Source organism: Capra hircus, chromosome 4, assembly GCF_001704415.2.
Source record: "Capra hircus breed San Clemente chromosome 4, ASM170441v1, whole genome shotgun sequence".
Lineage (NCBI taxonomy): Eukaryota > Metazoa > Chordata > Mammalia > Artiodactyla > Bovidae > Capra > Capra hircus.
Genome location: NC_030811.1, coordinates 14751321 through 14808138, shown reverse-complemented (window position 1 = coordinate 14808138; position 56818 = coordinate 14751321). Strand labels below are relative to the sequence as shown.

Sequence of the window (56818 nt, the reverse complement as noted above, 5' to 3'; positions counted from 1 at the left end):
TATGTAGTGGTACCAACAAGACCTGGGACCCGGGCTGAGGATGATCCATTACTCAGCTGGGCCTCCCACCACGGAGAAAGGAGATGTGCCCAATGGGTACAGAGTCTCCAGATCAAGCAAAGAGAACTTCCCTCTCATGCTGGAGTCCTCCAAGTGCTCCCAGACATCTGTGTACTTCTGCGCCAGCGGTTACTCCACGGCCCTGCATGGCCACCTCCTCTCTGGGCAATAAGACAGATGAGGGCCCCGCGCAGGCTCCCAGCTTTGGAAGCCTCAGAGTTTGCAGACCACGTGCCTGCAGTGTGACCCTGGGTGTGTGGACTCAGTTGGCCTGAGCCTCACTCCCGGGCCTTGGGGCCATGTGTCCTCCATTGATCTCTGTCTTTCCTCTGCATCCTCCCTGTGAACCAGGAAGATGCTTCTCCAGCTCTGACTCCTAGTCATCACCTGAGCCTGAGACCTAGGAGGAAGGTGGTTTGTAAATTAGATACATCTAGACACTCTTGTCTCACCTCAGGCAGCTCATTTCTATCTTTCTGGAAGGTTCTCCCCCAGCCTGGCTCTCACCTGGTCTCTGCTCTTGTCCAGCTTTCCCAGGCGAGCAGGCCATTCCTCTCTCCACCTCCCTGCATCAGCTCCCTGGCCCTCTCTACCACAGCCACAAGCTCCTCCCTCATCTGGCTCAGGTCCCTTCCCAAGTCACATGGAGACTTTTAAAGTGGCCACTCCATGTGGTCTGTTTTAAGCAAGATATATGGAGTCATCAAAGAGGAGCAAACTTGAGTTAATTATAAATCATCCAAAAACTCACGTGAACCCATCTGAAGGAGGAAAGACTGTCTTTGTGTGTTCTCGACACACAACCCCCTGCCCCCCAACATCCTTAGCATCTCACCTAACCTATGCCAGGTTGGCACCACCTAGCACCTTTATCAAAATCTTTGAAAGTCAAAATATATCCTACATCGCCCCCATTATATTGTGATTTTAGAAGCGCAGAAATAATTGAGTCCAGATTTATAAAACTTCTTTTTAAAAAGTATTATCTAGAATTTGATAATGCTTAATTTAAACAGGAACTCTGAAAATATATGCTGCTGATTAGTCGGAAGTAGTTTTAAATACATGTTTGCAGGCTAATTCACTTGAGATCTCTGAGTATTTATTTTATGATCATATATTTCCATCTATAGCTAACTGCCATCATTGTAGCAGTGAAGGAACTATTTCCTTTTTAGTAAAACGGAAACATCTTACAGTCTTCTACCTCCAGAGGCTAAGAGTGGATTGAAGATAAACCCTAATCAGCCAGGCTAGGAAGGCAGTAGAACATGTGTGTGTGTTTGGGTGTATGTGTGTGTGTGTGTGTGTGTGTGTGTGTGTGTGTTATTGTGTGTGGGTGTGTATGTATCCCGGGTTTGGGGTTTGTGTACCCTTGTTTAAACAGAGGCTACCAATCCATGAGACCGTGGACCTTCAACCACGAGGAGGCACTGTGTTTCCACGGTAAGCAGGGTCCCAGGCCGGGTTGAGAGTCACCCTGGATAAGGAAGCTTAAGGGAACCTTGGCTACATGCTTGCATCTGGGAGCGGGTTTGAGTTCCCTGAGTGGTCTTGAGTGGGTTTCCCTGAGTCCCTGAGTGCACACAGAGCCAGCACAGACTCCTCACAGCCTAGGGGAGTGAGTACCTACATGGAGCTTCAGGATGTGCCCAGGGGGCCATCTTCTGGAGCAGCATGAGAAGGGAACGTGAGACGTTGAGGTATCTGGTGAGGGCTGGGTGATGAGTGTCTGGCAGGGTCAGACAGAGCAAAACAAGGCAATTTGTGGGCATATGGACCAGGGGATGAAACTCACCTCACACCTACTCTTTGCTGAGGGCTGTCAGAACAGGGAAGGGCATAGAGGAGCCAGCCCTGGGTTCTGCCAAGCAGTCCAGGGGACAAGGGCAACCTGCAAAGACACAGAGCAGTGATGTCATAGGCAAATGCTCCAATCAGAGAAAAGGAGAGTCAACACTTTACACCACTCACCCCAGGCATCCTGCCCCCAGCCAGCAGCAGTCCTGGGTTCCTGATGCTGCCATGGCCTCTAGGTTCCTCTGCTGTGTGAGTCTCTTCCTCCTGGGAGCAGGTGAGTCCTGGACACAGTGTGGGAGCTTCTGAGATGTCTTTTCCTCTCTGAGATACAAGCCTGCTAATGAGGGCTGCAGCAGGAGGCTTCCCTGTGCTCTGCCCTCAGCTTCCTTCTGTCTGCTCCCCAACAGGCCTGGTGGAGTCTGAAGTCACCCAGACCCCCAAATACCTGATCAAATCAAGAAAGGAGCAAGTGACTCTGAGATGTTCCCCTAAATCTGGACACCGCTCTGTGTACTGGTATCAGCAGGCCCTGGGCCAGGGCCCCCAGTTCCTTGTTCAGTATTATGATGGGGAAATTTATCAAAAAGAAAACATATCAGATCGATTCTCAGGAAAACAATTCAGTGACGCTCGCTCTGAGCTGAGCTTGACCCCCTTGGAGCTGACAGACTCAGCCGTATATCTCTGTGCCAGCAGGCAAGACACAGCCGTGCATGATCAGGTGCCTCTGGGACAAAAACACTCCTGCTGCAGCTCAGGAAGTGGCACCCATGTGTCAGCTGCCAGCCTGCCAAGCCCAGTCTCTGGTAGAGCAATAGACTTTCCCAGATGTTCACTTCTTGGTACGTTTTAATGCTCACAAAGGTCATCAAAATAAATATTATATTAACTGGTTGTACATCTAAGGGGTTGTGAGTTGCCCAGATCTCATAGTTCATAACTGTTAAAGCTAGGATTTCAGCTCAAGTCTGCCCTCAACACCATGGTACCTTCGCTAAGGAACTGTCTCTGTACAGAGCAAATTACATACGCGTGTTGTGTTGTGTGTAACAAGATACAATTTGGGGCTCTATGATATGAATTGCTACTCATTGAATGGCAGCCACACTTCACAAGGAGGTATTCCCATGGGAGGGTGTCTCAAATAAAAACAGCAATTTTCATTACCTTGGAGTCTGCACCTCCTTCCATGTCCCTCTTAAGTCGGTATTCCTTTGTGCCAATACATCATCCTGTGCTGGGCACCCAGCTTATCTCCACCCAGAAACGTGGGTCACTGGCCTGAGGGGCCTCTGCTTGCTCCCTTTCCCCCAACACCAGAATCATGGGCTGCTGTGAACATGAAGGAGCTGTACCTGCGTTTGACTGGTGGACTGTCTGTCAGTTAATTGATTAGACACTGACCAAAGAATTCCTCAAATGTTGATGAGCCTCTGATGAGGTTGGGAGCAGACACCTGGAGAAACACGGTAGGTGGAGGGACAGTCTCAGGACTGCGGGCAGTGTTGCAGAAATGGAGCCTTGAAGTGCTCTTGGGACACATATCATAAAGGTCAGGATGACGTGAGAAGGATTCTCCAGGATTGAAAACTGGGGAAATGTGTAGATAAATAAAAATAATATACATGTTACTCAAGAATTATCTCTGGACTAAAACATACAAAACATTTAATCAGTTTAACATTTATGAAAGGTTACAACATGTGAGGCTTATGTCCCTTGTCCTGGAGAGGTCTCTGGGGTGTGAACAGTTCACTCAGGTTCATTTCTGATTTGAGTCTCTGGGGGAAGGGGCGTGGCCCCTGAGTGATAGGCTTTCCCTAGGGCCTGGCTGGGACTCTGACAACTCAGAAGGACTCCCTGGAGAGCCCCTCTTCCTCTCATCCACACTCATCCAGAGGGCCCTCTGCCCGCCCCGGCCCCGCCATGAGCCCCGGCCTCCTGGGCTGTGTGGTCTTCTGTCTTTTGTCTGCAAGCAGGTGAGTCCTGGGGGGCAGGGTCCCTGTCGGGGTGCCAGCACCAAGCATGTCTGCTGTGACTGCAGCATCGGTCCTCCTTCTCCCCAGGGGCGGTCCATGCTGGTGTCTCTCAGGACCCCAGACTCCAGGTGGTGAGGACAGGACAGAGGGAGACAGTGACATGTACTCAGGATCTGGGTCATAACTCTGTGTACTGGTACCGACTAGACCCGGGACACGGGCTGAGGCTGATCCACTACTCAACTGCCTATCCCAGCACGGAGAAAGGAGACGTGCCCGGAGGGCTACAGCATCTCCAGACCAAGCACAGAGGACTTCCCTCTCACGCTGAAGTCTGCCAACCGCTCCCAGACATCTGTGTACTTCTGTGCCAGCAGTTACTCCAGGGTGCTGCACGGCCACCTCCTTTCTGTGCGAAAAAGCAGATGAGGGCCCTGCAGCCTGGAACTTGGGGAGCCCCTTGCAGGCTCCTAGCACCTGCACATTTGGAGCCCACAGACACATCCTGGCAGCATAGCGATGTTTGATCTTCCTGGCACGGACCTGACAGCAGGGCCTCTTGGACATGTGCCCACCCTCACTCTCTGCCTTGTCACTGCAGCTGCCACGTGAGCCTAAAGATGCTACTCAGCTCTGACTCCTAGTCATCAGTCTGAATATGAGGCCCCCAGGAGGGACGGTTCTGGGAAATCAGATACATCGAGACCCTCTTGTCTCTCCCCGGGCACCACATGCCTGTCACTATGGAAGGTTCCCTTTCAGGCTGGCCCATGTATCGTCTCTGCTCTTGTCCAACTTCCCCAGATGTGGGGCCCTACCCTCCCACCTTCCTGGCTCTCGTTCCCACCCTTCTCTACTTCAGCCTTGCTGCTCCTCCCTCAACTGGGTCATGTCCTTGCCCATCACCCAGGGAACCTTGTAATGATCCCTAAGTAGGCATGTTTGAGTGTGCTCTCTGGGGTCCTCAAAGAGAATGCAACCTCAGTTAATTATTAATCATTAAAATGTCTTGGTTGTCCCTGAGGAGGAGAGACAAGCTGTGTTTCTATGTATTCTCAACCATTGCCTGTCTTTAGCAACTAAATAGCCGAGAACCTGATGCTGCGAAAGACTGAAAGCAAGAGGAGAACTGGCTGGCAGAGCAAGAGGTGGTTAGATAGTGTCACTGACTCAACAGACATGAATTTGAGCAAACTGTGGGAGATAGTGAAGAACAGGGGAGCCTGGTACGCTGCAATGCATGGGGTTTCAATGAGTTGGACTCGAGTTAGCAACTGAACAACACCACCACCAACAAAAGCTAACCCAAGTTTGTAGCATCTCCCTCATGACAATCTTCTAAAAGTCAAAGTATTAAATATTTTCTGCATGAACTCATTTCTTTTCTCTTGAAATTCAAAAGCATAAGTCTGCTATGGCTGGCTGGTGTGTGTTTCTAATCGTGTGTGTGTTCTTTAGAAAAACAAAGCAAGCAAAAACAGTGCAATCGGCCAACAGTGAAATATTTTCTAATATGAACACATCCATGACTAGTAAATCTGGGCAGACAATCTTGGTTTCCACGCATAGACCACATGGGGACGCTATGGAACTGCCATACTCCGGAAGTTTCTGGGGCAGAGCAAGGGGACAGTGCTAGTGCCTGGGACCAGGAGGCTTAAGAGAAGGCTTTATTTGCTGTTTTTATCTCTAGAAGCCTTAACGGCACAGACACTAATTTGTAGGCTTGCTGTCCCCGCTGGGAGCCATGAACTTGAACAATGCAGAGCTGAGGGAGCCCTGAGGTTGCAGCAAAAGTGAAGGGCATGGAGCTGGGAGGGGGCAGGAAAGAGCAACAGAGAAGAGCAACACCTGCCCGAAGAGGAAAGCGAAGGAGCCCTGGGGAAGGGCGTCGGGCATAAAGCCAGCCTCGCCTAGACCAGCAGTCCAGCTCACAGGTCATCTAAGAGACTCTGCAGGACAGAGCAGGGTTCCTGGATCAGTGACCTGGAATGAGAGGTCAGATTCCTGGGAACCAGCAGAGGCAATGACATCAGAGCAGTGACGTCACTGCCTCACCTCCAGTCAGAGGAAGGAGGCCCAGAACCCCAGCTCTCAGAGAGCAGAGCTCTGAGCAAGGAGACGCCTGCCCGCTCTGCCCCTCATGCCATGGGCTGCGGCCCCATCTGCTGTGTGGCTCTGTGTCTCCTGGCAGCAGGTGGGGCCTTGGAACAGGGGGAACCCGTGTTCCTAGCCTGACTCTGCCTGAATCCAAGGCATCATCGGGTTCTCTCCCACGTTCTTTCTCAGCCCCAGTCTTCTTCCCCCACAGGCCTTGTGGATTCTGGAGTCACCCAAACCCCAAGATACCTGATTAAAGCAAGAGGACAGCAAGGGACCCTGAGATGCTCCCCTGTCTCTGGACACCTCTCTGTGTACTGGTACCAACAGGCCCTTGGCCAGGGCCCCCAGTTCCTCGTTGAATATTACAACCAGGACGTGAGGGGAGAAACGAACCTTCCGGATCGATTCTCAGGAGAGCAGTTCAGTGACTCTAGCTCTGAGCTGAACTTGACTTCCTTGGAACTGAGGGACTCAGCTGTGTATCTCTGCGCCAGCAGCCAAGACACAGCCCTGCATGATCAGGGGCCTCTGGGACAAAAACACTCCTGCCGCAGCTCAGGAAGTGGCTGTGAGGGTGACTGCCTTCCTGTCAGGCCTCCATAGATCCGGTAGACTCTCCCAGACGTTCTTCCTCTGCTGTGTTTTAATCCTTCCAAACATCATGCTAGGTAGTATTATTTTACATGTTTATACATCTGAGCGAAACTGACTGGCCCAGATCTTATGTTTCATTACTTACAGAGCAAAGAATTTGGTTCAAGTCTGTCCTCATCACTTGTGGTCTTTGCCCCCATAAAACTGTCCCCCACAAAGAATAAATAATACAGACACACATACATACATATACTCATACAGTTTAGAAGCAATTGGTTCACATAGTTAAGGCTGGTAAGTCCAAAAGCTGCAAGCTGGTCTGGTGCTAAAAGAGACTGAGGGAGAGCTGATGTCCAAGTTCAAAAGCAGAACTAATGGTCCAGTGTGAAGCCCATCGGCTGACAATTCTCTCTTACTTGGGCGAGGATCAGCGTTTTTGTCTATTCCTCTCTTCTCCTGTTTCATGAAGCCCACCTACGTTATGGAGGGTCATCTGTTTTTGAAATAAAACGTTAATCTAATCTATTATTAACATATACCTATTCACATGTTAACTTTTCCAAAAACACTTCCTTAGGAGTGTCCAGAAAAATAAAGCTAAATACCCATGGCCGAGTCAAGTTGATAGGCAGGTCTGACTATGCGACCCCTTGGACTGCAGCACTCCAGCCTCCCTGTCCATCACTAACTCCCAGAGTTTACCCAAATGCATATCCATTGAGATGGTGATGCCATCCAAACATCTCATCCTCAGTGGTCCTCTTCTCCTCCTGCCTTCAATCCTGCCCAGCATCAGGGTCTTTTCAAATAAGTCAGTTCTTCGCATCAGGTGGCCAAAGTATTGGAGTTTCAGCCTCAGCATCAGCCCTTCGAATGAATATTCAGGACTGATTTCCTTTAGGATGGACTGCTTGGATCTCCTTACAGTCCAAGTGACACTCAAGAGTCTTCTAGAAAACCACAATTCAAAAGCATCAATTCTTATATAGTCCAACTCTCACATCAATACATGACTACTGGAGAAACCATAATTTGACTAGACAGACCTTTGTTAGTAATGTGATGTCTCTGCTTTTCAATATGCTGCCTAGGTCGGTCATATGTAAACTGTTCACCCAGGTTCATTTCTGAATTGAGCCTCCGGGGGAAGGGGCGTGGCCCCTGAGTGACAGGTTGGCTCTGGAGCCTGGCAAGGACAGTGACATCTCAGAAGGACTCCCTGGAGAGCCCCTCTCCCTCTCATCCACACTCACCCAGAGGGCCCCCACCCGCCCCGCCCCCTCCATGAGCCCCTGCCTCCTGGGCTGTGTGGTCTTCTGTCTCCTGCAGGCAGGTGAGTCCTGGGCGGCAGGGTCCCCTTCGGGGTCCCAGCACTAAGCCTCTGCGCTGTGACAGCAGCATCGGTCCTCCATCGCCACAGGGGCGGTCCGTGCTGGTGTCACTCAGGACCCCAGATTCCAGGTCGTGAGGACAGGGCAGAACGTGACACTGAAATGTACTCAGGATCTGGGTCATAACTCTATGTACTGGTACCGACAAGACCCGGGGCATGGGTTGAGGCTGATCCATTACTCACGTGGCCCTCCCAGCACGGAGAGAGGAGACGTGCCCGACGGGTACAGCGTCTCCAGATCAAGCAAAGAGAACTTTCCTCTCACGCTGGAGTCTGCCAACCCCTCCCAGACATCCGTGTACTTCTGTGCCAGCAGTTACTCCACGGCGCTGCACAGACACCTGCTCTCTGTGCAAAAAGACAGGGTCCCACGTGCAGGCTCCTAGCACCGGGAGCCTCAGAGCCCTGAGGACCACGTGCCAGCTCTGTGACCATGCTGTGTGACCTGGACAGGCCTGCATCTGACCCCAGGGACTCAGGGACACGTGTCCACCATCAGGCTCTGTCTTTCTTTTGCATCCTCCCTGGATGCAGTTCGGAATGCATCCAGTTCTGACTAGTTCTGACTCTTCCTCATCAGCCTAAGACCTCCGGAAGGGAAGAATATTAGTAAATTAGATATATCTAGACCCTCTTGTCTCTCCGCAGCACCACATTGCTGTCTGTCTGGAAGTTTCTCCCGCAGCCTAGCTCTCAAGTGCTCCCTGCTCTTGCCGTCCAGAGGGGCGGGTCTTTCCTCCTTTACTGCCTTGGCCTCGGCTCCCCTGCCCTCTCTGCTCCAGACACACTGCTCTGCCCTCATCTGGCCCATGTCCCTTTCTATGACACAAGGAACATTGTACCATGCCTAAGTGGTCGTGTTTGACCAAGCTCTTGGGGTCATCAAAGAGAAAAAAACTTCAGTTAATTGGAAACCAGCCAAAGTCCCTTGGGAGTACATTCCCAGGAGGAGAGACAGGCTGGGTGTGTGTTCTCCCTTCCCTCCCCTCTTTCTTAGCATCTCAATTAACCTGGACCAAGTTTCTACCATTTCCCTCAGAGAGATCTTCTCAAAGTCAAAATATTTCCTCCATGGTATCTTATTATATCAAGATTTTACAAGTTCATAGAAAATAAAATAAAACCTTTTCATAAAATACACCTGCTAGAATTTGGTAATGCTTAATTTAAATATGAAATCTGGAAATATAAAGACATGATTAATCAGAAGGAGGGCTGGAATACAGGTGTCCAGCCTGGTTTCATTTGAGATCATGGAGCGCTTATTTTTATTGCCCGTATTATTCCATTTTGTCTTTGGAGTGGTGCAGGATTTATTCCTTCTTAGTAGAAATGTCTGATCATACAGTGTTTTACCTCCACAGGCTAAGACTAGACTGGAAGATCAACCCTAATTCGGCCATGTTGGGAAGGCAGCATGTGAAGGGTGTGTGTGTGTGTGTGTGTGTGTGTGTGTGTCGTGTGTGTGTGTGTGTGTGTGTGTGAGTAGGGGTTGAAAGTGTGGAGTGTGGGGAATTTGTATTCTTGTTTTGCTGGAAGGCACAGATCCATGAGACCATGGTCCGCTAGGAGGCACTGTGGGCGCATGGTAAGCAGGGTGTGCTGGGAGGGGCTGAGAGTCACCCTGGAGAGGGCAGCTTAGGGGAAGCTTGGCTACATGCTTGCATCAGAAAGCAGGTTTGAGTTCCCTGAGTGATCCAGGGACACATGGACCCAGCACTGACTCCTCACTGCCCAGGGGAGTGGAGACTTGCCTGGAGCCTCAGAATGTGCCCAGGGGATTCTCTCCTGGAGCACCATGGGAAGCGGAGGGTGAGGGGATTAGTGTGGCTGGTGAGGGCTGGGTGATGAGTGTCTGGCAGGGACAGGAAGGGAAGAAAAAGCCATGTGATGGGCATATGGGGACCTGGGGACAGTGCTCACCTCACACCCACCCTTAGCTGAAGGGCTGTGCAGGACAGGGAAGGGCATAGAGGAGCCAGCCCTGGGTCCTGCCAAGGGGTCCAGTGGACAGGGGCAGAGACACAGAGCAGTCACATCATAGGCAAATGCTCCAACCAGGAAAGCAGGAGCATCAGTACTCTACATCACTCACCCCAGGAGGCCCGCCCCCAGCCAGCAGTAGTCTTGGGTTCCTGATGCTGCCATGGGCTCCAAGCTCCTCTGCTGTTTGACTCTCTGCCTCCTGGGAGCAGGTGAGGCCTGGACACAGTGTGGGAGCTTCTGAGATATTCTCATGGCAAGAATGTCTCAAAAACAGCATTTTTCATTTACCCTGGAGTCTGCACCTCCCTCCACGTCCCTCCTACAACTGAATTCCTTTGTGCCAATACAATATTCCTGTGCTGGGCACCCAGCTTCTCTCTACCAAGAGAGCTGGGGCACAGTCTTGAGGGGGCTCTGCTTGCTTCCTTCCTGGCACCTGGCATGTGGGGCACCGACATGCGAAGCAGGGCCTCCGGTGAACATGAAGAAGCTGTATCTATGTTTGGCCGGCAGACCATCTGTCAGTGACTTGATTAGAAATTTACCAAACAGATTCCTCAAATGTTGATGAGCCTGCGATGAGTTTGGGAGCAGAGACCTGGAGAAACATGGTATGAGGAGGGACAATCTCAGGACTGCGTTTAATGTTGTGGAAACGGAAGCTTGAAGTGCTGCTGCTGCTGCTGCTAAGTCGCTTCTGTCAAGTCTGACTCTGTGTGTCCCCAATAGACGGCAGCCCACCAGGCTCCCCCATCCCTGGGATTTTCCAGGCAAGAACACTGGCGTGGGGTGCCATTGCCTTCTCTGCTTGAAGTGCTCTTGGGACACAAATCATAAAGGGCAGTAGGATGCAAGAAGGATTTCCCCAGGATGCAAAACTTCAGATATATGTAGATAAATACAAGTAATATACATGTTAATGAAGACTTATGTCTGGACTAGATCATACAAAATATTTAATCAGTTAACATCTACAGAAAAACTTTAGCATTTACAGAAAGTTTACAGCAACATGTGCACTTGAGTCCGGTGATCTGAATGGTTGTCTGTGCTGTGGACTGTTCACTTAGGTTCATTTCAGATTTGAGCCTCCGGGGGAACGGGCGTGGCCCCTGAGTGACAGGTTGGCTGTGGGGCCTGGCAGGGACAGTGACATCTCAGAAGGACTCCCTGGAGAGCCCCTCTCCCTCTCATCCACACTGAGACCAGAGGGCCCTCCGCCCGCCCCGCCCCCGCCATGAGCCCCTGCCTCCTGGGCTGTGTGCTCTTCTGTCTCCTGCAGGCAGGTGAGTCCTGGGGGGCAGGTTCCCCTTCGGGGGTCCCAGCATTAAGCATGTCCACTGTGACGGCAGCATCGGTCCTCCTTCTCCACAAGGGTGGTCCATGCTGGTGTCACTCAGGCCCCCAGATTCCAGGTGGTGAGGACAGGACAGAACGCAACACTGACATGTACTCAGGACCTGGGTCATGACCCCATGTACTGGTACCGACAAGACCTGGGACATGGGCTGAGGCTGATCCATTACTCAGCTGGGCCTCCCAGCACAGAGAAAGGAGATGTGCCCGACGGGTACAGAGTCTCCAGATCAAGCAAAGAGAACTTCCCTCTCACGCTGGAGTCCGCCAGCCGCTCCCAGACATCTGTGTACTTCTGTGCCAGCAGTTACTCCATGGCGCTGCACAGCCATCTCCTGTCTGTGCAAAAAGACAGATGACGCCCTGCAGCCTGGAAGTCAGAGGTCCTCTTAAAGGCTCCTAGCCCTTGGAGTCTCAGGGTTTCACAGGTCATGTGCCTGCAGGGTGACCCTGGGTGTGTGGAATAGGTTGACCCAAATCTCAGTCCAGGGACCCCGAGACATATGTTCACCATCCATCTATGTCTTTTCCCTGCATCCTCCCTGTGAACCAAGAAGATGCTTCTCCAGCTCTGTTAGTCCTCACCTGAGCCTGAAACCTCCAGGAGGGAAGGTGGCTGGTAAATTAGATGAAAACACATCCCCTTGTCTCACGTCAATGCTGTCTCTCTGGAAGACTCTCCCAGACTGGCTCTCACGTGGTCTCCGCTCTTGCCCACCTTTCTTGGGTGGGCAGGATGTCCCTCGCCTCACCTCCCTGGCCCCCTCTAGCACACCCATGCTGCTACTCCCTCATCCGGGTCATGTCCCTTCCCAAGCCACACGGAAGCTTTTAAAGTACCCTCTGCACATGGTCTGCTTTGAGCAAGCTGTCTGGAGTCATCAAAGAGAAATCAGCTTCAGTTAGTTATCAATTATCCGAATCTCATGTGAGTCCATCTGAAGGAGTGACTGGCTTTTTATGTACATCCTCCCACCCCCGACTTCCTCAGCATCTCACCTAACCTCGGCCAACTTGGCACCACCTCCCTCATCAAAATCTTCTCAAAGTCAAAATATATCTTCCATCGTCCCATTATATCAAGATCTTATAAGTGCAGAAATATCTGAGTTCATATATATAGAAGCTCTTTATAAAATGTATTAACTAGAATTTGGTAATGCTTAATTTATAGGAAATGTGGAAATACATGCATCTGATTAATCAGAGGTAGGTATGGAATACAGGTTTCCAGGCAGATCACGTGAGATCCTCAGAGTGTTTATTTTATGGCCATATATTTCCCTCTTAGCTAACTACCATCATTGCGGTGGTGCAGCAGTTCTTTCCTTCTGAGCAAGAATGTCAGATCATTGAGTCTTCAAATTTGAGATGCTAAGAGTAGATTTGAAGGTCAACCCTAATTCAGCCAGGATGGGAAGGCAGTAGAACAATAGAATGTGTGTGTGTGTGTATGTGTATGTGTGTGTGTGTGTGTGTGTGTGTGTGTGTGTGTGTGTGTATGTGTTCAGGTTGTGGGGTTATTGTACCCTTGCTTTAGAGAAAGGCAGCTAGGAGGTACTGTGGGCCCATATAACTAGGGTGTGCTGGGAGGGGTTGAGGGTCACTCAGGAGAGGGCAGCTTTCAGTTCAGTTCAGTTTAGTCGCTCTGTCGTGTCCAACTCTTTGCGACCTCATGAATTGCAGCACGCCAGGCCTCCCTGTCTGTCACCAACTCCCGGAGTTCACTCAGAGTCACCGTCCATAGAGTCAGTGATGCCATCCAGCCATTTCATCCTCTGTCGTTCCCTTCTCCTCCTGCCCCCAATCCCCCCCACCCTCAGAGTCTTTTCCAGTGAGTCAACTGTTTGCACGAGGTGGCCAAAGTACTGGAGTTTCAACTTCAGCATCATTCCCTCCAAAGAAATCCCAGGGCTGATCTCCTTCAGAATGGACTGGTTGGATCTCCTTGCAGTCCAAGGGACTCTCAAGAGTCTTCTCCAGCACCACAGTTCAAAAGCATCAATTCTTTGGCACTCAGCTTTCTTCACAGTCCAACTCTCACATCCATACATGACCACTGGAAAAACCATAGCCTTGACTAGATGGACCTTTGTTGGCAAAGTAATGTCTGCTTTTCAATATGCTATCTAGGTTGGTCATAACTTTTCTTCCAAGGAGTAAGCGTCTTTTAATTTCATGGCTGCAATCACCATCTGCAGTGATTTTGGAGCCCCCCAAAATAAAGTCTGCCACTGTTTCCACTGTTTCCCCATCTATTTCCCGTGAAGTGATGGGACCAGATGCCATGATGTTCGTTTTCTGAATGTTGAGTTTTAAGCCAACTTTTTCACTCTCCCCTTTCTTTTCATCAAGAGGCTTTTTAGTTCCTCTTCACTTTCTGCCGTAAGGGTGGTGCCATCTGCATATCTGAGGTTATTGATATTTCTCCCAGCAGCTTTAGGGAACCTTAACTACACGCCTGTGTCAGGGAACAGGCTTGAGTTCCCTGAGTGGTCCTGGGACACATGGAGCCAGCACAGACTCCTCAGTGCCAGGGAAGCGGGGATGTGCCTGGAGCTTCGGGATGTACTCAGGGGGGCCCTGCATGGGAAGTGGAGGGTGAGGGGTTCGGGCGGCTGCTGAAGGCTTGGTGACGAGTGTCAGGAAGGAGCAGAGGGGAGAACAAGCCATATTGTGGACATATGGAGACATGGGAAGGGTGCACTCTTCATACTCACCCTTTGCTGAGGGGCTGTTCAGGACAGGGAAGGGCATAGAGGAGTCAACCCCAGTCACACAAGGGGCCCAGTGGATAAAAGCAGCCAGCAGAGACACAAGCAGTGACGTCATAGGCAAATGCTCCAATCAGGGAAGCAGGAGGGTCAGCACTTTACACCACTCACTCCAGGAGCCTGCACCCAGCCAGCAGCAATCCTGGGTTCCTGATGCTGCCATGGGCTCCAGGCTCCTCTGCTGTGTGACTGTCTGCCTCCTGGGAGCAGGTGAGTCCTGGACACAGTGTGGGAGTTTCTGAGATGTCTTTGCCTCCCTGAGATAGAAGCCTGGTGAAGAGGGCTGCAGCAGGAGGCTTCCCTGTGCTCTGCTCTCAGCTTTCTCTGATCTTCCCCAACAGGCCTGGTGGATTCTGGAGTCACCCAGACCCCCAAGTACCTGATCAAATCAAAGAAGCAGCAACTGACGCTGAGATGTTCCCCTGAGTTTGGACACCGCTATGTATCCTGGTATCAACAGGCCCTGGGGCAGGGCCCCCAATTCCTCATTCAGTATTACAACAGGGAAGTAAATGAGAAAGGAAACATACCAGATCGATTCTCAGAAAACCAGTTCAGTGACTCTCGCTCTGAGCTGAACTTGACTTCCTTGGAGCTGACGGACTCAGCTGTGTATCTCTGTGCCAGCAGCAAAGACACAGCCCTCCATGATCAGGTGCCTCTGGGACAGAAACACTCCTGCCCCAGCTCAGGAAGTGGTGCCCGTGTGTCAGCTGCCAGCCTGCCAGGCCCAGTGTCTGGTAGAGCGAGAGACTTTCCCAGACATTTACTTCTTGATATGTTTTAGTGCTCACTAACGTCATCAAGCGGAGAAGGCAATGGCACCTCACTCCAATACTCTTCCCTGGGAAATCTCATGGACGGAGGAGCCTGGCAGGCTACAGTCCATGGGGTCAGGAAGAATTGGACAGGACTGAGCAACTTCACTTTCACTTTTCACTTCCATGCACTGGAGAAGGAAATGGAAACCCACTCCAGTATGCTTGCCTGGAGAATCCCAGGGAAGGGAGCCTGGTGGGCCCCTGTCTATGGGATCCCACAGAGTTGAACACAACTGACGTGACTTAGCAGCAAGGTCATCAAGATAAGTATCACTTTAACTGTTTGTACATCTGAGGGGGCTTGAGTTGCCCAGATCTCATACTTCATAAGTGTTACAGCTAGCATTCCGGCTCATGTGTGTTTTCAACACCCGTGGTCCCTTCGCTCATGGAACTGTGTACAGAGCAAATTACATGTACGAATTGTGTTATGTGTATGTGTAACAAGATACAGTTTGGGGCTCTGTGATATGAAGTATAACTCAATGAATGGCAGCCACACTTCACAAGGAGGTATTCCAATGGGAGGAATATCTGAAATAAAAACTGAGCATTTTTCATTACCCTGGCGTCTGCACCTCCTTCCGTGTCCCTCCTACATCAGGGTTCCTTTGAGCCAAAACGTCATCCTGTGCTGGGCACCTAGCTTCTTTCCACCCAGAAAGGTGGATCACTGGGTGGAGGGGCCTGTGCCTGCTCCCTCCCCACAGCATGGGATTCACGGGCTGCTGTGAACATGAAGGAGCTATACCTGCGTTTCAGTGGTGGACCATTTGTCAGTGAATTGATTAGAAACAGACCAAACAAATTCCTCAAATGTTGATGAGCCTGCGATGAGGTTGGGAGCAGACACCTGGAGACACATGGTAGGTGGAGGGACAGTCTCAGGACTGCGGGCAGTGTTGCGGAAACGGAGGCTTGAAGTGCTGCTGCTGCTGCTGCTAAGTCGCTTCTGTCGAGTCTGACTCTGAGAGACCCCATAGACGACAGCCCACCAGGCTCCCCCCTCCCTGGGATTTTCCAGGCAAGAGTACTGGAGTGGGGTGCCATTGCTTCTCTGCTTGAAGTGCTCCTGGGACACATATCATAAAGGGCAGCAGGACGCCGGAAGGATTCCCCAGGATTCAAAACTCCAGAAATATATAGATAAACACAAGTAATATACATGTTAATGAAGACTTCTCTCTGGACTAGAACATAGAAATCATTTAATCACTTTAACGTTTACGGAAAAAATCGTTAACATTTACAGAAAGGTTACAGCAATGTGTGTGAGGCTTGTGTCTGGTGATCTGGATGGGTCTCCGTGTTGTGACCTGTTCAGTCAGTCAGGTTCATTTCTGATTTGAGCCTCCGGGAGAAGGGGAGTGGCCTCCTGAGTGACAGGTCGGCTCTGGGGCCTGGCAGGGACAGTGACATCTCAGAAGGACTCCCTGGAGAGCCCCTCTCCCTCTCATCCACACTCAGCCCAGAGGGCCCTCTGCCCGCCCCGCCCCCGCCATGAGCCCCTGCCTCCTGGGCTGTGTGGTCTTCTGTCTCCTGCAGGCAGGTGAGTCCTAGGGGGCAGGGTCCCCTTCCAGGTGCCAGCACTAAGCCTGTCTGCTGTGACTGCAGCAACGGTCCTCCTTATACAGGGGCGGTCCATTCTGGTGTCACTCAGGTCCCCAGATTCCAGGTTGTGAGGACAGGACAGAGGGTGACACTGAAATGTACTCAGAATCTGGATCATAATTCTATGTACTGGTACCGACAAGACCCGGGAAATGGGTTGAGGCTGATCCATTACTCACGTGGGCCTCCGACCACAGAGAAAGGAGACATGCCCGACGGGTACAGCGTCTTCAGATCAAGCAAAGAGAACTTTCCTCTCATGCTGGAGTCCGCCAACCCCTCCCAGACATCCGTGTACTTCTGTGCCAGCAGTTACTCCACGGAGCTGCACGGCCACCTGCTCTCTGTGCAAAAAGACAAGGGGCCCACGTGCAGGCTCCTAGCACCGGGAGCCTCAGAGCCCTGGGGACCACGTGCCAGCTCTGTGACCCTGCTGTGTGACCTGGACAGGCCTGCGTCTGACCCCAGGGACTCGGGACACGTGTCCACCATCAGGTTCTGTCTTTCCTCTGCATCCTCCCTGGATGCAGTTTGGAATGCATCCAGTTCTGACTAGTTCTGACTCTTCCTCATCAGCCTCAGACCTCCGGAAGGGAAGAACATTAGTAAATCAGATATATCTAGACCCTCAGGTGTCTCCGCAGCACCTCATTGCTGTCTGTCTGGAAGTTTCTCCCACAGCCTAGCTCTCAAGTGCTCCCTGCTCTTGCCGTCCAGAGGGGCGGGTCTTTTCTCCTTTACTGCCTTGGCCTCAGCTCCCCTGCCCTCTCTGCTCCAGACACACTGCTCTGCCCTCATCTGGGCCATGTGCATTCCCATGACACAAGGAACTTTGTAACCACACGTAAGTGGTCGTGTTTGAGCAATCTCTTGGGGTCATCAAAGAGAAAACAACGTCAGTTAATCGGAAACCAGCCAAAGTCCCTTGGGAGTCCATTCCTAGGAGGAGAGACAGGCTGGATGTGTGTGTTCTCCTTCACTCCCCTCCTTCTTAGCATCTCAGTTAACCTGGACCAGGTTTCTGCCATTTCCCTCAGAGAAGTCTTCTCAAAGTCAAAATATTTCCTCCATGGTATCTTATTATATGAACATTTTACAAGTTCATAGAAAATAAATAGGTTAATATACATAAAACCTCTTCATAAAATACACCTGCTAGAATTTGGTAATGCTTAATTTAAATATGAAATCTGGAAATATATGGATCTGCTTAATCACAAGGAGGTCTGGAATACAGGAGTCCAGGCTGGCTTCACTTGAGATCATGGAGCGCTTATTTTTATTGCCCATATTGCTCCATTTTAGCTAATTATTGTCATTGGAGTGGTGCAGGAATTATTTCCTTCTTAGTAGAAATGTCTGATCATACAGTGTTTTACCTCCACAGGCTAAGACTAGACTGGATGATCAATCTTAATTCAGCCATGCTGGGAAGGCAGCATGTGAAGGGTGTGTGTGTGTGTGTGTGTGTGTGTGTGTGTGTGTGTGTGTGTAGGGGTTGAAAGTGTGGAGTGTAGGGAATTTGTATTCTTGTTTTGATGGAGGGCACAGATCTATGAGACCATGGGCCACTAGGAGGCACTGTGGGCGCATGGTAAGCAGGGTGTGCTGGGAGGGGGTGAGAGTCACCCTGGGGAGGGCAGCTTAGGGGAACCTTGGCTACATGCCTGCATCAGGGAGCAGGTTTGAGTTCCCTGAGTGGTCCAGGGACACACATGGACCCAGCACAGACTCCTCACTGCCCAGGGGAGTGGAGACTTGCCTTGAGCCTCGGGATGTGCCCAGGGGATCTTCTCCTGGAGCAGCATGGGGAGTGGAGGGTGAGGGATGAGTGTGTCTGGTGAGGGAGGGGTGATGAGCCTCAGGCAGAGACAGGAAGAGAAGAAAAAGCCATGTGATGGGCATATGGGGATATGGGGATATGGGGACAGTGCTCACCTCACACCCACCCTTTGCTGAGGGGCTGTGCAGGACAGGGAAGGGCATAGAGGAGCCAGCCAGCCCTGGGTCCTGCCAAGGGGTCCAGTGGATAAGGGCAGCCTGCAGAGACACAGAGCAGTGATGTCATAGGCAAATGCTCCAATCAGGGAAGCAGGAGGATCAGTACTCTACATCACTCACCCCAGGAGGCCCGCCCCCAGCTAGCAGTAGTCTTAGGTTCCTGATGCTGCCATTGGCTCCAGGCTCCTCTGCTGTGTGACTCTGCCTTTTGGGAGCAGGTGAGTCCTGGACACAGTGTGGGAGCTTCTGAGATATTCCCATGGGAGGAATGTCTCAAATAAAAACAGAACATTTTTTATTTACCCGGGCGTCTACACCTCCCTCCACGTCCCTCCTACTTCTGAATTCCTTTGTGCCAATACATCATCCTGTGCTGGGCACCCAGCTTCTCTCCACCTAGAGAGGTGGGTCACAGTCTTGAGGAGGGTCTGCTTGCTCCCTCCCCTGCACCGACATGGGAAGCAGGGCTTCCTGGGAACATGAAGAAGCTGTACCCACATTTGGCTGGCAGACCGTCTGTCAGTGACTCAGTTAGAAATAGACCAAACAGATTTCTCAAATGTTGATGAGCCTGCAATGAGTTTGGGAATAGAGTCCTGGAGAAACATGGTAGGTGGAGGGACAATCTCAGGACTGAGGTCTGTTATACAGAAATGGAACCATGAAGTCCTACTGGGACACACGAATTAAACAGGGCAACAAGAAGACAGAATGATTTCCACAAAATTTAAACTACAGATATATGCAGATAAATAGAAGTAATATATGTATCAATGTGAATTATCTCTGGACTAGAACACACACAAAATTTAATCAGTTTTACAGAAGAGTTACATCAACTTGTAGGGCTTATGTCCATTGATATAGATGGGGCTCTGGGCTGCGAATTTATCTCTCAGGTTCATTTCTGATTTGAGCCCTGGGGGAAGGGGCGTGGCCCCCTGAGTGACAGGTTGGCTCTGGGGCCTGGCAAGGACAGTGACATCTCAGAAGGACTCCCTGGAGAACCCTTCTCCTCTCTCATCCACACTCAGACCAGGGGGCCCTCCGCCCGCCCCACCCCCGCCATGAGCCCCTGCCTCCTGGGCTGTGTGGTCTTCTGTCTCCTGCAGGCAGGTGAGTCCTGGGGGGCAGGGTCCCCTTCGGGGTCCCAGCACTAAGCCTCTGTGCTGTGACTGCAGCATCGGCTCTCCTTCTCCACAGGGGCGGTCCATGCTGGTGTCACTCAGGACCCCGGATTCCAGGTGGTGAGGACAGGAGAGAGCGCGACACTGAGATGCACTCAGGATCTGAGCTTTAGCTATATGTACTGGTACCGACAAGACCCGGGACACGGGCTGAGGCTGATCCATTACTCAGTTATCCCTCCCGCCACGGAGAAAGGAGCCGTGCCCGAGGGCTACAGCGTCTCCAGACCAAGCACAGAGAACTTCCCTCTCACGCTGGAGTCCGCCAACGCCTCCCAGACATCTGTGTACTTCTGCTCCTGCGGTTATCCACAGCGCTGCACGGCCACCTCCTCTCTGTGCAAAAAGATGAGGGAAGCCCTGCAGCCTGGAAGGAGGAGAGCCCCTTGCAGGCTTCTCACACCCGGAGCCTTGGATTCCAGGGCCACATGCCTGCAGTGTGACGCTGAGTGTGTGTCTCATATCACGCCCAGCTACATCGACGTTAAATAGAGTGGGCGGGTGGTTTTTTTTATTTCAAAGTTTTATAACATTAAAAATAATTGGGTTAATATATATAATATTTGTATACAAATCCATTACTTAGTATTAGTAATAATTTATAGAAAATCTAGAAATATCTGGATCTGATTAATCCGAAGGAACGAGGAATGCAGTGTCCCAGGCTGTATTCGCCTGAGCTCAGCAGAGTGTCTGTAGGAAGGCCTCTGTGATTGCACCTTAGCATACTACTGTCAGCGCAATTATGTTCTTCTTATGGAAATGTTGGTTTCTGCAGTCTTTTACCTCCAGAGGCTAAGAGGGAATTTGAAGACCAATCTTAAGGCAGCCAGTTTGGGAAGACAGTAGAACAAGTGTGTGTGTGTGTGTGTGTGTGTGTGTGTGTGTGTGTGTGTTCAGGGTATTGACATTCCTGCTTTAGACAGAAGGCACAGATCCAAGAGACTGTGGACCATTGGCCACTAGGAGGCACTGTGGGCCCACAGTAAGCAGGGCGTCCTGGGAGGGGTGGAGAGTCACCCTGGGGAGGGCAGCTTTAAGGAACCTTGGCTACATGCCTGCATCAGGAAGCAGGTTTGAGTTCCCTGAGTTCCTGAGGTTCCAGGACCCATGGAACCAGTACAGACTCCTCACTGCCCAGGAAAGTGGGGATGTGCCTGGATCCTCAGGATGTGCCCAGGAGACACTCTCCAGGAGCTGCAAGGGAAGTGGAGGTGAAAGGGTTGGGGTGGCTGGTGAGGGCTGGGTGATTGGCAGCTGATGGCCTGGTGATTGCCAGCCAGGAGAGTGCCTGGCTGCGTGTCAGGCAGCGGCCGGCGGAGGACAACAAGGTATGCTGTGGGCACTGGGCACATGGGGATGGTGCACCCTTCACACCCACCCCTTGCTCAGGGTCTGTGAAGGGCAGGAAGGGCATAGAGGGCTCACCTTTGGTGCTGGCAAGGAGTGCAGTGGACAGGGCAGCCTGCAGAGGCACAGAGCAGTGACGTCATAGGCAAATGCTCCAATCAGGGAACAGGAGGGCCAGCACTCTACACCACTCACCCAGGAGTCCCTCCCCCAGCCAGCAGCAGTCCTGGGTTCCTGATGCTGCCATGGGCTCCAGGCTCCTCTGCTGTGTGACTCTCTGCCTCCTGGGAGCAGGTGAGTCCTGGACACAGTGTGGGAGCTTCTGAGATGTCTACCTCCCTGAGATAGAAGCCTGGTGAAGAGGGCTACAGCAGGAGGCTTCCCTGTGCTCTGCCCTCAGCTTCCTTGTCTCCACCCCAATAGGCCTGGTCCATTCTGAAGTCACCCATACTCCCAAATACTTGATCAAATCGAGAAAGCAGCAGCTGACGCTGAGATGTTCCCCTGAGTCTGGACACCGCTCTGTGTACTGGTACCAACAGGCCCTGGGCCAGGGCCCCCAGTTCTTTGCTCAGGATTTCAACAGAATGTGAGAGGAGAAGCTAACCTATCAGGGCGATTCTCAGGCCACCAGCTCAGTGACACTCGCTTTGAGCTAAGCTCGAACTCCCTGGGGCTGAAATACTCAGCTGCGCATCTCTGTGCCAGCAGCCAAGACACAGCCCTGCCTGATCAGGTGCCTCTGGGACAGAAACACTCTTGCCCCAGCTCAGGATGTGGTGTGAGGGCATCAACTGCCAGCCAGCAGGCCCAAGTCCTGGTAGAGCAGATAGCCTTTCCCAAACATTCATGTCTTGATATGTTTTAATGCTCCCAAAGGTCATGCAAGATAAGTGTTATTTTAACTCTTTACACATCTGAGGGGAAGTGGCTTGCCCAGATCTCATACTTCGTAAATATCAGAACAAGGAATCAGATAAATATCAGAACAAGGAATCAGACTCACGTCTGTCTTTGTCACTGTGGTCCTCGCCCCCAATGTATGATTCTCCCAAAAAACAAACAAACATATATTTTTATATATACATATATATATATATATATATATATATAATTTAAAGGAGTTGACTCACATAGTTGTTAACAGTGATAAGTCTAAGGTCTAGTACTGGGCTCATGTTATTAGAGACCTGAGAAGAGCTGATGTTTAAGTTCAAAGGCTGTTAGGCAAGAAGAACTGAGAGTCTAGTGAAGGCCATCAGCTGGATACTTCTCTCCTACCTGGGCGAGGTTTAGGGGTTTTGTTCTGTTCATTTCTTCATCCCATTGGATGAGACCTACTACATTATGGAAGTTCATCTGCCTTACCAATAAAGATGTTCATCTGATCTGATTTTAAAATCTATTGATAACTTTTCACATATTTATCTCTCACCAAGACTTCCTCACAGGGATATTCAGAACAATGTTGAACTAAATATCTGTGGCCTACTCAAATTGACACATTAAATTTGTCATCCCAACAACTTCCAGACTTGCCTAGGAATTTAGTAAGCATGAAGTCCTGGCACATAAGAAGACCCTGGATTTCCTGATTCCCTTTGCTAATCTCTGCCAGCCTCTTCCACCATTTCTTAGGTGTAAAGATAGAGATGGACACATTTTGCCTTCAGCTGAGGCCTTTAGAAATCACAGGGGTGAAAATATTTCTGCCTGTTGATTTAGTGCACGAAATGAGCCAGAGCATGTAACATACATCCCTCCTCAGGCATGTAAAAATCAACTTTATTGATGCATGTTGTGTAGTTGACTATTCAACAATGTGCTATTTAGGAGCACTGAGTTACCCCCTAACCCTGCAGTTAGAAATCTGTATATAACTTCACACACTTAGGAATGAAGAATTATCTCTGGAATACAACACACTTAAAATTGTAAACTGTTTATAGAAAGGACACAACAACTCATAGGCTTAAGTCCATTGAGCTAGATGGGTTGTCTCTCTTTTGAACTGTTCACTTAGGTTCATTTCTGATTTGAGCCTCCGGGTGAAGGGGCGTGGCCCCTGAGTGACAGGTCTTCCTTGGGGCTTGGCAGGGACAGTGACATCTCAGAAGGACTCCCTGGAGAGCCCCTCTCCCTCTCATCCACACTCAGCACAGAGGGCCCTCCGCCCACCCTGCCTCCGCCATGAGCCCCTGCCTCCTGGGCTGTGTGGTCTTCTGTCTCCTGCAGGCAGGTGAGTCCTGGGGGGCAGGGTCCCCTTCGGGGTCCCAGCACTAAGTCTGTCTGCTGTGACGGCAGCATCGATCCTCCTTCCACAGGGGCGGTCCATGCAGGTGTCACTCAGGACCCCAGATTCCAGGTCGTGAGGACAGGACAGAGCACAACACTGAAATGTACTCAGGATCTGGGTCAAAACTCAATGTACTGTTACCGACAAGACCTGGGACTTGGGCTGAGGCTGATCCATTACTCAGCTGCCTATCCCACCACGGTGAAAGGAGACGTGCCCGAGGGCTACAGCGTCTCCAGACCGAGCACAGAGGACTTCCCTCTCACGCTGAAGTCTGCCAACCGCTCCCAGACATCTGTGTACTTCTGTGCCAGCAGTTACTCCACAGCGCTGCACAGCCACCTCCTTTCTGTGCAAAAAAGCAGATGAGGGCCCTGCAGCCTGGAACTTGGGGAGCCCCTTGCAGGCTCCTAGCACCTGCCAGCTCGGAGCCCACAGACACATACTGGCAACATAGCCGGCGATGTTTGATCTTCCAGGCACGGACCTGACAATAGGGCCTCATGGACATGTGTCCACCCTCACTCTCTCTTTTCACTCTAGCTGCCACGTAAGCCTAAAGATGCTACCCGGCTCTGACTCCTAGTCATCAGCCTGAATATGAGGCCCCCAGAAGGGAAGGGTGTTGGGAAATCAGATGGATCTAGACCCTCTTGTCTCTCCCTGGGCACCAAATGCCTGTTGCTATGGAAGGTTCCCCCCGCCCCCCCAGACTGGCCCTTGCGTGGTCTCTGCTCTTGTCCAACTTCCCAGATGTGGGGCCCTACCCTCCCACCTTCCTGGCCCTTGTTCCCACCCTTCTCTACTTCAGCCTTGCTGCTCCTCCCTCAACTGGGTCATGTCCTTGCCCATCACCTAGGGAACCTTGTAATGATCCCTAAGTGGGTGTGTTTGAGTGTGCTCTCTGGGGTCCTCAAAGAGAATGCAACCTCAGTTAATTTTTAATCATCCAAAATTCCTTGGTTGTCCCTGAGGAGGAGAGACAAGCTGTGTGTCTATGTATTCTCCACCATTGCCTGTGTTTAGCATCTAAATAACCTAGACCCTGATGCTGGTAAAGACTGATAGCAAGAGGAGAAGAGGGTGGCAGAGCAAGAGGTGGTTCGATAGCATCACCGACTCAACAGACATGAATTTGAGCAAACTGTGGGAGATAGTGAAGAACAGGGGAGCCAGGTACGCTGCAATGCATGGGGTTTCAATGAGTTGGACTCGAGTTAGCAACTGAACAACAACACCAACAAAAGCTAACCCAAGTTTATAGCATCTCCCTCATCACAATCTTCTAAAAGTCAAAGTATTAAATATTTCCTGCATGAACTCATTTCTTTTCTCTTGAAATAAAAATCATAAATCAACTATGGCTGGCGGGTGTGTGTGTTTCTAATCGTGTGTGTGTGGTTTAGAAAAACAAGGCAAGAAAAACACTGTCCAATCGGCAAACAGGGAAATATTTTCTGATATGAACACATCTATGACTATTAAATCTGGGCAGAGAACCTTGGTTTCCACGCATAGACTGCATGGGGACGCTGTGGAACTGCCATGCTCCAGATTTCTGGGGCAGTGCAAGGGGACAGTGTTAGTGCCTGGGACAAGGAGGCTTAAGAGAAAGTTTTATTTGGTGTTTTTATCTCTAGAAGCCTTAACAGCACATACACTAATTTGTAGGCTTGCTGTCCCCCCTGGGAGCCATGAACTTGAACTATGCAGAGCTGAGGGAGCCCTGAGGTTGCAGCAAAAGTGAAGGGTATGGAGCTGGGAGGGGGCAGGAAAGAGCAACAGAGAAGAGCAACACCTGCCTGAAGAGAAAAGCGAAGGAGCCCTGGGGAAGGGCGTCAGGCATAAAGCCAGCCTCGCCTAGACCAGCAGCCCAGCTCACACATCATCTAAGAGACTCTGCAGGACAGAGCAGGGTTCCTGGATCAGCTGAGCTGGAAAGGAGGGGCCAGGCTCATGAGAACGTGCAGAGGCAATGACATCAGAGCAGTGACGTCACTGCCTCACCTCCAGTCGGAGGAAGGAGGCCCAGAACCCCAGCTCTCAGAGAGCAGAGCTCTGAGCAAGGAGACGCCTGCCCGCTCTGCCCCTCCTGCCATGGGCTGCGGCCCCGTCTGCTGTGTGGCTCTGTGTCTCCTGGCAGCAGGTGGGGCCTTGGCACAGGGGGATCCCGTGATCCTAGCCTGACTCTGCCTGAATCCAAGGCATCATCGGGTTCTCTCCCTTGTTCCTTCTGAGCCCCAGTCTTCTTCCCCCACAGGCCTTGTGGATTCTGGAGTCACCCAAACCCCAAGATACCTGATTAAAGCAAGAGGACAGCAAGGGACCCTGAGATGTTCCCCTGTCTCTGGACACCTCTATGTGTACTGGTACCAACAGGCCCTGGGCCAGGGCCCCCAGTTCCTCGTTCTGTATTACAGCCAGGACGTGTATGGAGAAGCACAGCTCCCAGATCGATTCTCAGGAAAACAGTTCAGTGACTCTAGCTCTGAGCTGAACTTGACTTCCTTGGAGCTGACGGACTCAGCTGTGTATCTCTGTGCCAGCAGCCAAGACACAGCCCTGCATGATCAGGTGCCTCTGGGACAAAAACACTCCTGCCGCAGCTCAGGAAGTGGCTATGAGGGTGACTGCCTGCCTGTCAGGCCTCCATAGATCCGGTAGACTCTCCCAGACGTTCTTCCTCTGCTGTGTTTAATGCTCCCATAGATCATGCTAGGTAGTATTATTTTACCTGTTTATACGTCTGAGGGGAACTGATTGTCCACATCTTATATGCCATTACTTTCAGAGCAAGGATTTTGATTCAAGCCTGTTCTCATTACTTGTGGTCTTTGTCCCCATAAAACTGTCCCCCACATAGAATAAATAATACACATAAACACACAAACACATACTCACCCATACACACACACACACACACACACACACACACGTCAGTGTTTTAAAGCAATTGGCTCACATAGTTGTCAAGGCTGGTAAGTCCAAAAGCTGCAAGCGGGTCTGGTGCTACTAGAGAGTGAGGGGGAGCTGATGTCTAAGTTCAAAAGCAGAAGAACCAATGGTCCAGTGTGAAGGCCATCGGCTGACAATTCTCTCTTACTTGGGGGAGGATCAGTGTTTTTGTCTATTCCTCTCTTCACCTGGTTTCATGAAGCCCCCGACATTGTGGAGGGTCATCTGCTTCATCAATTAAAATGTTAATCTAGTCTATTACTAAAATATACCTATTCACATTTTGAAAGTGAAGTCACTCAGTCATGTCCGACTCTTTGTGACCCAATGGACTGTAGCCCACCAGGCTCCTCCATCCATGGAATTTTCTAGGCAAGAGTACTGGAGTGGGTTGCCATTTCCTTGTCCAGCAGATCTTCCTGACCCAGGGATGGAACCCGGGTCTCCCACACTGCAGGCAGATGCTTCACCATCTGAGCCAAAAATATCCCTCTTTGGAGCACCCAGAAAAATAAAGCTAAATATCCATGGCAGAGTCAGGTTGACATATTGCATTAGTCAGGACACCATCGTCCAGGGTTGTACAAAAATTAAGTAACATGAAGTCCCTGGAGGGTAACAGGTCTCTGGATTTCTTGACTCCATTTTCAAATCTCTGCCAGCCTCCTCTAGTGCTTCCTAGGTCAGACAGTAGATATGGACACATTGTGACTTCAAAGCCTATATTTGAGATCTTCAGATGGCACAGGAAAGAAAGTAATTATGCTTTCTTGTTCCATACATGAAATAAACAGAGCATGTAGCTTACCCTCGGGCGTTCTTACATCAACTTTATTGGCATATGAATTATAGTTAACATTTGAATAATGTGAAGTTTGGGGCCCCTGAACCAGCCTTAACCCTGCTGTAAAAGTTTGTTTAAAATTCAGTCAACCCTGTTTACGATGTCCCATCCACAAATTCAACCAGCCACAATTGTATGGTACTGTGAAAAGTGAAAGTGAAACTCACTCAGCCTTGTCTGACTTTTTGCCACCCTAAACAGTCCATGAAACTCTCCAAGCCAGAATACTAGAGTGGGTAGCCTTTCCCTTCTCCAGCGGATCTTCCCAACCCAGGGATCCAAACCAGGTCTCTCCCATTGCAGGCAGGTTCTCTATCAGATGAACCACAAGGTCTGTAGTTAGTATCTGTCAACAATTCCACACAAAACTGGACCCATGAAGGTCAAAAAAGTGTGGTCCAAGGGGTCCGCTGTGTGTACAATAGCGTTCCACACTGTACAGTGAACAGAGGGGTGGTTTGATCAATCCATATGCGCGTGCCCCTGGAACATTCACCAGTAAAGGCAGAACATTTCATCACCAAAACTTCTCTGAGGCCCCATCCCAGGCCTGTCTCCTTCCCTGACAACCAACAGAATGATTTCTTTTGCTGTCATTTTGTTTTAAAGTCCTCTTTATCCCAGAGCTAAATATTTAAGCAATTGCTCCTGGAAAGTATTATGGTTGAAGAAGTTCTTGAAAGCATGTGAGGACCATATCCATGTCAGGGACTATCCTATCTGGAGATGGATGGTTTGGAAAATGACCGTCCAAAGGTCTTCCCTGGTGATAGAAGCTTTAAAAAAAAATTTATGCACTTTCATAAATTTCTTTCCTCGTGCACACATTGTCTGAAATGATTTTATGATGTTATTTTGACAGGAAGTCCTCATCTCCTAGGATATTACTTTGAGGTCCTATGTGATATGGACACAGCAAGGCCTCCTGTTCACACACTGGGTGCTGGGACTGAGCAGGCCACCAGTAGCAGCGATTTTGGTGAGAGATCATTTCATGTCAGGAGAAGGCTAGCCTTTGATTTGACCCCAGCATCCAAGTCACAGGAGTTGAATTGAAAAGTCCCCCTTTGTATAGGGCCCTGGCCTGTGCACTAGTCTTCTTCGATGTGGGTCCCACTGTCTCTTGGGCCAGAGACATTCTGAACACAGGTATGGATCCAGTGGACTTGCCAGGCTCCAACTGAAGGCTTGTTTTTGTGGCTACGACATCGAGCTCATTGGTTGCTTCTGAACTTAGCTTCTGGGTTTTTGTCTCTGAGGCCCCAGGAATGGTCAGTCACCCAGACCCCAGACGTGCGATCGGGCTCCATGGAAACCAGCTCATCAGGAGGTCACCAGGGTCCCACACTTATGACCAGAGTATGATATTCAGGTTCAGAAATGACTGAGAATTTTAAAACCGCTGCAGGAGAGCATGACAGCTGGTGCAGGGTCTTTCTAAAAGTGACGTTTGTGCATGTGATATAGTCTAGGGCTCTAGGATATCGGTTACTGAATGTCTGCCACACTTCACAAGGAAGTACCCCCATGCAATGGATGTCTCATGTAAAATCGGAGCATTTTTCCTTTACCCCTGGGGTCCGCCATCTCTTCTGACATCCCTCCCATGTCTGTACTCCTTTGTGCCAACATGTCATCCGTGGTGCTGGGCAACCAGCTTCTCTCCTCAAAGAAAGCTGGGTCACAGGCCTGAGGTGGTTCAGCTTGCGTCTCCCCTACCCCTCAGACACGAGGACCGTGTGCTCAGGTGGACATGGAGGCGCTGAGCCTGCATTCGACAGGCACCCTGTCAGTCGGGGAATTAGTAAGAAAGAGAGCCCGAGGATTCCTCAAGTGTCAATGAGCCTGCCCTAAGATTAGGGAACCAGATCCAGAATCACTGTGGGTGGAAGGATGTGAACTGGACTGTTGTCAGTTAAACAGAATAGAAACATGAGGGATTATCTGGGACACGTGAGTCATAAAGGGCCGCAGGAAGCCCTGAGGATTTTCCCTGAAATTCAAAACTACAGAAATAATAAACTACAGATCAATAAACTGAATATATGTAATAATGAACAGCTATTTCTGGAATAAAGTGTACATCAAGTTGTGAACAGGTTTTTGGAAAGTTTACAACAAATATAAGGCCTATGTTCATTGAGCTGGATGGATCTCCCTGTTGTGAGCTGTTCAGTTCAGTTCAGTTGAACAGTCGTGTCCGATGCTTTGCGACCACATGGACTGTAGCACGTCAGGCTTTCCTGTCCATCACCAACTCCCGGAGTTTATTCAAACACATGTCCATCGACTAGGTGATGCCCATCCACCATCTCTTTCTCTGTTGTCCCCTTCTCCCCTCATCTACTATCTTGCCCAGCATCTGGGTCTTTTCAATGGGTCAGTTCTTTGCATCAGGTGGCCAAAATATTGGAGTTTCAGCTTCAGCATCAGTCCTTTCAATGAGTATTCAGGACTGATTTCTTTAGGATGGACTTCTAGGATCTGCTTGCAGTTCAAGGGACTTTCAAGAGTCTTCTTCGAAACCACAGTTCAAAAGCATCAATTCTTCAGTGGTCAGCTTTTTTAGAGTCCAACTTTCAAGTCATACATGACTACTGGAAAAACCATAGCTTTCCTTAGACGGACCTCGGTTGGCAAAGCAATGTCTCTGCTTTTTAACATGCTGTGTAGGTCGGTCCCATGTGAACAGTTCCCTCAGGTTCATTTCTGATTTGAGCCTCCAGGGGAAGGGGCATGTCACCTGAGTGACAGGTTGGCTCTGGGGCCTGGCAGGGACAGTGACATCTCAGAAGGACTCCCTGGAGAGCCCCTTTCCCTCTCATCCACCCTCAGCCCAGAGGGCCCTCTGCCTGCCCTGCCCCTGCCATGAGCCCCTGCCTCCTGGGTTATGTGGTCTTTTGTCTCCTGCAGGCAGGTGAGTCCTGGGGGGCAGGGTCCCCTTCGGGGTCCCAGCACTAAGTCTTTCTGCTGTGACTGCAGCATCGGTCCTCCTTCTCCACAGGGGCGGTCCATGCTGGTGTCACTCAGGACCCCGGATTCCAGGTCGTGAGGACAGGACAGAAGGCGACAGTGACATGTACTCAGGATCTGGGTCATGACCGCATGTACTGGAACCAACATGACCTGGGACACAGGCTGATCCAGTACTCAGTTGGTGCATCCACTAGTGAGCCAGGAGATATTCCTGAGGGCTACAGCTTCTCCAGATCAAACACAGACTACTTCTCTCTTACGCTGGAGTCTGCCAGCAGCTCCAGACATGTGTGTACTTCTGTGCCAGCAGTTACTCCACGGCACTGCGTGACTGCCTGCTCTCTGTGCAAAAAGACAGGGTCCCACGTGCAGGCTCCTAGCACCAAGAGCCCCAGAGCCCTGGGGACCACGTACCAGCACTGTGACCCTGGATGTGTGACCTGGACAGGCCTGGATCTGACCCCAGGGACTCAGAGACTTGTGTCCACCATCAGGCTCTGTCTTTCCTCTGCATCCTCCCTGGATGCAGTTCGGAATGCATCCAGTTCTGACTAGTTCTGACTCTTCCTCATCAGCTTAAGACCTCCAGAAGGGAAGAATATTATAACTCAGATATATCTAGACCCTCTCGTCTCTCCCAGCACCTCATTGTTGTCTCTCTGGAAGTTTCTCCCGCAGCCTAGCTTTCAAGCTCTCCCTGCCCTTGCCCACCAGAGGGGTGGGTCTTTCCTCCTTTATTCCTTGGCCTCAGCTCCCCTGTCCTCTGTGCTCCAGACACACTGCTCTGCCCTCATCTGGGTCATGTCCCTTCAAATGACAGAGGGAACTTTGTAACCACGCATACGCGGTCATGTTTGAGCAAGTTCTTGGGGTCATCAAAGAGAAAACAACCTCAGTTAATTAGAAACCATCCAAAATCCCTTAGGAGTCCATTCGCAGGAGGAGAGAGGCTGGGTGTGCATGTTCTCCCTTCCTGCCCCTCTTTCTTAGCATCTCAATTAACCTGGACCAGGTTTCCACCATTTGAGATCATGAGAGCGCTTATTTCTATTGCCTGTATTACTCCATTTTAGCTAACTACTTTTACTATAGAGGTGTAGCAATTATTCCCTTCTTAGTAGAAATGTCTGATCATACAGTCTTTTACCTCCACAGGCTAAGACTAGACTCGAAGATCCACCGTAACTCATCCAGGCTGGGAAGGCAGCAAATGAGGGGTGTGTGTATCTGTGAGTAGGGGTTGAAAGTGTGTATGCTACTGCTGCTGCTAAGTCGCTTCAGTTGATTCTGACTCTGTGAGACCCCATAGACAGCAGCCCACCAGGCTCCCCCGTCCCTGGGATTCTCCAAGCAAGAACACTGGAGTGGGTTGCCATTTCCTTCTCCAACGCATGAAAGTGAAAACTGAAAGCGAAGTCACTCAGTTCTGTCCGACTGTTCGTGACCCCATGGACTGCAGCCTACCAAGCTCCTCCGTCCATGGGATTTTCTAGGCAAGAGTACTGGAGTGGGGTGCCATTGCCTTCTCCATGGAAGTGTGGAGTGTAGGGAATTTGTATTCTTGTTTTAGGTGAAAGGCACAGATCCATGAGACCATGGGCCTCTAGGAGGTACTGTGGGCCCATGGTAAGCAGGGTGTGCTGGGAAGGGTTGAGAGTCACCTTGGAGAGGGCAGTTTAGGGGAACCTTGGCTACATGCCTGCATCAGGGAGCAGGTTTGAGTTCCCTGAGTGGTCCAGGGACACATGGAACTGGTACCAGACTCCTCACTGCCCAGGGGAGTGGGGGACGTGCCTGGAGCCTCGGGATGTGCCCAGGGGATCTTTTCCTGGAGCAGCATGGGGAGTGGAGGGTGAGGGATGAGTGTGTCTGGTGAGGGCTGGGTGATGAGTGTCAGGCAGGGACAGGAAGGGAAGAAAAAGCCATGTGATGGGCATATGGGGACATGGGGACAGTGCTCACCTCACACCCACCCTTTGCTGAGGGGCTGTGCAGGACAGGGAAGGGCATAGAGGAGCCAGCCCTGGGTCCTGCCAAGGGGTCCAGTGGACAGGGGCAGCCTGCAGAGACACAGAGCAGTGATGTCATAGGCAAATGCTCCAATCAGGGAATTGGGAGGGTCAGCACTTTACACCACTCACCCCAGGAGCCCCGCCCCCAGCCAGCAGCCGCCTTGGGTTCCTGATGCTGCCATGGGCTCCAGGCTCCTCTGCTGTGTGACTCTCTGCCTCCTGGGAGCAGGTGAGTCCTGGACACAGTGTGGGAGCTTCTGAGATGTCCTTGCCTCCCTGGGATAGAAGTCTGGTGATGAGTTCTGCAGCAGGAGGCTTCCCCTGTGCTGTGCCCTCAGCTTCCTTGTCTGCTCCCTAACAGGCCTGGTGAATTCTGGACTCACCGTGACCCCCAAGTACCTGATCAAATCAAGGAAAGAGCACCTGACTCTGAGATGTTCCTCTGACTCTGGACACCGCTCTGTGTACTGGTACCAACAGGCCCTGGGCCAGAGCCCCCGATTCCTTTTTCAGTATTATGATGGGAAAGTATATCAAAAAGGAAACATATCAGATAAAGTCTCAGGAAAACAGTTCAGTGATGATGCTCGCTTTGAGCTGAGTTTGACCTCCTTGGAGCTGACAGACTCAGCCATGTATCTCTGTGCCAGCAGCCAAGACACAGCACTGCTGATCAGGTGCTTCTGGGACAAAAACACTCCTGCCCCAGCTCAGGAAGTGGTGCCCAGTGTGTCAGCTGCCAGCCTGCCAGGCCCACACTGGTAGAGTGAGAGAGTTTCCCAGATATTTACTTCTTGGTTTGTTTTAATGTTCACTAAAGTCATCAAAATAAGTATTATTTTAAATGTTTGTACATCTGAGTGGATGTGAATTGCCCAGATCTCTTATTTCATAAGTGTTAAAGCTAGCATTCCAGCGCAAGTTTATTCTCTATACCTGTGGTCCCTTTGCTCATGGACCTATTTCTGTACAAGCAAATTACATATACCCGTCATGTTGTGTGTCACAAGATACAATTTGGGGCTCTATGATATGAATTGCTACTCAATGAATGGCAGCCACACTTCACAAGGAGGTATTCCCATGGGAGGAATGTCTCAAAACATACAGAGCATTTTTCGTTTACCCTGGCATTGCACCTCCCTCCACGTCCCTCCTACATCAGTAGTGCTTTGTGCCAAAACGGCATCCTGTGCTGGGCACACAACTTCTCTCCACACAGAATGGTGGGTCAACAGCCTGCGGGGCCGCTGCTTGCTCCCTTTCCGCCAACACGGGGAACACGGGCTGTGTGAACATGAAGGAGCTGTACCTGCGTTTGACGGGTGGACCGTCTGTCAGTGAATTGATTAGACACAGACCAAACAAATTCCTCAAATGCTGATGAGCCTGCGATGAGGTTGGGAGCAGACACCTGGACAGACATGGTAGGTGGAGGGACAGTCTCAGGACTGTGGTCAATGTTGTGGAAACCGAGGCTTAAAGCGCTGCTGTTACTGCTGCTAAGTCGTTTCTGTCGAGTCTGACTCTGTGGGACCCCATAGACGGCAGCCCACCAGGCTCCCCTGTCCCTGTCATTTTCCAGACAAGAACACTGGAGTGGGGTGCCATTGCCTTCTCTGCTTGAAGTGCTCTTGGGACATATAGCATAAAGGGCAGCAGCACGCCAGAAGGATTCCCCAGGATGCAAAACTCCAGAAATATGTAGATAATTACAAATAATATACATGTTAATGAAGACTTCTCTCTGGACTAGAACATACAAATAGTTTAATCATTTTAACATTTATGGAAAAAATCTTTACCATTTACAGAAAGGTTACAGCAACGTGTGAGGCTTGTGTCCATTGATCTCGATGGTTCTCCATGTTGTGAAATGTTCACCCAGGTTCATTTCTCATTTGAGCCTCTAGGGGAAGAGGCGTGGCCCCTGAGTGACAGGTTGGCTGTGGGGCCTGGCAGGGACAGTGACATCTCAGAAGGACTCCCTGGAGAGCCCCTCTCCCCTCTCATCCACACTCACCCAGAGGGCCCTCTGCCCGCACCGCCCCCACCATGAGCCCCTGCCTCCTGGGCTGTGTGGTCTTCTGTCTCCTGCAGGCAGGTGAGTCCTGGGGGGCAGGGTCCCCTTCAGGGTCCCAGCACTAAGCCTCTGCGCTGTGACTGCAGCATCGGTCCTCCTTCTCCACAGGGGTGGTCCATGCTGGTGTCACTCAGGCCCCCAGATTCCAGGTCGTGACGACAGGACAGAGGGTGACAGTGACATGTACTCAGGATCTGGGTCATGACCCCATGTACTGGTACTGACAAGACCTGGGACACGGGCTGAGGCTGATCCATTACTCAGCTGGGCCTCCCAGCACAGAGAAAAGAGATGTGCCCGATGGGTACAGAGTCTCCAGACCAAGCAAAGGGAACTTCCCTCTCACGCTGGAGTCCGCCAGCCGCTCCCAGACATCTGTGTACTTCTGTGCCAGCAGTTACTCCACGGCACTGCACGGCCACCTCCTCTCTGTGCAAAAGGACTCATGAGGGCCCCATGCAGGCTCCTAGCACTGGGAGTCTCAGGGCTTTGCAGGCCATGTGTCTGCAGTGTGTCCCTGGGTGTGTGGACTCGGTTGGCTTGAGCCTCACTCCCAGGCCTCGGGGCCATGTGTCCACCATTGATCTCTGTCTTTCCTCTGCATCCTCCCTGTGAACCAGGAAGATGCTTCTCCAGCTCAGATTCCTAGTCATCACCTGAGCCTGAGACCTAGGAGGAAGGTTGTTTGTAAATTAGATACATCTAGACACTCTTGTCTCACCACAGGCAGCTCATTTCTATCTTTCTGGAAGGTTCTCCCCCAGCCTGGCTCTCACCTGGTCTCTGCTCTTGTCCACCTTTCCCAAGCAGGGAGGACATTCCTCTCCCCACCTCCCTGCATCAGCTCCCTGGCCCTCTCTACCACAGCCACAAGGCCCTCCCTCATCTGGCTCAGGTCCCTTCCCAAGTCCCAGGGAGGCTTTTAAAGTGGCCACTCCATGTGGTCTGTTTTGAGCAACATGTATGGACTCATGAAAAAGAAACAAACTTTAGTTAGTTACATATCATCCAAAAACTCACGTGAGCCCATCTAAAGGAGGACAGATTGTCTTTGTGTGTTCTCAACACACACCCACTGCCCTCTAATATCCTTAGCATGTCCCCTAACCTAGGCCACGTTGGCACCACCTGGCACCCTCATCAAAATCTTCTCAAAATCAAAATGAATCCTGCATGGCCCCCATTATATCATGATTTTACAAGTGCAGAAATAATTGAGTCCACATTTATAAAAAACTTCTTAATAGAAAGTATTACATGGAATTTGATAATGCTTAATTTAATAGAAAATCTCAACATATATGCCTCTGATTAATCAGAAGTAGTTATGAAGACATGTTTGCAGGCAGATTCACTTGAGATCCTCTGAGTATTTATTTTATGATCATGTATTTCCATCTTTAACTAACTACCATCATTGTGCTGGTGAAGCAATTATTTCCTTCTGAAGAAAATGTTCAGATCATATAGTTTTCTACCTCCAGAGGCTAAGAGTGGATTTGAAAATCAACCCTAATCATCCAGGCTAGGAAGGCAGTAGAAGTGCTGTGTTTGTGTGTGTGTGTGTGTGTGTGTGTGTGTGTTCAGGGTGTGGGATTTTTGTCTCCTTGTTTTAAACAGATCCTGCTAATCCATGAGGCCTCGACCTTTGACCAGTTGGAGGCACTGTGTTTCCATGGTAAGTGTGGTGTTTGGGGAGGGCTTGAGAGTCACCCTGGGGAGGGCAGCTTAAGGGAACCTTGGCTACATGCCTGCACCTGGGAGCAGGTTTGAGTTCCCTGAGTGGTCCTGGGAGCCAGCACAGACTCCTCACTGCCCAGGGGAGTGGGTACCTACCTGGAGTTTCAGGATGTGCCCAGGGGGCTGTCTCCTGGAGCAGCATGGCAAGGGGAGGGGAGAGGCTGGGGTATCTGGTGAGGGTTGGGAGATGAGTGTCTGGCAGGGTCAGACAGAGCAGAAGAAGACATGTTGTGGGCACATGGACCAGGGGATAAAACTCACCTCACACCCACCCTTTGCTGAGGGGCTGCGCAGGACAGGGAATGGCATAGAGAAGCCAGCCCTGGGTCCTGCCAAGGGGTCCAGGGGACAAGGGCAGCCTGCAGAGACACAGAGCAGTGATGTCATAAGCAAATTCTCCAATCAGGGAACAGGAGGGTCAGCGCTTTACACCACTCACTCCAGAAGTCCCGCCCTCGGCCAGCAGCAGCCTTGGGTTCCTGATGCTGCCATGGGCTCCAGGCTCCTCTGCTGTGTGACTCTCTGCCTCCTGGGAGCAGGTGAGTCCTGGACGCAGTGTGGGACTTTCTGAGATGTCTTTGCCTCCCTGAGATAGAAGCCTGGCACTGAGGGCTGCAACAGGAGGCTTCCCCTGTGCTCTGCCCTCAGTTTCCATCTGTCTCCTTCCCAACAGGCCTGGTGGATTCTGGGGTCACCCAGACCCCCAAATACCTGATCAGATCAAGAAAACTGCAAGCAATGCTCTGTCTCCTTCCCAACAGGCCTGGTGGATTCTGGGGTCACCCAGACCCCCAAATACCTGATCAGATCAAGAAAACAGCAAGCAACACTGAGATGGTCCCCTGAGTCTGGACACGGCTATGTATCCTGGTACCAACAGGCCCTGGGACAGGGCCCCCAGTTCCTTGTTCAGTATTATGATGGGAAAGTGCGTACCAAAGAAACATGCCAGATCGATTCTCAGGTGAACAGTTCAGTGACTCTCGCTCTCAGATGAACCTGAGCTCCTTGGAGCTGACAGACTCAGCCGTGTATCTCTGTGCCAGTAGGCAAGACACAGCCTTGCGTGATCAGGTGCCTCTGGTACAAAAACACTCCTGCCCCAGCTCAGGAAGTGGTTGCCGGGCATTGACTTCCAGCCAACGAGACCCAGGCACTGATAGAGTGGACAGCCTTTCCTAGACATTCTTTCCTGAAATTTTTTAATGCTCCTGAATTTTTTTAATTTTTAATGATATTGCAAGATAAGTATTATTTTATCTGCTTATTTATCTAAGGGGAAGTGACCTGCCCAGATCTCGTATTTCTTAACTGTTAGAGCAAGGAAGGCTACTCTAGTTTGTCCTTATCACTTGTGGTCCTCAACATGCCCCCCAACTGACCGCTGCAGGAATGATGTGTCACCCAGACCTGTGACGTGTGATCGTGCTCTGGGGAAACCAGCACATCAGGAGGTCACCACAGGTCCACAGTCAGGTAACCAGGAATAGCTACATAAATTTTAGGGTCCCTGCTTTCAAATACCACTTAGAATCTGCAGAGAGAGGAGCACTGCAGCCTCTGTGGGGCCTGCTATGTGTGGAATGAGGCACAACAAGATAACAGTTTGAGGAGCTCTATGATATTGTTACTCAGTTAATGCAATCCCCACTTCATAAGGAAGCAGTCCCATGGAATCAATGTCTCACATAAAATCAGAGCGCTTTTCATTTAACCTGGAGTCTGCCACCTCTCCCTGCATCCCTCAGACATATGCTTTCCTTTGTCATCCACTTGTGTGTGTGAGTGTTTAGTCATTTCAGTCGTGTTTGACTCTTTGTGACCCCACCGACTGTAATCAGTCAGGCTCCTCTGTCCATGGGATTCCCAGGCAAGCATGGTGGAGTGGGTAGCCATGTCCTCCTCCAGGGGATCTTCCCAACCCAGGGATCAAAACTGGGTGTCTTATCTCTCCTGCATTGGCAGGCAGGTTCCTTGCCACTCTCACAATCTGAGAGAAGCCCAGGCCATCCATGGTGCTGGGCAACTGGCTTCTCTCCACAAAGAAAGGCGAGCCCCAAGCTTGAGCTGGTTCTGCTTGCTGCTCCCCCTCCCACCTCAGAGACTGCAAGCACTGCGTGCAGTGAACAGGATGGGAATGTAGACGCATCTGGCAGGTGACCCGGCTGTTGGTGAATTGATAAGAAATAGAGCCAAGGGTTCCTCACGTGTGGGTAAGTCTGACCTGCAATTGGGGAACCAGATCCCAAAAGAGTCATTGCAGGTAGAAAGAAGGACACCAACAGGACTGTGGTTAATTAACAAAAGCAGAAACGGACACTTTCCCAGGTGGGGCTAAAGTGAAAGAAAGAAAGAAAGAGTACAGAACAGTCTTTTGGACTCTGTGGGAGAGGGAGAGGGTGGGATGATTTGGGAGAATGGCATTGAAACGTATAATATCATATATGAAACAAATCACCAGTCCAGGTTCGATGCAGGATACAGGATGCTTGGGGCTGGTGCACTGGGATGACTCAGAGGGAGGGTACAGGAAGGGGGGTGGGAGGGGGTACAGGATAGGGAACGTGTGTACACCCGTGGCGGATTCATGATGATGTATGGCAAAACCAATACAATATTGTAAAGTAATTAGCCTCCAATTAAAATAAATAAATTTAAATTTAAAAAAAAAAAGAGAAAGAAAAATAAAGTGAAGTTGCTCAGTCATGTCTGACTGGGATCCCATGGTCTGTAGTCTACCAGGCTTCTCTGTCCGTGGGATTTTCCAGGCTAAGGTTCTGGGGTGGGTTACCATCTCCTTCCGCAGGGGACCTTCCTGATTCTGCCTGCCCATGAGGGAGATGTAAGAGACTTGGGTTCAGTCCCTGGGGCTGGAAGATCCCTGCAGGAGGAAATGGCAACCCACTCCAGTATTCTTGTGTGGAGAATCCCATGGACAGAGGGGCCTGGTGGGCTACAGTCCACGGGTCACAAAGAGCCAGACACAACTGAGCAACTAACACTTACCTAGACACTTGAAGATGTATTTGGGATTCATGAGTCATAAAGGGCAGCAGGAAGCCCAAAAGATTTTCCTGAGATTCAACAATACAGCAATATGCAGGTAAAAGTAATATACGTATGAATGAAGAATTATCTCTAGAAAAAGTACATAAAGTTGCAAACTGTTTACAGAAAGGTTACAACAACTTGTAAGGCTCAGTCCATTGAGCTGGCTGGGTCTCCCTCTTGTGAACTGTTCACTTAGGTTCATTTCTGATTTGAGCCTGCAGGGGAAGGGGCGTGGCCCCCTGAGTGACAGGTTTGCTCTGGGGCCTGGCAGGGACAGTGACATCTCAGAAGGCCTCCCTGGAGAGCCCCTCTCCCTCTCATCCACACTCAGCCCAGAGGGCCCTCCGCCCGCCCCGCCCCCGCCATGAGCCTCTGCCTCCTGGGCTGTGTGGTCTTCTGTCTCCTGCAGGCAGGTGAGTCCTGGGGGGCAGGGTCCCCTTCGGGGTCCCAGCACTAAGCCTCTGCGCTGTGACTGCATCATCGGTCCTCCATCTCCACAGCGGCGGTCCATGCAGGTGTCACTCAGGACCCCAGATTCCAGGTCATGACGACAGGACAGAGCATGACACTGAAATGTACTCAGGATCTGGATCATAACTCTATGTACTGGTACCGACAAGACCCGGGACATGGGTTGAGGCTGATCCATTACTCACGTGGCCCTCCCAGCACGGAGAGAGGAGACGTGCCCGACGGGTACAGCGTCTCCAGATCAAGCAAAGAGAACTTTCCTCTCACGCTGGAGTCTGCCAACCCCTCCCAGACATCCGTGTACTTCTGTGCCAGCAGTTACTCCATGGCGCTGCACAGACACCTGCTCTCTGTGCAAAAAGACAGGGTCCCACGTGCAGGCTCCCAGCACCGGGAGCCTCAGAGCCCTGAGGACCACGTGCCAGCACTGTGACCATGCTGTGTGACCTGGACAGGCCTGCATCTGACCCCAGGGACTCGGGGACACGTGTCCACCATCAGGCTCTGTCTTTCTTTTGCATCCTCCCTGGATGCAGTTCGGAATGCGTCCAGTTCTGAGTAGTTCTGACTCTTCCTCATCAGCTTAAGACCTCCAGAAGGGAAGAATATTAGTAAATTAGATATATCTAGACCCTCTTGTCTCTCCATGGCACCTCATTGCTGTCTGTCTGGAAGTTTCTCCCGCAGCCTTGCTCTCAAGTGCTCCCTGCTCTTGCCCTCCAGAGGGGCGGTCTTTCCTCCTTTACTGCCTTGGCCTCAGCTCCCCTGCCCTCTCTGCTCCAGACACACTGCTCTCCCCTCATCTGGACCATGTCCCTTCCCATGACACAAGGAACATTGTACAATGCCTAAGTGGACGTGTTTGACCGAGTTCTTGGGGTCGTCAAAGAGAAAACAACCTCAGTTAATTGGAAACCAGCCAAAATCCCTTGGGAGTCCATTCCCAGGAAGAGAGACAGGCTGGGTGTGTGTTCTCCTTCCCTGCCCCTCTAAGCATCTCAATTAACCGGACCAGGTTTCTACCATTTACCTCAGAGAAATCTCAAAGTCAAAATATTTCCTCCATGGTGTCTTATTATATCAAGATTTTACAAGTTCATAGGAAATAAATAGGTTAATACACATAAAACCTCTTCATAAAATGCACCTGCTAGAATTTGGTAATGCTTAATTTAAATATGAAATCTGGAAATATATGGATCTGTTTAATCAAAATGAGGTCTGGAATACCGGTGTCCAGGCTGGCTTCATTGAGATCATGGAGCGCTTATTTTTATGGCCATATTACTCCATTTTAGCTAACTATTGTCATTGGAGCGGTGCAGGAATTATTTCCTTCTTAGTAGAAATGTCTAATCATACAGTGTTTTACCTCCACAGGAGCTAAGACTAGACTGGAAGATCAACCCTAATTCAGCCATGCTGGGAAGGCAGCATGTGAAGGGTGTGTGTGTGTGTGTGTGTGTGTGTGTGTGTGTGTGGGGGGTGGTGTGTGTGTGTCGTGTGTGTATGTGTGTGTGTGTGTAGGGGTTGAAAGTGTGGAGTGTAGGGAATTTGTATTCTTGTTTTGATGGAAGGCACAGATCCATGAGACCGTTGGCCACTAGGAGGCACTGTGGGCGCATGGTAAGCAGGGTGTGCTGGGAGGGGGTGAGAGTTACCCTGGAGAGGGCAGCTTAGGGGAACCTTGGCTATATGCCTGCATCAGGGAGCAGGATTGAGTTCCCTGAGTGGTCCAGACACATGGACCCAGCACAGACTCCTCACTGCCCAGGGGAGTGGGGACTTGCCTGGAGCCTCAGAATGTGCCCAGGGGATTCTCTCCTGGAGCACCATGGGAAGCGGAGGGTGAGGGGATTATTGTGTCTGGTGAGGGCTGGGTGATGAGTGTCAGGCAGCCACAGGAAGAGAAGAAAAAGCCATGTGATGGGCATATGGGGACCTGGGGACAGTGCTCAACTCACAACCACCCTTGGCTGAAGGGCTGTGCAGGACAGGGAAGGGCATAGAGGAGCCAGCCCTGGGTCCTGCCAAGGGGTCCAGGGGACAAGGGCAGCCTGCAGAGACACAGAGCAGTGATGTCATAGACAAATGCTCCAATCAGGGAAGCAGGAGGGTCAGCACTTACCCTCTCATCCGAGGAGACCTGCCCCCAGCCAGCAGCAGTCCTGGGTTCCTGATGCTGCCATGGGCTCCAAGCTCCTCTGCTGTGTGACTCTCTGCCTCCTGGGAGCAGGTGAGGCCTGGACACAGTGTGGGAGCTTCTGAGATATTCTCATGGGAGAAATATCTCAAATAAAAACAGAGCATTTTTCATTTACCCTGGCGTCTGCACCTCCCTCCACATCCTTCCTACATCTGAATTCCTTTGTGCCAATACGTCATCCTGTGCTGGGCACCCATCTTCTTTCCAGCAGGAGAGCTGGGGCACAGTCTTGAAGGGGCTCTACTTCCTTCCTGGCACCGACATGCGAAGCAGGGCCTCCGGTGAACAGGAAGAAGCTGTATCTATGTTTGGCCGGCAGACCATCTGTCAGTGACTTGATTAGAAATTTACCAAACAGATTCCTCAAATGTTGATGAGCCTGCAATGAGTTTGGGAGCAGAGACCTGGAGAAACATGGTATGAGGAGGGACAATCTCAGGACTGCGGTCAATGTTGCAGAAACGGAGGCTTGAAGTGCTGCTGCTGCTGCTGCTGCTAAATCCCTCTGTCGAGTCTGACTCTGCATCCCCATAGACGGCAGCCCAACAGGCTCTCCCATCCCTGGGATTTTCCAGGCAAGAACACTGGCATGGGGTGCCATTGCCTTCTCTGCTTGAAGTGCTCTTGGGACACATATCATACAGGGTAGCAGGACGCCAGAAGGATTTCCCCAGGATGCAAAAATTCCAGAAATATGTAGATAAATACAAGTAATATACATGTTAATGAAGACTTATCTCTGGACTAGAACATACAAAACATTTAATCAGTTTAACATCTACAGAAAAAATCTTTAACATTTACAGAAAGTTAACAACAATGTGTGGGCTTGCGTCCGGTGATCTGAATGGTTGTCTGTGTTGTGAACTGTTCACTTAGCTTCATGTCTGATTTGAGCCTCTGGGGGGAAGGGGCGTGGCCCCGGAGTGACAGGTTGGCTGTGGGGCCTGGCAGGGACAGTGACATCTCAGAAGGACTCCCTGGAGAGCCCCTCTCCCTCTCATCCACACTCAGCCCAGAGGGCCCTCTGCCCGTCCCGCCCCCGCCATGAGCCTCTGCCTCCTGGGCTGTGTGGTCTTCAGTCTCCTGCAGGCAGGTGAGTCCTGGGGGGCACGGTTCCCTTCGGGGTCCCAGCAAAAGCCTCTGTGCTGTGACTACAGCATTGGTCCTCCTTCTCCACAGGGTTGATCCATGCAGGTGTCACTCAGGACCCCAGATTCCAGGTCGTGAAGACAGGACAGAGCACGACACTGAAATGTACTCAGGATCTGGGTCATAACTCAATGTACTGGTACCGACAAGACCCAGGACTTGGGCTGAGGCTGATCCACTACTAAGCTGCCTATCCCAGCACGGAGAAAGGAGACGTGCCCGAGGGCTACAATGTCTCCAGACCAAGCACAGAAGACTTCCCTCTCACGCTGAAGTCTGCCAGCCGCTCCCAGACATCTGTGTACTTCTGTGCCAGCAGTTACTCCACGGCGCTGCACAGCCACCTCCTTTCTGTGCAAAAAAGCAGATGAGGGCCCTGCAGCCTGGAAATTGGGGAGCCCCTTGCAGGCTCCTAGCACCTGCAGTCTTGGAGCCCACAGACACATCCTGGCAGCACAGACAGCGATGTTTGATCTTCCTGGCACAGACCTGACAGCAGGGCCTCATGGACATGTGTCCACCCTCACTCTCTGCCTGTCACTGCAGCTGCCACTTGAGCCTAAAGATGCTACCCGGCTCTGACTCCTAGTCATCAGTCCGAACATAAGGCCTCCAAGAGGGAAGGTTGCTGGGAAATCAGATGCATCTAGACCCTTTTGTCTCTCCCCGGGCACCAAATGCCTGTCACTATGGAAGGTTCCCCCTCAGGCTGGCCCTTGCATGGTCTCTGCTCTTGTCCAACTTCCCAGATGTGGGACCTTTCTCTCCCACCTTCCTGGCCCTCGTTCCAACCCTTCTCTACTTCAGCCTTGCTGCTCCTCCCTCAACTGGGTCATGTCCTTGCCTATCACCCAGGGAACCTTGTAATGATCCCTAAGTGGGCATGTTTGAGTGTGCTCTCTGGGGTCCTCAAAGAGAATGCAACCTCAGTTAATTATTAATCATCCAAAATGCCCTGGTTGTCCCTGAGGAGGAGAGACAAGCTGTGTGTCTATGCATTCTCCACCATTGCCTGTGTTTAGCATCTAAATAGCTGAGAACCTGACGCTGCGAAAGACTGAAAGCAAGAGGAGAACTGGCTGGCAGAGCAAGAGGTGGTTAGATAGTGTCACTGACTCAACAGACATGAATTTGAGCAAACTGTGGGAGATAGTGAAGAACAGGGGAGCCAGGTACGCTGCAATGCATGGGGTTTCAATGAGTTGGACTCGAGTTAGCAGCTGAACAACAACACCAGCAAAAGCTAACCCAAGTTTGTAGCATCTCCTTCATCACAATCTTCTAAAAGTCAAAGTATTAAATATTTCCTGCATGAACTCATTTCTTTTCTCTTGAAATAAAAATCATAAATCAGCTATGGCAGGCTGGTGTGTGTGTTTCCAATCGTGTGTGTGTTCTTTAGAAAAACAAAGCAAGTGAAAACACAGTGCAATTGGCAAGCAGTGAAATATTTTCTAATATGAACACATCCACAACTATTAAATCTGGGCAGAAATCTTGGTTTCCACGCATATACCACATGGGGATGCTGTGGAACTGCCATACTCCAGAAGTATCTGGGGCAGAGCAAGGGGACAGTGTTAGTGCCTGGGACAAGGAGGCTTAAGAGAAAGCTTTGTTTGGTGTTTTTATTTCTTGAAGCCTTAACAGCACAGACACTAATTTGTAGGCTTGCTGTCCCCCCTGGGAGCCATGAACTTCAACTATGCAGAGCTGAGGGAGCCCTGAGGTTGCAGCAAAAGTGAAGCGTATGGAGCTGGGAGGGGGCAGAAAAGAGCAACAGAGAAGAGCAACACCTGCCCGAAGAGAAAACAAAGGAGCCCTGGGGAAGGGCGTCGGGCATAAAGCCAGCCTCGCCTCGACCAGCAGTCCAGCTCACACATCATCTAAGAGACTCTGCAGGACAGAGCAGGGTTCCTGGATCAGTGACCTGGCATGAGAGGTCAGATTCCTGGGAACCACCAGAGGCAATGACATCAGAGCAGTGACGTCACTGCCTCACCTCCAGTGAGAGGAAGGAGGCCCAGAACCCCAGCTCTCAGAGAGCAGAGCTCTGAGCAAGGAGATGCCTGCCTGCTCTGCCCTCCTGCCATGGGCTGTGGCCCCGTCTGCTGTGTGGCTCTGTGTCTCCTGGCAGCAGGTGGGGCCTTGGAACAGGGGGAACCCGTGTTCCTGGCCTGACTCTGCCTGAATCCAAGGCATCATCAGGTTCTCTCCCACGTTCTTTCTCAGCTCCAGTCTTCTTCCCCCACAGGCCTTGTGGATTCTGGAGTCACCCAAACCCCAAGATACCTGATTAAAGCAAGAGGACAGCGAGGGACCCTGAGATGCTCCCCTGTCTCTGGACACCTCTCTGTGTACTGGTACCAACAGGCCCTGGGCCAGGGCCCCCAGTTCCTCGTTCAGTATTACAGCCAGGACGTGAGGGGAGAAGCACAGCTCCCAGATCGATTCTCAGGAAAACAGTTCAGTGACTCTAGCTCTGAGCTGAACTTGACTTCCTTGGAGCTGATGGACTCAGCCGTGTATCTCTGTGCCAGCAGCCAAGACACAGCCCTGCATGATCAGGTGCCTCTGGGACAAAAACACTCCTGCCGCAGCTCAGGAAGTGGCTGTGAGGGTGACTGCCTGCCTGTCAGGCCTCCATAGATCCGGTAGACTCTCCCAGACGTTCTTCCTCTGCTGTGTTTTAATCCTTCCAAACATCATGCTAGGTAAGTATCATTTTACCTGTTTATACATCTGAGCAGAACTGATTGTCCGCCTCTTCTATTTCATTACTTTCAGAGAAAGGAAGTTGATTCAAGCCTGTTCTCATTATTTGTGGTCTTTGTCCCCATAAAACTGTCCCCCACATAGAATAACTAATACACATAAACACACAAACACACACGCACACATATACACACATACTCACAAACATGTTTTAAAGCAATTGGCTCACATAGTTGTTAAGGCTGGTAAGTCCAAAAGCTGCAAGCTGGTCTGGTGCTACTAGTGATGGAGGGGGAGCTGATGTTTAAGTTCAAAAGCAGAACTAATAGTCCAGTGGGAAGGCCATCGGCTGACAATTCTCTCTTACTTGGGAGAGGATCAGTATTCTTGTCTATTCCTCTTTTCATCTGGTTTCATGAAGGCCACTGACGTTATGGAGGGTCATCTGCTTTACGAATTAAAATGTTAATCTAAGCGGCCAGGGCACTAAGGGCAGGCATCTGCGGCTGGCGCACTAAGCATGGCCGAAAGCTACCCCACGTCCGAGGTCAGGGGCAGCGGCCTGGACTGCCAGGCTGAGACGGCCTAGGGATGGCTGAGAGGAGCTATCCCGCATCCTTGGCCAGTGACGGCAGCTGGAAGGAGCAACCCCACGCCCAAGGCCAGCAGCTGCTGCTTTGTGGAACAACCCCACATCCAAGGAATGATGGCTGCGTGGACACAGGAGGGCCTGGAGGAGCCATCCCATGTTGAAAGTCAGGAAGGGCGGCGGTGAGGAGATACCCCTCATCTAAGTAAGGAGCAGCAGCTGTGCTTTGCTGGAGCAGCTGGGAAGAGATACCTACCCCACGCCCAAAGTAAGAGAAACCCAAGTAAGATGGTAGCTGTTGCAAGAGGGCATCAGAGGGCAGACACACTGAAACCATTCTCACAGAAAACTAGTCAATCTAATCACACTAGGACCACAGCCTTGTCTAAATCAATGAAACTAAGCCATGCCTGCGGGGCAACCTAACACGAGCGGGTCATGGTGGAGAGGTCTGACAGAATGTGGTCCACTGGAGAAGGGAATGGCAAACCACTTCAATATTCTTGCCTTGAGAACCCCATGAACAGTATGAAAAGGCAAAGTGATAGGATACTGAAAGAGGTACTCCCCAGGTCAGTAGGTGCCCAGTATGCTACTGGAGGTCAGTGGAGAAATAACTCCAGAAAGAATGAAGGGATGGAGCCAAAGCAAAAACAATACCCAGTTGTGGATGTGACTGGTGATAGAAGCAAGGTCCGATGCTGTAAAGAGCAATATTGCATACAAACCTGGAATGTCAGGTCCATGAATCAAGGCAAATTGGAAGTGGGCAAACAGGAGATGGCAAGAGTGAATGTCAACATTCTAGGAATCAGCAAACTAAAATGGACTGGAATGGGTGAATTTAACTCAGATGACCATTATATCTACTACTGCAGGCAGGAATCCCTCAGAAGAAATGGAGTAGCCATCATGGTCAACAAAGAGTCCGAAATGCAGTACTTGGATTCAATCTCAAAATGACAGAATGATCTCTGTTCGTCTCCAAGGCAAACCATTCAGTATCACAGTAATTCAAGTCTATGCCCCAACCAGTAATGCTGAAGAAGCTGAAGTTGAACGGTTCTATGAAGACCTACAAGACCTTTTAGAACTAACACCCCCAAAAGATGTCCTTTTCATTATAGGGGACTGGAATGCAAAAGTAGGAAGTCAAGAAACACCTGGAGTAACAGGCAAATTTGGCCTTGGAATGCAGAAGAAAGCAGGGCAAAGACTAAGAGAGTTTTGCCAAGAAAATGCACTGATCATAGCAAACACCCTCTTCCAACAACACAAGAGAAGATTCTACACATGGACATCAGCAGATGGTCAACACCGAAATCAGATTGATTATATTCTTTGCAGCCAAAGATGGAGAAGCTCTATACAGTCAACAAAAACAAAACCAGGAGCTGACTGTGGCTCAGATCATGAACTCCTTATTACCAAATTCAGACTCAAATTGAAGAAAGCAGGGAAAACTGCTAGACCATTCAGGTATGACCTAAATCAAATCCCTTACAGCAGAAGTGAGAAATAGATTTAAGGGCCTAGATCTGATAGATAGAGTGCCTGATGAACTATGGACTGAGGTTCGTGACATTGTACAGGAGACAGGGATCAAGACCATCCCCATGGAAAAGAAATGCAAAAAAGCAACACGGTTGTCTGGGGAAGCCTTACAAATAGCTGTGAAAAGAAGAGAAGGGAAAAGCCAAGGAGAAAAGGAAAGATATAAGCATCTGAATGCAGAGTTCCAAAGAATAGCAAGAAGAGATCAGAGAGCCTTCTTCAGCGATCAATGCAAAGAAATAGAGGAAAAGAACAGAATGGGAAAGACTACAGATCTCTTCAAGAAAATTAAAGATACCAAGGGAACATTTCATGCAAAGATGGGCTCGATAAAGGACAGAAATGGTCTGGACCAAACAGAAGCAGAAGATATTAAGAAGAGATGGAAAGAATACACAGAAGAACTGTACAAAAAAGTCCTTCACAACCCAGATAATCACAATGGTGTGATCACTCATCTAGAGCCAGACATCCTGGAATGTGAAGTCAAGTGGGTCTTAGAAAGCAACACTATGAACAAAGCTAGTGGAGATGATGGAATTCCAGTTGAGCTATTTCAAATCCTGAAAGATGATGCTGTGAAAGTGCTGAACTCAATATGCCCGCAAATTTGGAAAACTCGGCAGTGGCCACAGGACTGGAAAAGGTCAGTTTTCATTCCAATCCCAAAGAAAGGCAATGCCAAAGAATGCTCAAACTACCGCACAATTGCACTCATCACACATACTAGTTAAGTAATGCTCAAAATTCTCCAAGCCAGGCTTCAGCAATACGTGAACCGTGAACTCCCTGATGTTCAAGCTGATTTTAGAAAAGGCAGAGGAAACGGAGATCAAATTGCCAGCATCCGCTGGATCGTGTAAAAAGCAAGAGAGTTCCAGAAAAACATCTACTTCTGCTTTATTGACTATGCCAAAGCCTTTGACTGTGTGGATCACAATAAACTGGAAAATCCTGAAAGAGATGGGAATAGCAGACCACCTGACCTGCCTCTTGAGAAATCCATATGCAGGTCAGGAAGCAACAGTTAGAACTGGACATGGAACAACAGACTGGTTCCAAATAGGAAAAGGAGTACATCAAGGCTGTATATTGTCATCCTGCTTATTTAACTTATACGCACAGTACATCATGAGAAACGCTGGACTGCAAGAAACACAAGCTGGAATCAAGATTGCTGGGAGAAATATCAATAACCTCAGATATGAAGATGACATCACCCTTATGGCAGAAAGTGAAGAGAAGCTAAAAAGCCTCTTGATGAAATTGAAAGAGGAGAGTGAAAAAGTTGGCTTAAAGCTCAACATTCAGAAAACGAAGATCATGGCATCTGGTTCCATCACTTCATGGGAAATAGATGAGGAAACACTGGAAAGTGTCAGACTTTATTTTTGGGGACTCCAAAATCGCTGCAGATGGTGACTGTAGCCATGAAATTAAAAGATGCTTACTCCTTGGAAGAAAAGTTATGACCAACCTAGATAGCATATTCAAAAGCAGAGACATTACTTTGTCGACTAAGGTCCGTCTAGTCAAGGCTATTGTTTTCCCAGTGGTCATGTATGGATGTGAGAGTTGGACTGTGAAGAAAGATGAGTGCTGAAGAATTGATGCTTTTGAACTGTGGTGCTGGAGAAGACTCTTGAGAGTCCCTTGGACTGCAAGGAGATCCAACCAGTCCATTCTGAAGGAGATCAGCCCTGGGATTTCTTTGGAAGGAATGATGCTAAAGCTGAAACTCCAGTACTTTGGCCACCTCATGCAAAGAGTTGACTCATTGGAAAAGACTTTGATGCTGGGAGGGATTGGGGGCAGGAGAAGAAGGGCACGACAGAGGATGAGATGGCTGGATGGCATGACTGACTCGATGGTCGTGGGTTTGAGTGAACTCTGGGAGTTGGTGATGGACAGGGAGGCCTGACGTGCTGGGTTGCATGGGGTCGCAAAGAGTTGGACACGACTGAGCGACTGAACTGAACTGATTCACATTTTGAAAGTGAAGTCGCTCAGTCGTGTCTGACTCTTTGTGACCCAATGGACTGTAGCCCACCAGGCTCCTCCATCCATGGAATTTTCTAGGCAAGAGTACTGGAGTGGGTTGCCATTTCCTTGTCCAGCGGATCTTCCCAATCCAGGGATGGAACCTGGGTCTCCCATATTGTGGGCAGATGCTTCACCATCTGAGCCAAAAAATATCCCTCTTTGGAGCACCCAGAAAAATAAAGCTAAATATCCATGGCAGAGTCAAGTTGACATATTGTATTAGTCAGGACACCATCTTCCAGGGTTGCACAAATTAGTAAGCGTGGAGTCCCTGGCAGGTAACAGGTCTCTGGATTTCTTGACTCCATTTGCAAATCTCTGCCAGCCTCCTCTAGTGTTTCCTAGGTCAGACAGTAGATATGGACACATTGTGACTTCAGCGCCTATATTTGAGGTCTTCAGATGTCACAGGAAAGAAAGTAATTATGCTTGCTTGTTCGATACATGAGATAAAGAGCAAGTAACTTACCCTCGGGCATTTTTACATCAACTTTATTGGCATATGAATTATAGTTAACATTTGAATAATGTGAAGTTTGGGGCCCCTGAACGAGCCTTAACCCTGCTGTAAAAGTTTTTTTTAAATTTAAGTCAATCCTGTTTTACGATGTCCCATCTGAAGATTCAACCAGCCACGATTGTGTGGTACTGTGAAAAGTGAAAGTGAAACTCACTCAGTCGTGTCTGACTCTTTGCCACCCTAGACAGTCCATGAAACTCTCCAGGCCAGAATACTGGAGTGGGTAGCCTTTCCCTTCTCCAGTGGATCTTCCCAACCCAGGGATCCCACTCAGGTCTCTCCCGTTGCAGGCAGATTCTCTACCAGATGAACAACAAGGTCTGTAGTTAGTATCTATCAAAGTTTCCACACAAAAGTGGACCCATGAAGTTCAAAATAGGGTGGTCCAAGGGGTCCGCTGTATATACAATAGCATTACACACTGTACAGTGAACAGATGGATGGTTTTGATCAATCCATATGTGTGTGCCCCTGGAACATTCACCTGTAAAGAATGAGAACATTTCATCACCAAAACTTCTCTGAGGCCCCATCCCAGGCCTGTCTCCTTCCCTGACAACCAACAATATGATTTCTGTTGCTGTTATTATTCTTTTTAAGTCCTGTTTAGCCCAGAGCTAAATATTTAAGCGATTGCTCTTGGAAAGTATTATGGTTGAAGAAGCTCTTGAAAGCATGTGAACACCATGTCCATGTCAGGGACTATCCTATCTGGAGATGAATGGTTTGGAAAATGACCATCCAGAGGTCTTCCCTGCTGCTACAGGCTTTTAAAAAAAAAAATTACTCATGTTCATGAATTTCTTTTCTCATGCACATTTTGTCTGAAATGATTTTATGATGCTATTTTGACAGGAAGTCCTCATCTCCTAGGAAATTACTTTGAGTTCCCACGTGATATGCACACATTAAGGCCTCCTGCTCACACACTGGGTGCTGGGACTGAGCAGGCCACCAGCAGCAGCAATTTTGGTGAGAGATCATTTCATGTCAGGGAGAAGGCTTGCCTTTGATTTGACCCCAGTGACCAAGTCACAGGAGTTGAATTGAAAAGTCCCCCTTTCTTAGGGGCCTGGCCTGGGCACTAGTCTCCTGAGCTGTGGGTCCCACTAACTCTTGGGCCAGAGACATTCTGAGCACAGGTATGGATCCCGTGGACTTGCCAGGCTCCAACTGAAGGCTTGTTTTTGTGGCTACAACATCGAGCTCATTGGTTGCTTCTGACCTTAGCTTCTGTGTTTTTGTCTCTGAGGGCCCAGGAATGGTTAGTCACCCAGACCTCAGACATGCAATCAGGTTCCGTGGAAACCAGCACATTAGGAGGTCACCAGGGTCCCCCACTCACGACCAGGTGCATGATATTCAGGTTCAGAAATTATTGAGAATTTGAAAACTACAGCAGCAGAGCATGGCAGCTAGTACAGGGTCCTTCTAAATGTGAGGTTTGTGCGTATGATATAGTCTGGGCCTCTAGGATATCGGTTACTGAATGGCAGCCACTTTCACAAGGAAGTACCCCCATGCAATGGATGTCTCAGGTAAAATCGGAGCATTTTTCCTTTACCCCTGGGGTCAGCCATCTCTCCTGACATCCCTCCCACGTCTGTACTCCTTTGTGCCAACATGTCATCCGTGGTGCTGGGCAACCAGCTTTTCTCCTCAAAGAAAGCTGGGTCACAGGCCTGAGGTGATTCGGTTCGCTGCTCCTCCACCCCTCAGACACGAGAAGCACGTGCTGAGGTGGACATGAAGGAGCTGAGCCTGCATGTGACAGGCGCCGAGCCTGGTGGGCTGCAGTCCATGGGGTGGGGAAGAGTGGACACGACTGAGCGACTTCACTTTCACGTTTTACTTTTGTGCATTGGAGAAGGAAATGGCAACCCACTCCAGTGTTCTGGCCTGGAGAGTCCCAGGGATGGGGGAACCTGGTGAGCTGCCATCTCTGGGGTCCCACCGAGTCGGACACGACTGAAGCGACTTAGCAGCAGCAGCAGCAGCTATCAGTCAGTGAATTAATAAGAAAGAGAGCCCAAGGATTCCTCAAGTGCCGATGACCTTGCCTTAAGGTTAGGGAACCAGATCCAGAATCATTGTGGGTGGAAGGACGTGAACTGGGCTGTTGTCAATGAAACAAAATAGAAACATGAGGGATTATTTGGACAACATGAGTCATAAAGGGCAGCAGGAAGCCCTGAGGATTTTCCCTGAGATTCAAAACTACAGAAATAATAAACTACAGATCAATAAACTCAATATATGTAATAATGAACAGCTATTTCTGGAATAAAGTGCACATAAAGTTGTGAACAGTTTTTTGGAAAGTTTACAACAAATGTAAGGCTTGTGTTCATTGAGCTGGATGGTCTCCCTGTTGTGAGCTGTTCAGTTTGGTTCAGTAGCACAGTTGTGTCCCATGTTTTGCGACCCCATGGAGTGCAGCACATCAGGCTTTCCTGTCCATCACCAACTCCCGGATTTATTCAAACAAATGATCATCGAGTTGGGTATGCCATCCACCATCTCATTCTCTGTTGTCGCCTTCTCCTATTGTCTACAATCTTGCCCAGCATCTGGGTCTTTTCAATGGATCAGTTCTTTGCATCAGGTGGCCAAAATATTGGAGTTTCAGGTTCAGCATCAGTCCTTCCAATGAATATTCAGGACTGATTTCTTTAGGATGGACTGCTTGGATCTCCTTGCAGTTCAAGGGACTATCAAGAGTCTTCTCCAGCACCACAGTTCAAAAGCATCAATTCTTCAGTGCTCAGCTTTCTTTATACTCCAACTCTCAAGTCATACATAACTACTGGAAAAACCATAGCTTTAACAAGATGGACCATTGTTGGCAAAGTAGTGTCTCTGCTTTTTAATATGCTGCCTAGGTCGGTCATATGTGAACTGTTCACTCAGCTTCATTTCTGATTTGAGCCTCTGGGGGAAGGGGCATGGCCCCTGTGTACAGGTTGGCTCTGGGGCCTGGCAGAGAGAGTGACATCTCAGAAGGACTCCCTGAGAGCCCGTCTCCCCTCTCATCCATACTCAGCCCAGAGGGCCATCCACCTGCCACGCCCCCGCCATGAGCCCCTGCCTCCTAGGCTGTGTGGTCTTCCATCTCCTGCAGGCAGGTGAGTCCTGGGGGGCGGGGTCCCCTTGAGGGTACAAGCACCAAGCATGTCCACTGTGACTGAAGCATCAATCCTCCTCCACAGGGCCAATCCATGCTGGTGTCACTCAGGACCCCAGATTCCAGGTTGTGAGGACAGGACAGAGGGCGACACTAGAGTGCACTCAGGATCTGGGGCATGACCGCATGTACTAGTACGGGAAAGACATGGGACCCGGGCTGAGGCTGATCTGTTACTCAGCTGGGCCTCCCACCACAGAGAAAGGAGATGTGCCCGATGGGTACAGAGTCTCCAGATCAAGCAAAGAGAACTTCCCTCTCATGCTGGAGTCTGCCAGCCGCTCTCAGACATCCGTGTGCTTCTGTGCCAGCAGTTACTCCACGGCGCTGCACAGCCATCTGCTCTCTGTGCAAAAAGACAGGGGGCCCACAAGCAGGCTCCTAGCACCGGGAACCTAATGCCCTGGGGACCACGTGCCAGCTCTGTGACCCTGCTGTGTGACCTGGACAGGCCTGGATCCGACCCCAGGGACTCGGAGACACGTGTCCACAATCCGTCTCTGTCTTTCCTCTGCATCCTCCCTGGATGCAGTTAGGAATGCATCCAGGTCTGACTAGTTCTGACTCTTCCTCATCAGCCTAAGTTCTACAGAAGGAAAGAATATTAGTAAATCAGATATATCTAGACGCTCTTGTCTCTCCCAGCACCTCATTGCTGTCTGTCTGGAAGTTTCTCCCACAGCCTAGCTCTCAAGTGCTCCCTGCTCTTGCCCTCCAGAGGGACGGGTCTTTCTTCCTTTACTGCCTTGGCCTCAGCTCCCCTGCCCTCGCTGCTCCAGACACACTTTTCTCCCCTCATTTGGGTCATGTGCATTCCTATGACACAGGGAACTTTATAACCACATGTAAGCGGTCGTGTTTGAGCAAGCTCTTGGGGTTATCAAAGGGAAAACAACCTCAGTTAATTGGAAACCAGCCAAAGTCCCTTGGGAGTCCATTCCTAGGAGGAGAGACAGGCTGGGTGTGTGTGTTCTCCTTCCCTGCCCCTCTTTCCTAGCATCTCAGTTAACCTGGACCAGGTTTCTACCATTTCCCTCAGAGAAGTCTTCTCAAAGTCATAATATTTCCTCCATGGTATCTTATTATATCAAGATTTTACACGTTTATAGGAAATAAACAGGTTAGTACACATAAAGCCTCTTTATAAAATACACCTGCTAGAATTTGCTAATGCTTAATTTAAATATGAAATCTGGAAATATATAGATCTGATTAATCAGGAGGAGGGCTGGAATACAGGTGTCCAGGCTGGCTTCAGTCAAGACCATGAGAGCCCTTAATTTCTATTGCCTGTATTACTCCCTTTTAGCTAACTGCTGTCATTGGAGTGGTGCAGCAATTATTTCCTTCTTAGTAGAAATGTCTAATCATACAGTGTGTTACCTCCACAGGCTAAGGATAGACTTGAAGATCAGCCCTAATTCATCCAGGCAGGGAAGGCAGCAGATAAGACGTGTACAGACACATGTGTGTGTGTGTGTGAGTGTGTGTGTGTGTGTGTGTGTGTGTGTGTGTGTAGGGGTAGAAAGTGTGGAGTGTGGGGAATTTGTATTCTTGTTTTAGGTGAAAGGCACAGATCCATGAGACCATTGGCCACTAGGAGGCACTGTGGGGGCATGGTAAGCAGGGTATGCTGGGAGGGGGTGAGAGTCACCCTGGAGAGGGCAGCTTAGGGGAACCTTGGCTACATGCCTGCATCAGGGAGCAGGATTGAGCTCCCTGAGTGGTCCAGACACATGGACCCAGCACAGACTCCTCACTGCCCAGGAGAGTGAGGACATGCCTGGAGCCTCGGGATGTGCCCAGGGGATCTTCTCCTGGAGCAGCATGGGGAGTGGAGGGTGAGGGGATTAGTGTGTCTGGTGAGGGCGGGGTATTGAGTGTCTGGCAGGGACAGGAAGAGAAGAAAAAGCCATGTGATGGGCATATGGGGACCTGGGGACAGTGCTCACCTCACACCCACCCTTTCTGAGGGGCTGTCAGGACAGGGAAGGGCATAGAGGAGCCAGCCCTGGGTCCTGCCAAGCGGTCCAGTGGACAAGGGCAGCCTTATAGACACAGAGCAGTGATGTCATAGGCAAATGCTCCAATCAGGGAACAGGAGGGTTAGCACTTTACACCACTCACCCCAGGAGCCCCGCCCCCAGCCAGCAGCAGTCTTGGGTTCCTGATGCTGCCATGGGCTCCAGGCTCCTCTGCTGTGTGACTCCCTGCCTCCTGGGAGCAGGTGAGGCCTGGACACAGTGTGGAAACGTCTGAGATGTCTTTACCTCCCTGAGATAGAAGCCTGGTGCTGAGGGCTGCAGCAGGAGGCTTCGCTGTGCTCTGGTCTCAGCTTCCTTCTGTCTCCTTCCCAACAGGCCTGGTGGATTCTGGAGTCACCCAGACTCCCCAAGTACCTGATCAAATCAAGAAAGCAGCAAGTGATGTTGAGATGTTCCCTTTACTCTGGACACCTCTCTGTGAACTGGTACCAACAGGCCCTGGGCCAGAGCCCCCAGTTCCTTGTTCAGTTATGATGGGGAAATTTATCAAAAAGGAAACTTATCAGATCAATTCTCAGGAAAACAGTTCAGTGATGCTGGCTCTGAGCTGAGCCTGACCCCCTTGGAGCTGATGCACTCAGCTCTGTATCTCTGTGCCAGCAGCCAAGAGACAGCTCTGCATGATCAGGTGCCTCTGGGCCAAAAACACTCCTGCCCCAGCTCAGGAAGTGGTGCCCGTGTGTCAGCTGCCAGCCTGCCAAGCCCAGTCTCTGATAGAGCGAGAGACTTTTCCAGACATTCACTTCTTGGTACGTTTTAATGCTCACTAAAGGCATCAAAAGAAGTATCATTATAACTGTACATCTGAGGGGTCGTGAGTTGCCCAGATCTCATACTTCATAATGTTAAAACTAGCATTCCGGCGCAAGTTTGGTCTCAACACCTGTGATCCCTTTGCTCATGGAACCATCTCCGTACAAGCAAATTACATATACCTGTCATGTTGTGTGTAACAAGATACAGTTTGGGGCTCTGTGATATGAACTGTTACTCAATGAATGAGAGCCACACTTCACAAGAGGTATTCCCATGTGAGGAATATCTAAAAAAAAAAAAAAAAAACAGCATTTTTCATTTACCCTGGCGTCTGCACCTCCCTCCATGTCCCTCCTACATCTGTATTCCTTTGTGCCAAAACAACATCCTGTGCTGGGCACCCAGCTTATCTCCACACAGAAAGGTGGGTCACCGGCCTGAGGGGGCTCTGCTCGCTTCCTTTCTCCCAACACGGGAAATATGGGCTGCTGTGAACATGAAGGAGCTGTACCTGCGTCTGACCGGTGGACCGTCTGTCAGTGCATTGAGTAGAAATAGACCAAAAAAATTCCTCAAACGTTGATGAACCTGCGATGAGGTTGGGAGCAGAA

General features: G+C 50.2%; 2 pseudogenes and 6 gene segments (V, D, J or C); all 8 read left to right on the top strand.

Annotated features, from left to right (window-relative positions):
• LOC102183780 lies at window positions 2062–3248 on the top strand. The segment is given in 3 exon segments: window positions 2062–2134; window positions 2268–2666; window positions 3181–3248. Coding segments are annotated over 3 exon segments (516 nt in total).
• On the top strand, window positions 3787–4268 carry LOC108635884 (annotated as a pseudogene).
• LOC108635883 lies at window positions 19546–20157 on the top strand. The segment is given in 2 exon segments: window positions 19546–19594; window positions 19682–20157. Coding segments are annotated over 2 exon segments (525 nt in total).
• LOC108635830 lies at window positions 23002–24694 on the top strand. The segment is given in 2 exon segments: window positions 23002–23254; window positions 23340–24694. Coding segments are annotated over 2 exon segments (390 nt in total).
• LOC108635882 lies at window positions 25358–25966 on the top strand. The segment is given in 2 exon segments: window positions 25358–25457; window positions 25572–25966. Coding segments are annotated over 2 exon segments (444 nt in total).
• Window positions 32269–32863, top strand: LOC108635881. The segment is given in 2 exon segments: window positions 32269–32327; window positions 32460–32863. Coding segments are annotated over 2 exon segments (453 nt in total).
• Window positions 39276–39876, top strand: LOC108635880. The segment is given in 2 exon segments: window positions 39276–39385; window positions 39473–39876. Coding segments are annotated over 2 exon segments (453 nt in total).
• On the top strand, window positions 42613–43172 carry LOC102169952 (annotated as a pseudogene).